Source organism: Ipomoea triloba, chromosome 6 (assembly GCF_003576645.1).
Source record: "Ipomoea triloba cultivar NCNSP0323 chromosome 6, ASM357664v1".
In the NCBI taxonomy this organism is placed as follows: Eukaryota; Viridiplantae; Streptophyta; class Magnoliopsida; order Solanales; family Convolvulaceae; genus Ipomoea; species Ipomoea triloba.
Window position 1 is genome coordinate 23,431,668 of NC_044921.1, and position 54,024 is coordinate 23,485,691.

At 33.9% G+C, this 54,024-nt stretch overlaps 8 protein-coding genes across 11 annotated transcripts in view; 3 read left to right on the forward strand and 5 right to left on the reverse strand.

Annotated features, from left to right (window-relative positions):
* LOC116022870 (peroxidase 9) overlaps positions 1 to 659 on the forward strand; it is a 3,140-nt gene extending 2,481 nt beyond the window's left edge. Inside the window, exon 4 of the mRNA XM_031263758.1 lies at positions 113 to 659. Within this exon, the coding sequence (XP_031119618.1) occupies positions 113 to 525 (413 nt within the window). The 3' untranslated portion in view covers positions 526 to 659. The remainder of the gene's footprint in view (positions 1 to 112) is intronic.
* An 889-nt stretch (positions 660 to 1,548) lies between these two features.
* On the forward strand, positions 1,549 to 4,991 carry LOC116023776 (26S proteasome regulatory subunit S10B homolog B). The gene is made up of 10 exons (XM_031264787.1): positions 1,549 to 1,743; positions 1,898 to 2,017; positions 2,604 to 2,740; positions 2,856 to 3,017; positions 3,162 to 3,248; positions 3,343 to 3,429; positions 3,511 to 3,648; positions 4,128 to 4,319; positions 4,395 to 4,493; positions 4,623 to 4,991. Exons 1-10 carry the CDS (start codon positions 1,644 to 1,646, stop codon positions 4,695 to 4,697), a joined length of 1,197 nt encoding a protein of 398 aa, XP_031120647.1. The 5' UTR covers positions 1,549 to 1,643; the 3' UTR covers positions 4,698 to 4,991.
* An 8,571-nt stretch (positions 4,992 to 13,562) lies between these two features.
* LOC116021539 (bZIP transcription factor 44) lies at positions 13,563 to 15,041 on the reverse strand. The gene has a single exon (XM_031261964.1). It carries the CDS (start codon positions 14,459 to 14,461, stop codon positions 13,958 to 13,960), a length of 504 nt encoding a protein of 167 aa, XP_031117824.1. The 5' UTR covers positions 14,462 to 15,041; the 3' UTR covers positions 13,563 to 13,957.
* A 15,145-nt stretch (positions 15,042 to 30,186) lies between these two features.
* LOC116022839 (mitogen-activated protein kinase homolog NTF3-like) lies at positions 30,187 to 33,923 on the reverse strand. Its single transcript, XM_031263724.1, has 3 exons — positions 33,487 to 33,923; positions 32,429 to 32,853; positions 30,187 to 31,241 (listed from the first exon to the last, which is right to left on the reverse strand). Exons 2-3 carry the CDS (start codon positions 32,849 to 32,851, stop codon positions 30,540 to 30,542), a joined length of 1,125 nt encoding a protein of 374 aa, XP_031119584.1. The 5' UTR covers positions 32,852 to 32,853; positions 33,487 to 33,923; the 3' UTR covers positions 30,187 to 30,539.
* Positions 33,924 to 37,320: 3,397 nt separating this feature from the next.
* LOC116022769 (bifunctional nuclease 2) lies at positions 37,321 to 41,227 on the forward strand. 3 transcript variants are annotated; one of them, XM_031263633.1, is made up of 12 exons: positions 37,321 to 37,550; positions 38,073 to 38,135; positions 38,241 to 38,552; positions 38,753 to 38,923; positions 39,019 to 39,068; positions 39,173 to 39,229; positions 39,321 to 39,386; positions 39,479 to 39,553; positions 39,850 to 39,965; positions 40,182 to 40,273; positions 40,812 to 40,867; positions 40,969 to 41,227. In XM_031263633.1, the coding sequence occupies exons 2-11, from the start codon at positions 38,090 to 38,092 to the stop codon at positions 40,862 to 40,864; spliced, it is 1,038 nt and encodes a 345-aa protein (XP_031119493.1). In that variant the 5' UTR covers positions 37,321 to 37,550; positions 38,073 to 38,089; the 3' UTR covers positions 40,865 to 40,867; positions 40,969 to 41,227. The 3 variants fall into 3 exon arrangements, with proteins under 3 accessions (XP_031119493.1, XP_031119494.1, XP_031119491.1); XM_031263631.1 differs by having other exon boundaries at positions 37,322 to 37,550; positions 40,812 to 40,874; positions 40,969 to 41,198; XM_031263634.1 differs by lacking the exon at positions 38,073 to 38,135 and having other exon boundaries at positions 40,812 to 40,874.
* Positions 41,199 to 44,290, reverse strand: LOC116022768 (AAA-ATPase At3g50940-like). The gene is made up of 2 exons (XM_031263630.1): positions 42,982 to 44,290; positions 41,199 to 41,828 (listed from the first exon to the last, which is right to left on the reverse strand). Exons 1-2 carry the CDS (start codon positions 43,954 to 43,956, stop codon positions 41,448 to 41,450), a joined length of 1,356 nt encoding a protein of 451 aa, XP_031119490.1. The 5' UTR covers positions 43,957 to 44,290; the 3' UTR covers positions 41,199 to 41,447.
* A 729-nt stretch (positions 44,291 to 45,019) lies between these two features.
* Positions 45,020 to 50,878, reverse strand: LOC116023042 (inositol-pentakisphosphate 2-kinase-like). Of its 2 annotated transcripts, none has more exons than XM_031263989.1 (10): positions 50,717 to 50,878; positions 50,547 to 50,649; positions 50,079 to 50,282; positions 49,657 to 49,804; positions 49,229 to 49,269; positions 48,997 to 49,107; positions 48,201 to 48,797; positions 47,061 to 47,254; positions 46,307 to 46,409; positions 45,020 to 45,529 (listed from the first exon to the last, which is right to left on the reverse strand). In XM_031263989.1, exons 2-8 carry the CDS (start codon positions 50,646 to 50,648, stop codon positions 47,069 to 47,071), a joined length of 1,389 nt encoding a protein of 462 aa, XP_031119849.1. In that variant the 5' UTR covers position 50,649; positions 50,717 to 50,878; the 3' UTR covers positions 45,020 to 45,529; positions 46,307 to 46,409; positions 47,061 to 47,068. The 2 variants fall into 2 exon arrangements, with proteins under 2 accessions (XP_031119849.1, XP_031119848.1); XM_031263988.1 differs by having other exon boundaries at positions 46,307 to 46,449.
* LOC116023697 (heavy metal-associated isoprenylated plant protein 2-like) lies at positions 45,155 to 45,664 on the reverse strand. Its single transcript, XM_031264702.1, has 2 exons — positions 45,647 to 45,664; positions 45,155 to 45,529 (listed from the first exon to the last, which is right to left on the reverse strand). The coding sequence occupies exons 1-2, from the start codon at positions 45,662 to 45,664 to the stop codon at positions 45,155 to 45,157; spliced, it is 393 nt and encodes a 130-aa protein (XP_031120562.1).
* Positions 50,879 to 54,024: the final 3,146 nt, after the last annotated feature.

Genomic DNA, 54,024 nt, shown 5'->3' on the forward strand with positions numbered 1-54,024 from the left:
CTCAACCCCCCCCCCCCCCACCCCCACCCCCCGAGATCATAACAACTTAAACTGCTTTTAGCTGAGACAAAACACATTCTTTAATTTGGTACTGGTTGCTCGGGCAATGCAGGGGGGCACACCATAGGTGTAGCCCGATGTGTGAGCTTCAGGCAAAGGCTGTACAACCAAAATGGCGACAACCAGCCCGATGCAACTCTCGAGAGGGCATACTACAACGACCTAAAGGCGGCGTGCCCAAAAACCGGGGGGGACAACAACGTATCGCCCCTGGACGTTGCCTCCCCGGTGAGATTCGACAACACATACTTCAAGCTGTTGCTGAGGCGCAAAGGGCTTCTCGCCTCAGACGAAGCGCTGCTCACCGGGGATGTGCAGAAGACAGTGGAGCTGGTGAAAGGGTATGCCAGTGATGAGGAGCTTTTCTTCCACCACTTTGCAAAGTCTATGGTGAAAATGGGGAACATAAATCCCCTTGTTGGGTTGAAGGGGGAGATTAGGCACAACTGTCATCATGTCAACTGATGAAACATTATGGTGTATTGGTGTGATTGATTAATGTTTGTTGTGTTTCAATTCTGTGGTTTTAGTGAACAAGCTAAGTTGAAGCTGCGTAAGATGTTTGTGAACTGTGAATTGAAATGAAATGTGAGTATGAACTAGCTTGTGTTTTTTTAACAAAACATTCCTTGTTGTTGGTTCATTGTACAAAAACATCCTAAACTGAGATTGATGAATAATTAAGTAACCCAACCCACAATGTACTAGAAAAACATAATAGTATTATAATCAATAATCTAGATATCTAATCTAAGTATTCTAATACGGAGTAAGAATCTCTGAAATAATAAATGAATTCTAAAAATACAAAATAATTCTGTGCAAGAAATTTGACTTGAGGTAAAGTATTTATTTATTAAAAAAACTCTTAAGTAGATAAATGTTTTTTTTTTAAAGGTACGACCAATAACTTTAATTTTTTTTGAAAAACCATGATGTGGATTGATTTTTTTATTTTTTTTTTGAAAACACGTGTGGATTGATTTTGATCATCCTTGAAACATGAAAATTATAAATATATCTCTTATGTTTTCACAAAATCTTAAATATCTGATTAAGGACAATTTTATAATTTAAAGAACAATCTATATACATACATATACATAAGGGTAACTCTATTGGTTTCAGTTTTTGTGAGTCCCGTGCATAAACAAATATTTTTTTGAAAATAATATAATAAATTGACTAGTAACCATTCCAATTGTTTAGTATACGTGTATGTCGTTTATTTATTTATTTTTCAAAAACTCGGATCTTAGCAAGAGTCATGCATGCTCTAAGGTATAATGCACATAAATTACTACATGAATTAATGAATAACTTAAGTTTTGTATCACAAAAATTATACATTATTAAATGCCTACTGAATTTAAAAGAAAAATACTAAAATGAATTTAAAATATAAGAGCAATATAAAATTATATATTTAAAATAGAATACAGATTAAATAATACTCCGTATAAAAATACAAATCCTGATGAATCGGGTATAACACTGGTTTTACACAAGTCCTTAGCTCCTAGAGTTCCCAAACCTTCCAAAACTAATCACTGAATTCCCGACCGATTGTCTGAAATCCGACGATGAGCGAAGGAGAAGACGCCGTTCGCCGCCGCAATGCGCTAGCGGATTACCGGAAAAAGCTGCTTCAGCACAAAGAACTTGACTCCAGGTTACGAACGGGTACACCTCTCACAGATTTCTAAACCCTAATTGTCTTTTCAGTGATTATCTGGCCTCTTTTAACAAGCTCATTCGAAGGATTATATATGAATTTTGTTTCTGTTGAATGAGATTGATTGTAAATGCTTCTTTTTTTCCTTCAAAAAATCTGCAGTAAGGGAGAATCTAAGAGCTGCGAAGAAGGATTTTAACAAAACAGAGGATGATTTGAAGTCTCTCCAGAGCGTAGGGCAGATTATCGGAGAAGTTCTTAGGCCACTTGACCATGAACGAAGTAATTACTTTTATATTCTCTGTGAAAGTTTTGATCTTTTGCTGTTTTGCCCATGATTTTTAGTTAGAATCATAATCTAGAAAAGCTAAATAAGAAGTAACATAAGCTTGATTTTTTATTTTTATAAGATAATTCCTTTTGAGTTGATAATTTCTACATAATTTGTGTCATTGTATTCGCTCTCCCCCTTTTAAAGAAAATGAGTTCCTGTTATGCTCTAAACTTAATCATTTATGCATCTTTCTATTTTCAGATATTTATGGTTTGTAGTGCCAGTAATCCAATCTTTCTGCAAAATTTACTAATACTATTAGTTTAACTATTCCTGCATGGTGAATTTTGTAAAATGCTAAGATTTTTTGTGATGCTTCCTGCTCCAAGAGAGAGAAGTACTAGGATCTTCTAAGCTTTCCTTTGTAGGTGACTTAGTGCTATGCCATTCTATTATAGTATTATCTCGGATTGTCTGAATGGTCTTTATATCTACATTATAAGAATGGTATTAACATAAGTTAACTGCCATGCTGTGCAATACTATGACCATAATATGTGATGAATAATTCCTTGCCTATATTTTATATTTTAGTGATTGTCAAAGCAAGCAGTGGCCCAAGGTATGTTGTTGGCTGCCGTAATAAACTTGATAAGGAAAAATTGACTGCTGGAACAAGAGTGGTCCTTGACATGACAACCCTGACAATCATGCGAGCTCTCCCACGTGAGGTATGCCTCTCTTGTTTGTTGTGAGTCTAATACTGGTTGTAACTGGTGGTTTGTGGTGATACATGAGAATAGTTTTTATTGTCCCTGAACCTTGTTACATGAAATTCTTGTCCAGGTTGACCCTGTTGTTTATAACATGCTCCATGAGGATCCTGGAAATGTTAGCTACTCTGCTGTAGGTGGTTTGTCAGATCAAATTCGAGAACTTAGGGAATCGATTGAGTTGCCTCTAATGAATCCTGAGCTCTTCCTCAGAGTTGGAATCAAGCCTCCAAAGGTATCTAATCTTTAACAACTCCTAGCCCCTCAAAAAAGTTGTGGCTGGGGGTTAAAATCTTTGATTCATACTTTTTCCTTAGATACATGAGACATGCTATGCATTGGATGTACACTAATTGGGAATAATCTTTTGCCATCACAGGGTGTTCTTCTGTATGGACCTCCCGGTACTGGGAAGACATTGCTAGCTAGAGCTATTGCTAGTAATATAGATGCCAACTTTTTGAAGGTAACTATTAACTTTCCTTTCCATTTTGGTTTTCTTTAGCTGTTTTACTTTTGTATGCGCTTCCATTTTACAATTTGATTGTGATTTCATTCAGGTTGTTTCCAGTGCCATTATTGATAAATACATTGGGGAAAGTGCAAGGTTGATTCGTGAAATGTTTAATTATGCACGTGATCACCAGGTAAAGACTTGATTTTGCAGATTTATATCCACATTGCCACTCAAAAGTATGATTTTTTGCTTATCTTCCCTTTTTTTTCAGCCCTGCATAATTTTTATGGATGAGATTGATGCAATCGGTGGAAGACGTTTTAGTGAGGGAACAAGTGCTGATCGTGAAATTCAGAGAACACTCATGGAGTTGCTTAATCAGCTAGATGGATTTGATCAGCTTGGAAAGGTAAACCTATTAACACTTTTGAAGACTTAGTTTCTTGAAGTACCGAGTTATAGTAAATTACCCAAGACTTTAGGTCCCAGATTTAATTTTCAAGATGTATACTCAAAGGTTTACATATTATGGAGGTATAATTGCATCACTGTTGACATCATGCTTCTAGTGAATGAGAATTCGATACTTAGCCAGTTAGCCCCGATGGCTTTCTGAGGCTTTAAGAAAAGGCACAAGGCAAAGGGATTTGATTTACTGAAGTAAGGTGCTGATTAACAAAAAATTAGTAAGGAGTAGTATTCTAGATATCTGAATCTTAACCAACAATTATTGAAAAATCAGAGAGACAAGTTTCCTTAGCCAAGTGAAAAGTTCCACTTACGTAGCAAACTTTTCTGGAACTCAATAGTTCAAAGGGAGCACTGAATGAATTCTCTTGTTGTGTTAAGCAATTTCAGAAACAACAATGAACAACTTTTCTTGTGCAGGTAAAAATGATTATGGCAACAAATCGACCTGATGTTCTTGACCCTGCACTTCTTCGACCTGGGCGTCTAGATAGGAAGATTGAAATCCCACTGCCTAATGAGCAGTCAAGAATGGAAATTCTTAAAATTCATGCTTCTGGAATTGCCAAACACGGTGAAATTGATTATGAAGCTGTTGTTAAGCTCGCAGAGGTTTGATAATCCTTTCTTTGTTAATCAAGTAATCATGGCATTTGTTCGTTGGGTTAACCTTTGCATTGTCTTCAGGGGTTTAATGGTGCTGACCTGCGTAACGTATGTACCGAAGCTGGGATGTCAGCTATCCGTGCTGAAAGAGATTATGTTATCCATGAAGACTTTATGAAGGTAAATCCTCCAAATTTTATCTTTGCAGTACTCTGTATTCACTTGCACAAGAGGAGTTAAGATAGGATACAAAGAGGGTGTAATAAATATTAGCAGCCTTGTAATATGATTGTTATCTGAACTTTGCAGGCTGTTCGAAAACTGAATGAAGCTAAGAAGCTTGAATCTAGTGCGCATTACAATGCAGATTTTGGCAAAGATTAGGATCAACGACTTTTCTTCTCGAGATCCATGGATGTACGTGTAGCAAATCATGTTTCTATATGTGGCACTTTCACTAGATTTGTGCTGGATATCTTCTTGCATACTGATATAGTTTATGGATTTATTCTAACTCAATGCTCCCCCAAACATTTCCACCTTCATCTCCCCCACCCCCTACCCTCCACCACACCACCAGCAGAAAGAGGACAAAATGACAGATGCATAAAATGTTATGTTTACTTGGTGTGCTTTTCTTACCTGAAGTATTTGAGTATTTCTTCCTTCCCTCGCTGATATCCTCTTTTTCTTTCTCTTTTCGTTTTGGTTCAGTTTCTTGTGTTATTTGCATCTCTTCCCTCGAATTTCGACTAGTTTAAAGTTGAACTATTGTGTTTTTTGCTCTGTTTACAATGTTCAAATCTTAGATATTGTTAGAGTTGAGTTGAGGCTTTTATGGCCCATGTTATTGGGCTATTCCTAGAGAAATTATATTTTGGATCATAGCCCATATACCATTGATAAATGTTTATTTTTAGTATATTAAATGTTATTTTTAATGTATTATAGATTCATTTTAGGTATAGTAAAAATAAATCTCTAATACATTAGAAATGAAATTTTTAAAAATAGATATATAATATATTAAAAATGACCCCTCAGGATATTCTTGTATGTTAATGATGCATGTGGATCATAGTCCACGCGGTATAATGTTTGATTCCAAGACTGGTAGTTGCTTAACTGGTATGTTATTTAAAAGAATTAATTTTGTGTTTGGCCAATCAACTATATAGTGTCATAAGACGAAATTGTCTGCATCACGATAAGAAGATAAGAATTGAATTGATATTTTAGACATTTTATTTTGAAAATTAGGTATAACTAGTCCTTAGATTCTCATTATTTTTGCCACTATCTAAAGTTGTGCAAATTACACAAGTAAATTATGCAATAAGTTTGATAAAGAGGGTGTTTAGGAGCGGATTCATTATGAGGCAGTGGGGCAATTGTCCCCTCTCTCACCCCACCCCTCATATATAGGGCCCCTTATATATATATATATATATATATATATAGTACGGAGTAAATGTTTGCATATAAGTAATTAATATAGATATAAATTATTCAAAGATGAAATAGTTCTAATTTTTTTTTAACGGATGAGATTGGTTCTCATGGACACATGAGGAGGTTGGTTCTCATGTAATCTCTAATCTTAATGTATATACGTCTAGTAGCAATGCATTTATAGTCCACTGTTTATAAGTTATAAATGTCATAATGTATATTAATCCACTTGTTATTATCAGTGGGCCGTGTTTGATATTTTATCATAGACATTTTTGAATTAATTTAAAATCCCCTGAGGGTGTTGGTAAGAAGTGAACTTGTAACATTTTGGTACGAGATCGAATAATGCTTCACAATACGAATGCTCTTTTTGGATTACTTTAGAAACTTGTGGTCCTACCATTAGATGTTTATTTAAATTCATATTTTAAAATTACCATTAGATGTTTATTTAAATTCATATTAAAATTTTAAAAAAGACAAGATTTAAACAATATATATATTTTTTGTTGTTTTATTACGAAGCCTCTAAAATCTAGATCTTTTGCTAGTCTTACGTATGATTAGCATTTAAAAATCTGAGGGTGGCTTTCCTCATTCATACAAACATCAAACATCTCTTTTAGAGTCTTGTGTAATGGTGAAAGCAAAACCACTATGATTAAATTAGGAGTTGTCTTCAACTTTATATAATCATCACTATTTAATAATATATGTACTATAATCTATTCATAAATATGTTCAATTATACAAATAAAATACTGAATATGTATCTTCAATTTAATTAATAAAATTATTATTTTTACATAAGATACGAGTATATAAATTGATATTAAATATAACTGTCCTTCGTAGGGGAAAACATTAATTCTAAACTGATAGTTGAAAGATACGTTCTGTCTTAACTAAAAATTTAAGCTAATAGTCAGGATGTATATTTGTATGTTATATATTATATGCTTAACGATTAGGTAGCGATGATGGTCAATCTAGCTAGAGAGATTGATTTTATATATTGTCCTGTCTCCTTTTAAAAATGAAAAAAGAAAGAATATTATGGTCATACTTATCAAATTGATTTAAAAATTAAACTACAAAAATGTCATCATTAAGCAAATACTACTAAACCAAAAGAGAATTTTTCCCTTTAGGAAAAGTTAGGTTCAAATGTATGCTGTGTCATTGTTCAAATAATACAAGCAACTTTGCCCCATTATTAAGTCTAAAGTTGTCGGATTAACGTGGTACTTACTAGGTTAATCCACTTACACATAGCTTTCATTTGCTAGGGGGAAAACAGGTTAAAAGAGCAAATGAAATTTAAGGAAAGGTTTCAAAATTGTCTAGTTGAGAGGAATATGCTTATGATATCATTTTCATGTGTCAGGATCAAATGTTTTTCATTACGCTAAAAATGTATAACAATATAGAATGCGTAACTTTATTTTCTTATATTTATGTAGCCACGTTTGACATGATGCTAACCTTAATCTTTCAACCCTCCTCCTGAACATTATCCTTATGTATATGACTAATGGTAAATCAATTTTCAACATGATTGTTACAAACTTGTCTAGTTGAGAGGAACATATACTTATGGTTATGCTTATTTATGTGAATATGTAAAATATAAATGTATAGTCTAACTATTAAGTTAGATTTTTAGTTAAGACGGAATACATTATCTAATTTAGTATAAAAGGCATACTCATGTGAGACCATATCCACGGATTGCATGTGCCATGTCGTCCATCCAAGTAATCAGCTCATTACTTAAATTTTTAATTGAGATGGAGCACATCCATAAATTGTGTATGTGCACGCTTTTATTGTATATTGGGATAAGGGTCAAATAGATTCTCAAACTATACTGAATTGTACAATTAGGTCCTTCAACTTCAAAAAGCTCCAATTAAGTCCCCAAACTTGTTATTTTGGAGCAAATAAACACTCTAACCTATTTGTGACATGTAATTGCAAGTCAACTAGAATTCCGACCAACCCCGGTGAACATCCGACCAAATTCCGGAAAACAAGTCAAATCATCAACGACCGGCGACCATCACGATACTTGTTCGCTAGAGGCTCGCCAGAGTTGGTCGAAATTCTAGTTGACCTGCAATTACAGGTTACAAATAGGTTAGAAGGCTTATTTGCTCCAAAATAACAAGTTTGAGGGTCTAATTGGAGCTTTTTGAAGTTGAAGGGTCTAATTGCATAATTCAGTATAGTTTGATGATCTATTTGACCTTTATCTCTTGTATGTTTGATTATAAACACCTTCGGCTTTGACTTAAAAAAAGAAAAACCACATACATCAAAATAGTCCAACTTGATGTAAAAGTGAAGCCTTCTATTTAAAGCTTTAGAGTCTAATATCAATTAACTCAATCAACACTTCATCAGAGTCCTTCAATTGAGCATGTGCACCCCGTTATTGTATATTTGATTATCAACACCTTCGGCTTTGACCTTAATTTACAAAAAAAAAAAAAAAAAAAAAAAACCACTTACGACATAAAAATAGTTCAACTTGATGCAAAAATTATAAAAGTTAAGCCTTATATTTAAAACTTAAGAGTCTAATATCAACTAATTCAGTGAACACTTCATCAGAGTTAAATCATAAATAATGTTGGCAAGCAACAAAAGTCCTAATATTTTGATTTATGTCTTGAAAACAAAGGAAAACAAGTGGGTACCTGATGAGACAATAATGGAAAAATCATTAAAATTACATCAATATTTGCTAGCTCACAAACATGCTTTGGTTTGTTTGTCCCTCAGCTCCCACTCTTCTTCTCCATTATACATGCATGGGACCATTTTCCTTGTTGGTGTATATACTTGTCTCTCCTTAGTTTACGTACTTTAATTCCCCACCAGACATTTTTCATTAAAAACGTAACCTACAAATTAATTTATTTTTTTTGTAATTTTGTTTTGTTTTGTTTTATTTTTTGGCAGCGAATCATCCACTCCTTTAAATTCACGAAATTCTAAAATATCAGATTTCCTTTTTCTCATAATGAAATATCACTTTTTCTGAACATTTTGTTATTGGTTCGTCCAACTCTCCGTAACCACTTGAATTTCAAGATTCTTTTGAAAATGTACTCGAAAAAAAAAAAATATGGTGAAGTTTAATAAGCTATAAATTTATTTATTTAAATTAATTTTATTTGAGGATTTACGGGATACCCAACATTGAAATTTACAATTTTATCTAATTATTAATGATTTTTTGAAAAAAAATTTAAAAATGAATTTAAAAAGTGTATATGTTCATTTCATAATTTGCTTGACAAGTGTTTAATTAAGAATGGGATTTGCTGTAAAGATAGACGCGTAATGACTTGGATTAAAACTTTAAATAGTGGACAACAAAAGTGATATTTCCTGCCATTAACAATTTTTTCCCAAGTGACTATGAAAATTTGTAATTATTACTGGAAAGATTAGAACATACTAGGTAAACCTTCACAAATAACACAAGAGAGGTAAATCACACTATAGAAAGGATCGGCTATGTATAATAGACTCGATCAAGAAGGTATTGTAATAATTGAACTCGTGAATTTTAAATTAAAAAAAAAAATCAATCGATGATGATGAGCAATGTACAATTAGCCAGCAAGGATGTTTATTTGGTTAATTTCAGATTGAATTGATCGAAATTTTAGTTTTTGGTAAAGTCAAATATTGAACTGAAATATCTACAAATGAATTAATTTTCGAATCTCTAATACACANAAAAAAAAAAAAAAAAAAAAAACCACCACTTACGACATAAAAATAGTTCAACTTGATGCAAAAATTATAAAAGTTAAGCCTTATATTTAAAACTTAAGAGTCTAATATCAACTAATTCAGTGAACACTTCATCAGAGTTAAATCATAAATAATGTTGGCAAGCAACAAAAGTCCTAATATTTTGATTTATGTCTTGAAAACAAAGGAAAACAAGTGGGTACCTGATGAGACAATAATGGAAAAATCATTAAAATTACATCAATATTTGCTAGCTCACAAACATGCTTTGGTTTGTTTGTCCCTCAGCTCCCACTCTTCTTCTCCATTATACATGCATGGGACCATTTTCCTTGTTGGTGTATATACTTGTCTCTCCTTAGTTTACGTACTTTAATTCCCCACCAGACATTTTTCATTAAAAACGTAACCTACAAATTAATTTATTTTTTTTGTAATTTTGTTTTGTTTTGTTTTATTTTTTGGCAGCGAATCATCCACTCCTTTAAATTCACGAAATTCTAAAATATCAGATTTCCTTTTTCTCATAATGAAATATCACTTTTTCTGAACATTTTGTTATTGGTTCGTCCAACTCTCCGTAACCACTTGAATTTCAAGATTCTTTTGAAAATGTACTCGAAAAAAAAAAAATATGGTGAAGTTTAATAAGCTATAAATTTATTTATTTAAATTAATTTTATTTGAGGATTTACGGGATACCCAACATTGAAATTTACAATTTTATCTAATTATTAATGATTTTTTGAAAAAAAATTTAAAAATGAATTTAAAAAGTGTATATGTTCATTTCATAATTTGCTTGACAAGTGTTTAATTAAGAATGGGATTTGCTGTAAAGATAGACGCGTAATGACTTGGATTAAAACTTTAAATAGTGGACAACAAAAGTGATATTTCCTGCCATTAACAATTTTTTCCCAAGTGACTATGAAAATTTGTAATTATTACTGGAAAGATTAGAACATACTAGGTAAACCTTCACAAATAACACAAGAGAGGTAAATCACACTATAGAAAGGATCGGCTATGTATAATAGACTCGATCAAGAAGGTATTGTAATAATTGAACTCGTGAATTTTAAATTAAAAAAAAAAATCAATCGATGATGATGAGCAATGTACAATTAGCCAGCAAGGATGTTTATTTGGTTAATTTCAGATTGAATTGATCGAAATTTTAGTTTTTGGTAAAGTCAAATATTGAACTGAAATATCTACAAATGAATTAATTTTCGAATCTCTAATACACAGGTGTGGAGCTATATTTATACCGGAAATGTAAAAAAAATAAAAAAAATATGGTGATAAAAAGTTACTAACAGAGTTGGTACGTCCGACTAATTAATCACTCAGATCAATCATATCACACGCAAATTACTAATGTGACGGGGTGAAATGGTGACAAAATTAACCACTACTAATGATTCTCCAATGCAATCATTTCCTAGTAATATAAAACGGAAAAGGTGTTTTCATCATTAAAGAAAAAAAAAAGAGAAAAAAAAAAGAAGAAAAGAAAGACCTTTTTCTCCCATGATATCATGCATGTAATCTTATTTTGAACAACTTTAATGATGTATGAATTGAAAAAGTACATTTCAATTTATTAAAAAGACTGAAAATGATCTCTTCGATCTCCTAATTATATGCAATACGATAGCCGGATTGGTTTAATCGTAGAGAAATTTTTTTTAGAAAAATTGTGTTTACTACAATTTTTTGATTATGTTTTTTTTTTTAAAAAAAAAAATTCTTATCTATTTTTAAAACTTTAAATTTTTTTTTATTTTTCCATTTATTTAAAAAATAAAAAATTTCTCCCGTTGATAAACATATTTAACTTTCTAACTAAAAAAAAAAAAAGTATCCCAAACTAGACAATGAATCAATTATTTATACTAGCTCTTCTAATAACTTTCGTGCAGATAAGACACCTCGCAAAACTTGATGTTTTTCAACTATCACGTTGACCGACTCCAGGACCCAGCATTCTCACGGCTTCCGCTTCCTACGACGTGCTCATCCCGATGGTCAAGTCTGAGTCATGGTCAACACTAGGACCAGGAACTGAAGCAACCTCACCTCATCTCCTTGGCTAGCCTTTATTACTTTGATCGACCCCGCGATTCATAGGTATATCTTCCGAGATCATGCCTATCCAACCAACCTTTCAATGCAACAAACCCCATGGTTAACCCTCAGTCTATATGCTTCGTCTTCAGTATGTCTAATATATTTATCAATGCTAAAATTATGTAAACAAGGTGCCAATTAATAACAAAGCAAAACTTATGAACTTATTTTGGGTTAGTTAACTAGTTGAACTTTAATTTGCTTGTCGCATATTTTCATAATTATAGTTTGTTAATAGTGAGGCTGTAATTTTTTTCTTTTTTTGGGTGGGGTGGGGGTAACAAGATGATGACAATGGATATTTCCTTATAAAAAGAAATTTTAAGTATTGTACTTTAACCTCCATATTAACTTCCATACACCTAAGATGAAATCATTAAAGCAAAACTTGAAAAGAACAAGCATTAATTAACCTTTTTTACAATATTAAATGTAGCAGTAATTACCTTTAAATTTCCGTAATCATCATGCATTAGGATGATTATTACAACCACCACCACTCTCCGCTCCCCCAATCACACCTCCCCTAGTCCGGCCAGAACTTTGATTTTTTTAATTTCTTTTTTTCATAAATTTTGATATTTTGAAAATGACTTTGAGGTCCATAAACTGTGTAGAATCTTCGGAAAAAAAATCTTATAACCTTTGCATTATGAAATGAATATTTGCAGGTAAGTATAAAAGGAGAAATTAATTTTTTAAAAGATTTATTTAATAAAAAAAGGTTCAATTATAAGAGCAAATTAAAGGATTTGATCTTTTGCAACACTCATAATTCTTTAGAATGTAGTACCTGTTCCATATTTTCTCGAGCTTTTTCAGTCTACAGAATCAATGTCCCCACCACCAGGGTTTTTAGTTCAATATAACATTTTAAAAGATTTATTAATAAAAAAAGTCCAATTATAAGAGTAAATTAAAGAGTTTTTAGTTCAAGAATAGATATTAATTAGGATTATATTGGAATTACAAATTAAGAAATTATGAAGCAAATTTGGTAAATTAGTATGCCTTATTTGTAAGAAAATTAAATTGGTCGATCTTTTTACTGTTTTAGGCCACAAAGATCTCGCTTTTCATTTATTACATTTCCAAAATAGTAAAAATAATAAATGCCAAATATTTAATATCCAAATCTCATTTTATATGTTAATCGTTTTCACTCAATAAAAACTTCAATATAATTAATTAGTTAATAATAATAAACTAAATATTATTTTAAAAAATGAAATTATAAATAATTATAATCAAACATGAGAAAACACTTGTTAACTTGCTCTATTTCCAAATTTGTGTCAGTTTTACCATTTTCAATCACTTTTAGAATTCAGAAAATTGCCTCTTGATGTTACCAATCATAATCAAAGTGATCAAAAGATTTAATTGTTTCACACCACCTCTAATTTTTTTGTTCCCAAAAGATTAAATCCCTGACAAACCCCAAGGACTCCTTGATCCGACAGAGCATTTGAGTGGATGTAAACTTGTAAACTTGATAACTTAACTGAACATTACTTGGGAACTATCAAGAAATTTCGACCACTTTGTTGGTTAGAAATTAGATTTTTCCCAAAATAATAAATTAATAAAATTTTCTTACGGAAATTAGTGGTGGTTTTGTTTTTTTTTTTTTAACTTTAAATATGTATTCAATTTTCAGTAATCTACTCGCATTGGAAGCTCGGTTGGTTGGTTGAAGTTTAGAACAATTTTTAGTGATCGATAAAATAGAGATACATTGATAACTTTTTATCCGAGAGTCTATTTAAAATTATTCAATTAATAAACACATTAGGTATATTGTGACAAACATCTTATGAATAATGCAGAAAATTCACCAATAATTTTGGGAAAATAAAAATAAATGAAGAAATTAATTTAAGGGCATGGCACAAGATCAGACATTGATTTAACTAGAAGATAGATATATAGAAATATAAAATACATTATACATCCACACCCATTCATTCCATCATATTCTCATCTACAAACCCCTTTAGCCCTATCCACTCCCCATTGGATTCATTACAATTCCCAATCTAATCATAATACTTAATATAATACTAATAATAATCAAGATAATAATAATTATAATTATAATATAATAACAATGATAATAATATAAAGATAAAGATAATGCCAGTTATACCCCTAACAGCCAAGCAAGGCACCACCACACACCTCAAGATCAAGCTGGGAACACCAAAATCTGGAGAACATTAAAGCTGCAGATCAGACAACCAATCTTTTGTCCTTTTTTTTTTTTTTGAATTTTTGAATTTTCAGTACTGGAAGAAATGATCTGCAGAAGCCATGATAGGTTGCTGCTGGTTCATCATGAACATCCAAGGGCTGTTGTTGGTGTTCATGAGAGTCTGATGATGTCCGGAGGGGATATCCTCGTAGACATCGAAGAAGCCCGCGCCGGCGCCGGCGGCTTGGGAGGAGTTCATCCGGCTGAGGATATCATTCAGAGACTGAAGCCTTTGGCTCAGCTCCATCATCTGAGCCCTCAGAACCGAATTCTCAGCCTCCACATTCATGAAATCCCGCGCCGTGGAGCTGATCTTGCTCAGGATCTGAGCGTTCTCCTTCTTCAGCGCCGCGGCTTGAGCCATCAGCTCGTCCAGGTGCTGCTGCTTCCTCATCCGCGACCGGCGCGCCGACTCCCGGTTCGACTGCATCCGCTTCCGCTTCCGCTCGTTCATCAGCACCTGCAAATCCTCCTCCGACCCCGAGTTCGTCAGCTGAGTCGACCCGGACGAGTTCCCGCTTGAATACGCCATTGTATTTACACCGGAAAATTCAGAAGCCTTGAATCTCTATCGGAAATCGCTAAAAAAAACCCTAGAAGAAACGCAGGACCCGACTAAAAAACCGCAAGAAAGGAAAATCTATGTGTTCTAACTTAATTAAAACCTAGATGATGCAGATCAGGGCGTAATCGACTTCTGAGAAAACATAAAACCAGTAGAGGAAGACAACGGAGAAAGATTGAACAAGATGGGTCCTGCGTATGAAAGAGGAACTGATCATAAAACCGGAACGGAGGATTTCACTGAGAACAGGAGACATGAATCTCAAACATCAAAAACACAGTGCGCAGCATCAATCATTGATTTCAATTCGTTTGTTCAAGGAGATCAAACACAAACTAACAGTAGATCTTTCTTCTTAACCAACAAATTAAAAACCAAGAAATCTGAGCACAGATCTGAGAAGGAGAAGAGATTTGAAGAGAAGAAAATCAGGGGGAAAGAAGCAGAGCAGTATGAGGATATAGGATGAAACTAAGCTTGAAAGCTATAAGGGAAAGAGAAGAAGAGTAGGAAGAGGTGTATGAGGTTGAAGAAGGTGCGATATATAGAAGGAAAAAGGTAGGGAAGGGAAAAATTGGGCTATTTTTCATTTTTGAGGGACCTATATAATAATTAACAAAGTTTTCCGGGCACACCACTTAATTTTACTTCAATATTAGGGTTGTCAAGGTTCGATTATGCATTCTAACACATAATCTATCACCTATAAACCAATTGAACTATCCAAGTAATGATACTAAATGCATTCTGAGAGTATATATGAACACAATGATTTTTTGGTGGCCTGAATTGCATTAACACTGTTAATCTCATCATCTTTTCGGACAAAACTAATTTCTAAAATTTCTTGTTGTTTTTCTGCAACAATGGCGGAGACCATCCATATTTTCCGAACAAATTAAAGACGGTCAAGTTCCAAGGAATGGGATCAGAGCGCGGCGATATGATGAAGGCGAGCAGCGACCCGACCACGATTACGTCATCTACAGCTGCCACTTTAACCCCACTGTCCTCAACGTCAGTAGCCTCATGGCCACCATGGAAGGCACCGAGGCGGCCTACTACACTGCCTCTAGAATTTTGGCGATCTTGTCAGTGATGTTCCAGCTCCACAGCTCCAGCGATCACGTGATGGCAGCGTGTACCCTCTACGGCGGCACCCGCGCTCTGCTCACCCTTTTCCTCCCCCTAGTGTTAATGCAATTCAGTCCCCAAAAAGTCATTAATGAACTCTGCAGGGTCGCCGATGCTATAGGTGAAAAAAAAAACGAATAAAATCGTTAGTATTTTAAACATTTGAGGGTAAATTTATCTTTTCAGTTATTTTTCATTGGTAATTTGACTGGATAGATTGACATTGAGAAAAATTGAATGTTAAGGTATTAAATTGACAATTTTAAAAATCGTAGACTCAAATAGTTATAAGACCAACAGTGAAATTATAAAGTGTATTCCATGGCACTCCAGAAACATGTAATTGAACACTCTGTTACATTGTAGTATCTGTTCAAAGAGTCAAACACTCTGTTACATTGTAGTATCTGTTCAAAGAGTCAATATTGCCCCCACTAAGTACTATATGTCATCTGAGCACAATCCTATATAGAAGAGTTAGTATATGTCATCTGAGCACAATGCGTTTGTCACACTTTACCACTTTAGGATGATGGGAGTAAATTTTTTTTTTAATAAATAATTTTATATATAATTCATAAGGTGATTATTTCGGATGACGTGTTGCAATCAAATAGGTCTAGCGTCTGCCTAAGAGATGTGATTAATCAACAATATATGGTGACATACCAAAGTAAAAGAGCTCCTTTTTTTTTCTTTTTTTCTTTTTTCTTTTTTCAAAATCGAGTAATTTGAAACATTAATTTTCAAATAAATAAATTTTAAAAATTGACCCACAAAAAATAATCTTTTAATTTTGTCCTCATAGTGTCATATAATTTTAATATATTATTCTCATTATTACATTATATGGCTCCCACATCGTCTTTAATTTATTATGTAACAATAAAGAAATCAACAAAATCTTTATTCCGAATTTAATGCAGATGAGCTGTAACTAATGATCCTTCAAGAATATAATCTTGTAATCCAATGCTAATTTAATTAGGTTTCCAAAATAATATCTATAAAAAAAAAAGTTTAATTGTATTCAAAAGATTGTATTTTTAATTTTGTCACCAAATAAAATAAATAATATATGCTTTTTATTATTTTCACCACCACATTATAAAAATCCAGCATCATATTGCTACATTATATGGCTCTCGCGTCATTATTATTGTGGGAATAACACTAAAAAAAAAATCGTCAAAATCTTTATCCTGAATTTAATTCAAATGAGTTATACCTAATAATCTATCAAGAATTTTTTGTAATCCAATGTTAATATAGGTTTTCACAATAATGTCTATACGAAATTGTATATAAGAAATTTTATTTTTAATTTTGTCACTAAAGTGAGTTTTTGACTGACTCAAAAATCTCAAAATAAGATTTTTTATCAGTGGCAAGCATGTAGGTGGCAAAAAATAAAAATAAAAATTACTGCTAATTTTTGCTCTTGTTAGAAACTTTAAAGAAATGAAAAATTGACGTGTGGTGCACATGCATAGTGCCAAACATGGCGTGCTTTTCACATGCTTGTTAGGCGTCTCACTGTGTTGAACACTCTCTTCTCTTTTGCTTTTTCCCGTTAATTTGGCTAGAGCATCAAGTTCCTTTTATTTATTTTATATTTTATATTTTTAATTTTTCAAATTTTAATTATCTATTCTTAAATTCACATTTTATAACTTTAAATTAAACCACACATTATTATTAAATTTATAATTTTTAATGGATTTTTAAATTATAAAAATTATAATACGTATTAGAAATTAGGAATGACAATAAATAAATTATAGTTGATTCAAAGTGTGTGTGCGTATAAACAAAAATTGAGAAAAACTTGAACCAATGGAAAAAGAAAAATTTTGAGATGATAGATGTTAATGGGAATGTTGGGACCCATAGAAGAATTAAAATGAAATGATAAAATTAAACCAATGTTCAAATACATTGTGTGGACCCAATATTAGAGGAATCGTCAAAATTTCTTGCGAATTTAATACAAATGTGTCACGCGGTCAAGCTTGATGACCCATTGAGACTACTGTAATTCGATAAGAGTTTTCGTATAACAAAAACCTTTTATAGTTAGAAAATTATGCACTCAAAATAAAATAGAATGAAAACCTTTTACAGTATTTATGGTCTCAATAGAAACTATAATGAATTTTTTTTATAATAATTATTTCTCCTTTTTTTTTCCATTTGGAATATGGTTTTATATTTTATTTTACCTAAATTAAAATTATAATTGTTTAAAAGTCTTCTAATATGAATAAAATAAATAAATAAATAACTTCTTCTTGAAGTATGCAATGAATATTTAGTCCAATAAGTGGTCCTTTTTAAAAAAAATCATATCACATATATTTAAAAATCATTTTTCTAAATGTGATAATTATCAATTAATCACATGCTGCTTATGCAAATAATAATATATATTCTAACCCGGTCAATAACTCTTCTATTGAATTGGTTTAAAAAAAAAAAAAAAAAACTCTTCTATTGAATTACTTATAGATTATATATAATTGGTTTTTTTTAGTACTACTAACTCTATTACAATGTAGTATCTGTTCGTAGCTACTTTCTTAACCTAATGAAGCACAAAGAGTCAATAATTATTCTTACTATTGAAAGAAATAACTATTATTACTATTTTTTTTTGGTTACTTAATAGTTAATATAATCAAATATCACTGATCTCTCTATTTTTAGTAAAAAGTAACATAGTAAAAGGCACCATTTTTTTTTCATATATAAGGTGTTTCAAATATTTATCAATTATATGTCAATAATCTATTATAAAAAAAAAAATAAAAATATGTTAATAATCTTGTGATCTAATGGCATGAACTGAATTTTTTAACTGGGAGGTAATGAGTTCGAGCCCTATACTACTTTCGATAGATTCTATTCAAATCAATAATAATTAAATGATGAAATGAAAAGGAGAATACAAATCTTATGTAGTACGCATGATATGACTAATGTTTCTTGAATTTTAATTGTTAATAATTGCACTATTTTAACCTCAATTGATGAACAAGGAAAACGAGCCAATCGTGATTACATTAGCAAGTGGCAACCAATTTTGATCAGTAAAATAATACTAGAAAAAACTTAATGTCAATAACGTGCAAAAGAAATACTAAATATTTTTTTATTTGAATAAAATTGTCTAATCATGATAAAGTTTGAAAAGATAAAAAGAAAAGCAAATATAGAGAAAAAGTGATTGGTATAGGAATCTCCAAGGAGACAATTGTTGTAAGATGAAGGCTATTCACTGGCCACTTGATTATAATAATCATTCAATTGTTTTCATCAACAATATTTTAATTCAATGACATTAAATTTTTATTAATTCAAGTTAATATTTTATTTAAAGCACTTTTACAATTTATTTGTTTTTTTAATGCTTAAATATTTTAAAACATGTGTTAGAACCTATATTTGATGGAAAATGTTATACTTTTTTTTATGAATAATATTTAAAAAAAAGTATCACACGCTATATGTTATAACATATACATGAGACGATTTTATATAAAATCAACTGTAGTATAAATACAGAGTAAGAAGTAAGACCCTTGGGGTTCAGCGTAGCTGGTTCGTCGCCTGACTTAAAGGTTATGACTGGAAGCAACAGTGTAGTAGTTCAAGTCTCACTATGCGCACATGACGACTAGGACCGACTATGATGACTTTTAGAGGTGGGGTAAAATTAAAATTAAGTTCAAATAAATAAAAGATACAGAGTACCATTTAAAAAAAATAATGATAGATACCATATGTTTCTCACAAAAAAAAAAAATGATAGATACCATATTTTCATGTGGGGCAGTGCAGGCAAAAAAAATGCACCACTGTCGAACACAGCTGTGAAGGGAAGAAAGACAACAAAATATATGAAATCAATGCTATAACAGTACACACACACTCTCTCTCTCTCTATTGCTGACAGATATTTCTATGGATGCCTTGTTTTCACCGCCTTCGATAGATTTACTGCTCGTGACTTACCACGTGCTGCCAACTATCTCCGAAGAGGAATCTTTGGGGTAGATAAGTCATTTCATGTTTCCCAGGGTATCTAGTGGAAATCGCATGCCCCCTCAAAAATACTCCGTACTATGCAAACCATTTTTTTTTAAATTTTTTTTATAACATCATTAATGTTGTAATTTCTTTATAACCATTAGCTATTTATATGATGGGATATGGGGATTATTTTAGTTTTTTTTTTAGTACTAGCCCTATTAAAAGGTAATATCGGTTTGATATACTTTTTCTACCTGTAATAGCTCGAAGAGTCAATACTCCACCATCGGAAATTCGATCCAATCTTGTGACCTTACTTCAAGAAGAATCACAAATGTGCCAACTAACCACAATGTGTCTGGTGGGATAATTTATCTTAAAACGTCTAATCTAGTAAATTTACCGATTTAGTTCAAAAGACATACGTTTGTTTAGAATACGTATCAAATGGCATGAAAAGATCTTTAGTTCACAATAATTGAATTGCTAATGCAACACGGAAAGTTATTAGGCATTGCTTTTAGGTTGTTACCTAATGATTATATCTAGTTGGACGCTTAATTTCAAGAGGATTTTAGGGTGCGTTTGGTTCGCACATGGGAATCGGAATCGGAATGGGTATCAAATACTTGGTAATGGTAATGGGTTTTGGTGAAAGTATTTAACATGTTTGGTAATTGGGTGGAATGGGAATGATTATTAATAGTGAGGAAGAAAGGAGGAAGGGAGATGAAACCCTTATGTAATAAGGGTATGGGTTTTGTCATTAATGGAGTATTCCAAACCCATGGTAGCATTCACAAAACCTATCAACCAAACACAAACAATCACTTTCATACTCATTCCTTATGCCTAAACCCACCAACCAAACACACCCTTAGTGTATATATATAAACATAGCAAGTTTTCGCACGATACTCTATTTGACAACATGTGGGTTTTGTTCGATAGTGTTGTTCTGTTGTGAAAACACAAAAAGAAGCGCTATAGGGCTATGGAAATGAGAGAATAATAGATAGTAAGGTGGAGATTTAACATGTTTATTCCTTTTGTTAGTTGTTTTCTACTTTCTTTTTTAAGTTTTTTTTTTTTAAATATTAATTAGTCCACGAGTTAGCCTGCAACTCACCATGCCAACTTCTTAATGGGCCGGCCTAGACTTATCCTTTTAAACTTCTGCCCAACAATCTCTCAACATCTGCCACCCCAAATTTCATAGTTGGATCAATCATTTAGCATTACGCCAAAAGTTATAGTTAGTATAACAGTCAACGCCCATGTTTCGATGGCAAAATGCTGGACTAACCCTTCATGTCGCCTCTGCCCAACAATATCAAAAGGACTTTTTTTTTTTTTTTTAATGTAAGGAAGTGAAATGAAAAAAAAAAAAAAAAACCAAGAAAGTTAAACTAATCTATATCGAGCAATGCTAACCATTTCAACGAAAATAAGTTGCTTCACACCTTCAAGATGATGGCTAAAGATCTTAAAGCCAAGAAGGAAATAATTATGAGGATTCGCCAGTAAAATTTGCTTCCCCTGTAAATATAACCTTGAATACCATTAATGCTCCAGATATAAGTTTTAAACTAAATTTCGATGATTGAATTTCAACCACACACATTGCAATCAATTTTGTTCAAGACATGCAAAATGTGGAAAGAAAAAAAAAAAAAAAAAGGAGAGAAAGAAATTAGGAGGTGAAATAACATAAAAAGGGAAGACTACTTTACCTGCATTGCAGATATGATTGATTATTTAGTTGGCACATCCCCACAGGCAAAGGAACAGATGTGCTGTCTTGAGAAATCCGGGGACCAAAAGCTCCAACTGCTTAGTACTGCATACTAATTAAGATGCATAAGATAATGATTGATACCCCGCATGGACAACTCTGTTGGTCATAGGGGTGAAATTTTGAAACAGAGACAAGGGATCAAATTTCACCAACTACCGTGTGCATTGGGAGCAGCTTCTCAAAGTGAGGGGGCTCCTTGTGCGCAGTAATCAAATGTTTAGCCTCTGTGTTCTCGAGCATGGACCTAATGATTTATTGTGTCCCACTAATAATTCAACTGATTGATCAATCAATTTTAAATGAATTCTCTACTTGGCACGAACAAGCTAGTTTAGTTTACTGGTTCAGTAAACAGTATTTGAGGGAAAAGATCAAAGTTTGAAACTTGATAATGGTAGTGTGGGGATTTACATTCTCTCAAACGCTCTGTCGAGCCGGGGGCGAAGGGAAGAAAATTTCTAGAAATATAATGTGTGATGGAGTATATCCATAAGAATATTCTTAGTTCTTGTATTGTTAATTTAACTGCAAAAGATCAGTGATCTAAAACTTTTTTGTTACTAAAGTGCATAGCTTGACTTTAATGTTGACTCTTGCATTTAATGGGGAAAGGAATTGAAGATGCCCATAGGCCAAATCCAATTGTGTAAACCACTGCAGGTTGCAATAATATTGTATCTTTCTTGGCCTTACTCTCACAACTTAATTAACTATAAGCGACTTGTTAGACAATTAACATATAATAATTAATGAATAGTAGATTATGTTAGTTGATAAGAGTTATACAATGAATATATTGCTATACGTGACTGGATGAATATATTGCTATATGCGACTGATAGAGAATATTCTTCAGGCTACTCGATTACTCATACGTACCACGTAAGTACGTAACTGCTCAGTATTCGGTAAGGTTATCGAGAGGAATCGTTCCCGAGCATTACCGACCTAAAAGTAATTAACTGATACTACCATGATAGAAGGCCGAACAAAAGCCAAGTTGACATTAGTCTTCACACGCCTTAGAGAACCGCACCGACCTTCTTAGGTCGGGATAACTATTTGACCAAGCCTACTTAGAAAGTTGAGCCTTGCTCTTTTATTCCAACCAAGAGCACTTACTATTCCAGATCATGGGCCTTTCAGGTGTCTAGACCCACATGTATTAATTTATAAGGCTGCCGACCTTACCAATGCATGTAGACCACGTGGTGGGCATGCCGAACACTCCACATGTGTTACCTTCCTTTCCCCTATAAATAGATCATTTATTGCTTTTAGGAGGGGACTTTTCTTCATTCTCTCTCTAGAGTATTCATAGGCTCGGGATCCTGTGACCCTTGATCTCATACACGGTAGAGGCTCTACCCGAACTACTATACTATAATTCGTATTCAAATCCGTATACCCGAGAATATTTACACTATGAGTGAAATTTTTAAATGTTAATGAATTGGATTAATTTGAGCTAATACCTAAGAAAGCGGCAGAGATATAAAAAAAAAAGATGGATGCAGCTTCAACATCACCAATCATGTTTTGTAGCATTAAAAATGATGAAACGATGGACTAATTAAAGATTCGTAGAAAATAAAAATGAATGAGTCCAATTGAAATATATTCTCCAAATCTTTTTTGTCGCACGTTTGTCAAGCATCAGGATTGAATAATGTTGTTTCATTTATAGTACATATGGTAATGTTTGGCATATAATGTTCAAAACTTCATCCATGTTTGAATTCATAAATGGTCTGGCTGAAACTATCCCAATTAATTTGGTAAAAAAATTCATCTTTTTTCTCTAATCTTTCAGTATTATCAGCATTGGTGTTAATAATATACATTACAATTAAGTATAACATACATGCATGGTTGTACACGACATTTTCAGTTCCGTAAATGGTAAAAACATCGTAACATTGTACATATGTATGTATGTAAAACGTAGAAATACAAGGGAAATTAATCATCAGGAAGTGTGGCTGTTCATTCATTGCCATTAACTTCCACTCTGAAAAGACAAAACTAAAAAAGGTGAAAGTAATTGACAACAAAGGAAGAAAGGGACGTGATGGGTTTCTCCACGAGGTGCTTACAGTCCACTGTATTGTTGTTTATTATTGCAACTTGTGGCAATTTTATATTTTCAAAACTTTGCTTAACAAAATTTTAATCAACTTTTTTTTCTTTATAAAAACAATCCCATTTAAAGTATTACCCTATAATTAAAATAACTCAAAGTGACCCCAAAGTTAGTGACTGAGTGATGCAACATGATTCTTGTATTCGATGGTCGTGAGTTTGATTCTTATTTACATCTTTTTTCAATCAAGTCTTGACAGAACTGTCAATACAGGCTGGCGAGTTAGAATAAGTCTCTACAGCCCACTACTTAGTTGGCCTAGCCCGTGGGCTAGGCGAGCCAGCGAGCCAATTCTTTTTCCTTCTATAAAATAATTAGATATATTCTAACTTTTCAAGTCCTATATATATATTCTCTAACCTATAGTAATATTCTAATATATTAATATAATATTCAAATTTCATTGCTATCATTATTCAAATTATATCATAAAAATTTTCAAGACTTTTAGTAGTCCAATATGCATGACATACAACACTATAAAAATAATAAAATGTATAAATAATAAAACAAACATTACCAATTTAAATTTTAAAATATTCAACTAATCTTGGCCGTGCATAATCATGTATTTAATGGTGTGAATTTGACCACACGCCACACCTAACACCTTGTTGTCACTAGGTTGAGAACACACACACATATAATGGGCAGGCCAGCCTATTGCGATTGCTGACCTGCGAGCAAAGCCCATTTTGATGACTTAAGGTTAACTATGATTTAAGCGAAGTTGGGTCTCAATAATATTAGTTCTATTGAAAATAAATACTTTAATTAAAAGAAAAAAAAACATATCACTCTCAGAAAAATATTGTTGGTAATAATTGTCTTCCACATTTGACATTAGCCAAAGGAATTAAAGACAGTACAATTTATATTTTTCACTTTCAAAGTTGGTATTATGTTGATGTTCTTCATGTCACAGTCACAGTTTCCTACTCCCCTAAACTGACCTGCTAGCTAGATCGAAAGCATGATGTTACGTTTTTTATGTGGTTTTCACCAACTGAAAAAAAAAAAAAAAAAAAAAAAGGAAATTAATTACAAAAAAAAAAATGAAAAAAAAGTTGTGGGTGTGTAAGGGTGTTGCCCTTTAAAATATCTATTAAAAAAACAAAATAAAAATATAAAATAAGCATGTGAGACTTAAAAGTTAGGATAGGAAAACTTTATCCAAAGTAGGGATATTGTGTAACATCGTTTTAAGTGAAACATGTAATATTATTAATTAAAATATAATATTTTTATGAGTCTATAAAAATATTATTTTTAATTGAAAAGTACAAAATATTACATATCTCATGTTAGACGGTCTCAGGACTTATTCTTATGCAAATAGTTTTCTAGCTTTTATTGTATATAAAATTCTCTCTGTGTGTGTGTATTTATTTATTTATTTATTTATTTATTTATGTGTGTATATAAAAGCAACTGATGAGACTTGAAAGTTAGGTAATGGACTAATGGGCACTAGTAAAAAAGATAATTTTTCCTAAAAATACTATATATGATAATATTTTCATCTACTTTTTATCTAAGCATCATTATATAATTAAAGAAAATTAATTGTTTTAATATCAAATGATTGAAAAAAAAAACATAAAATTAAATATTCTATCCTTTTTTTATTTGTCCGATCCAAATAAAAATAATTAACTTAATTTTTATATTAATTAATTATGTTAGTAAATAAAATTTATATGTATTTAAAAATTACATGAAAAGTTATAATATCTATAACACGTATATATAGTTGCTTTGTTGTGATATGTCTTAGTCCATATAAGTTAGCATATATGCACTTTATAATTTAATAAAACTTTATGCAATTAATCGTCCCCGTTCTAATTGAAGTTACAAAAAGCTTTAATTTTTTTTAAATATCTAATAAATTATACTCCGTAATAATCAATAATCTTTTTTAAAAAAGATGTAATGCAAGTGGCTCCAATTAAGTCAACTTTTCTATGCGGTCGAAGGACAAGCACATAGGTTATGAAAATAATAAGAGTCGCTTATCATGACAAATGCTTGATAATCACATCCAAACAAAAACCCCCCCCCCCCCTCTCCCTTTTGAGCTTTAAATAATAGATGGGCTACACTTGTACGAGACCGTTTCACAGATCCTTATTCGTGAGGCGAGTCGGGTCAGGTCGAATCAGCATGCAAATGTCATACTTATATGCGCAAATATTATACTAATCAGGAATAAAAATAAGGAAAATGTAATATTGACCCGACTCGACCCGTCTCACGGTGAGACGGCCTCACAAAAGTTTTTGCCTTAAATAATATATAGACACATAATCCCTTATTTTTATTGAGTGATGCGAAGATTTGAGCATTTTTTATTGGGTGATTCGGAGATTCTAATCCACGCAACATACATGCTAACACATAATCTCTTATTTATTGAGTGGTACACGTGAACACATGGATTTGATTTTGATATTAGATTGAAAGATGTGTTTCGTGCTAAATAAAAGTTTAAATTGATAGCTTTCTATATTGATTTCACTAGACAACTAAACATTTATTAAAAAACTAATTACGTATAGGATCTAAAAGAAATGATCGAGAGGGTATGTAGAGTATGCATGATTCTCGTACTTAAAAGTTATTGGGAGTCTGATATACCGTTTACTCCTCCTTTGTGAAGGAAAAAGATTTATTCGAGACATATCATATCTTAGGGTAGATAAAGAAAAAGAAAAAAACAAACAAATTTATGACAGTGTATAGATCTAACATGACATTACGAGTGCAATTAGTGTAGACCATCCAATGTGCATGAATTATTGGCAAAGAAGGCCACATGCAAGCTAAGCTCAAATATATTATTCTACCTGATATTCCAAACCGACGGGGGAGAGAAAGGAGATCCGAGTGGAAAACGAGTACTAGAAAAAAAGTGCAATGGTCTGTTTGTGGGCCCACTTTGAGTACCAAGTTGTAACTCAAAAGACAATACAAGTGAATATATGATGTTGCAAAATTAAAAAGTTCCAAAAATGGGCCCCCCATTGTGTCCATCTCTTGTTCATGCAAATGGGTTTTCTCTCCAACTTAACTCCACACTCTACTAACCATGGAAATTGACTTATTAGCTTGGCATAATGTACAACTTACTCAGACTCAACTGAATTAGTTTTATTTTGCAGAACGCAAGTACTAGTTAGTGCAATATGCATAAAAAGTTTAATTTAGTCCTTGTTATCAATTGGGTGGCATGTTCAAGCAAATAGAGGTTTTCTTTAATACACAAGTCTACACATATATTACAACTGTAGTAACTGGTTTAGTTCATCGTTTGACATAATGCAGTTTACCGAGATTTAACTGAATTAGTCCCATCTCGCGAGAATTGAAGCAGAGAATACCTACCATGTGCAATATAAGTCCCGACTATTTATCTATAGGGTCTTATGTTCATGCAAATGGGGTTTCTTTAGTACATATATAATAAGTCTACACTCCACAACAATACTAGCTAGATACTTAGTAGCATGGCATAATACTATATAATTTACAGAAAATCGACTAAATTAATCTGGTCTTATAAGATGTAAACGTTAATATAGTACGAAAAAAGTTTAGTCCCGTTATTGTAATTGACTGAAGCTTAAGGGAAAGTAAAAGTGGGAATGGGGATAGATTTAGGAACGTGATTGTTCAGAGATGAAAACAGTGTAAAAGTGGGTATAGTAGCAGCTAGCAATCTAGCTAGCATAAAAGCAAAGATACATTATGCTAAGGTATAGTGGATTGCCAAGACAGCTTTATTATATTTTTGTCAAAAAAACATGGGATTGCATATGTATGCGTATGTGTATTTGTACTTGCAAAAAGAAATTTATCATCTCAAATCTCATCTCCAACAAATTAAAGATATTTTAACCAATCTCCTAACTTAGCTTCATTCCAAAGGCAAACCACTTGCCATTCTTTTCCCTGTCAATGCATGTGGTTTCTGTAACCAGTCGTACCTACCATATTATATTGCTGCTGGCGGCTGCTTGAAAAGTCTGTCTTGTAATTCTAGCCGATAAAGAATCTTAATGAGGTAATTAAACCAATTTAGGGTTGTACATTGCTTATCAGCTCAAATCAAGAAAGTCAATAGACAATTTTTACTTTTTTTGAATTCTAATCTCTGTTACAATGTAGTATCTGTTCATACATATATACTTGCACAAAGAGCCAATGCCCCCACTGGAGATCGAACCTGTGACCGACAACTTTTACTAGAAATTGAGTTTAGAGCTTTGTGATGACTGAATCAACTCTTTGACAAATTTGGTTGTAGTTAGCCTCCAGAAAACTTCTCAATAATACTGGCCCACTGATACTCAAACCCAAGACCTTCCATATGAGAGAGCTAATTTGTGCTACTAGACTACAAGATCACTGGCCAAGATTAGACAATCTTGTTAATTAAGTACTTAACTTTTTTGGTAAGATAAGTAAACGATAAACCCAAATTGACTAACCCAAAGTTGACAGAATTCATTGATGCCCCCATGCATTATATTCTCCGTCTTCTCTCGGTCAGAAACGGTGGAATTGAAGTCCAAAAACAACAACCAACCCACAATATTTCTTTAATCCCAGATTTAATTAGTTGTCTCCCATTAGTATCAGTTGCCACTAATTATCTTACATTAATTAACCCAACATCATTAAACTTGTGATAACCTAGAAAAAAACATAAAGAAACAAAAGTCTGTGCATGTCAGAACTCAGAGAATCAATAAATTAAAACCTGTTTTTTTCTCTTTTCAAAAAAAAAAAACCTGTTTTTTTTAAATAAATAAAATAAAGTTGAACTTGCAAATTAAAACTGACCGTAGATTGTGAAGCACCCATGGAAGTTTCCAGTATGTAGACTCAAAAAAAATAATAAAGAAAAAAAAAAGACACCGTTTGTATTTGTGATTTTTTTTTTTTTTTGATTAAGACGTTGTTTGGACGTGCCGCATGATAATGGAATATAATAGTATTAATATAAGTAAAAAACACAGTGATAATGACAGATAATGTTGTCTTAATAGCCTCATTCAATGCATGTATGGGAGGTTAATTTTATCTTAAGTATTCAGTATCGTGATGCCATTGTATTTGACTAATGGTTTGATTCTCATTATAATATTATATATATGGAGCTATGGTCGGGTGAGAATTAGTAGTTCTGTGGGAACACACAAATTAATCTCTTTCGTTGATCTATGATGATTAATAGTTAAAAATTAAGGGAAAACATATAATATTTCTATAATTATGACGGTGTATTTAGAAATATATGGTAGTGTATTAGCAAATAATAACAGTGTACTCAAAATTTATAATGGTGCATTCACGTGTGTACTATTAATTATCATCATATACATTGTCAAATGTTTTCAAATATATTGTTTTAATTACAAAAATGTCACTGCATTTTATTTTGTTTCTTCTTTTTTCAACATTTATTATTCTAAATAGATAGATGAATTTTTATTTTTTTTTAAAAGATAGATAAAATTAGTCAACATATTTTTCATGAAACTAATCATTCTCATTTCAACCTAATTATTCTAATTCTATATATGTATGCAGTTTGAGTTAGGCCCCATGTGCCGCCAGAATATATATAATATAATCCAGCAGCATGGCTAATACATAATTTAAGTAGGGTCAAATTTGTGATCTCTTATTGCCTACAAGTTTATATTGGTTGATTATAAAATGTTTAATACATTCATATTATACGTAAATTCATCTTAATTTGAGTAAGAAGGAAATTAAACCACAATTTCCAATTCAATAACATAACTTTTTACTAATTTTATTAGGGTCCGTTCAACATAAACCTTTCATATACACACCAACGCTTTTCTCGCAAAGATTGGAAGCATGGGTAAAATGATATGGAAATTTGATTAGTTTAGAATGAAAATGTGTTCTCTAATATGGAGACGTGGGCTTATTACATACTAAACGCACACAATTTAAATTGTGAACATTCAGTATATATATATTGTGAACATTCAATATGCAAATTGTGTATTTTTGGACTCGGGTCCACCTGTGCAAAGGACCTCGCCACACCAACGAGTCAAGGACAGGTGTTGAGGACATATAGGGGATTATAAATTGTCAATAATGGTTTAAAACAAACAAAAAGAAAAGTGGACTCACATAGGGTCAAGGCTCTCAATTTACACAATGATGAATAATGTTAGCTGTTATTATGCGGTTGATAGTAGGCCTTCCCTTCATCTATGGGCTCATAAAGAAATTATTATTTGGGCCCTTTCATCAGAAAGTCTACCAGACTGCCAGACATGATGAACCAGAGCTAGAGCCATTCAAGCAGGACGGGGCCCACCAAAGCCTGCCATTTGACAGGACGAGCTGAAAAGCCCGTCAATATGGCGGGTCATAAAACTTGGAGTTCGTCCCACCCTTTACGGGATGGGATGAACTAACCAGGTAGACTAAGTCCATTTTGACGACTCCAGTAAAGAGAAAGAGAGACAAGCAGGCTGCTTTCGCAGGAATATAAATCATTGACAAAACCATTACATCTACAAAAACCATGCATGAGTACACCAACAAACAAGCCACACATGTTTAATGTACATAAAACAACATTAGATTACTAGTTGTTAAGTCAACATGACAGGCAGTTAATGTACATGATCAAATCAGGTTCTTGAACTACAAAACCACAACTATACACACGAAAGCCCTGCGCCAAACGAAGCTTGGCACAAGAAGCTGTTCTGATCTGTCTGCATCACAGTTCAAGTTGATAATGCACTGGTTTTTATGGTTTATTAGTTTGGGGGGAGAAAAAAAACACAGAATAACAATAAATTAGAGAGATGGTAGGGTGCTATCTAAGGCAGCCAACCTTTGCAGGACCACCTTGCTGAAAAGGGGGTGGTCCGGGATCACATAACTAGCTCCATACTGGCTGTTGCAGCAGCTGCTTCGGGGTGGTACTGGATGATCTCGGTCCACATCATATCTCTGATCATATCTTCCCCCATGTCCTCATCAATGTCAAGGTTTATTGGGACCTGAGCTGGTGGGTCGTGATTAGGATCATATAGTGGAGACATGTAAGGGTGGTGAAGTGCTTCAGTAACACTGATCCTCTTTGTAGGGTCAAAAACGAGCATCTTCTGCAGCAGATCAATTGCCATAGGATGGGCTTGGGGATAAAGAAGGGAAAATGGGTTTCCAGGAGAGTATGGGAGGGCTTTGATGTAATTTCTTGCCTTAGGGTTATCAATGAACTCGATATCCTCTTCCCTTTGGCTGCCAAGGATGTTGATAATCAATTTAAGTTGGTTAAGACATTCTGTACCGGGGAAGATTGGTTTCCTTCCCAGCAGTTCGGCAAATATGCAGCCAACAGACCAGACATCGATAGAAGTTCCATAACGATCACAGCAGAGGAGCAGTTCTGGTGCACGGTACCAACGCGTAACAACATATTCAGTCATAAACTGGCTCTTACTGCTGCTTGTACGCGCAAGTCCAAAATCACATATTTTAAGATCACAGTTTGCATTAATGAGTAGGTTCCCGGGCTTCAAGTCACGATGAAGAATATTTGCAGAGTGTAGATATTTCAGACCCCGAAGCAACTGCATTTTAAATTCCACGTAGTTAAAAGAAACAGCAAAGAACATGAAAAGCAAACCAAAACAGGAAGAGATTGTCTAGAAAAGCAAAATATATTAATCCATAATCTGTACTATATATGCCAATGAGAAGTAGTTACATGTCATGACACCGAATACAGAGTAAAAATCAACCACCCTTGTATTGTTGATCCAAAGAATTAGAGGCCAACATAAAAAGTTAAACAAGGGAAATAACTAAATGCTTACACGGACATAACCCCACAAACATAGACCAACCTTCCTGAAATGACACCAGTGCAATTAATAAGGTATGGGATTTAGGAACATGCTGATTTATTTGAAACATGAGCTAGAGACGAAAACCGTATTGCCATTGTTAGAATTTCAAATTTTCCAAGTAATAAATAAAAGTGTCAAATAATAACCAAAGCCAGCAAGACAATTTTAAAGAGAAGATTATCTACACCATGAATTAATGATATGTTTTCCAATATAGGAACAAATCCAACAAAATAATGTGTGTACCTTTCCTTAGCTATTTTAACTACTCTGGCATTTTTTACCTTTTACTTTTTTACTTTCCTAACAAATGATAAGGAGCATTAGCTGACAAGCTGTAAATAAAAAATTGTACTTAAAGTTTTAAAAATGTACTTCATTTTGTACCTGATACAAATTCAGAACACAGAATTTCTATGACAACCTAGATTATTGTAGTGGATTCTGGCAAAGGAAGAAGATATTAAAGGTTGTGAAGTTGGAGAGATAGGAATCTAGTGACATGTGAAGAGGACAAATAGTTGGTGCGGAAGGAAGAATCGGATTTTGATTTGGAGAAGATACGAGTGTCATGAAGGACAATGGAAGAGGCAGCATTATATGCTGTCAGAGGGCTTAACGTACCATTGAATGACAGCTCAGGAGTTTTAAACTTGCGGATGGAGTAGAGGTTGGGCTGTAGAGAGGTTAGCATCAGGCATGAGTAAGACCTATTCCTTTACCAAACTCCCATTGGTACAAACCAGTTCCTTATTCTTTATCACTTCATATGATATGCTAAGAATGATAGTAGAGGTTCTTCAACTTTTACACAACTACACAAGTCACACCATTCCCCCATTTGAGGGTGGATGGGGGGTGAAGCAGAGAACACAAAGAATAAGAAGAAATATCGACAACAAAAGTACCTGGAACAAGAAGTATTGGCAATGGTCATTCGAAAGCGCCTGAGACGACTTGATAATCTGATGCAAATCTGTGTCCATAAGTTCATAAACGAGATAAACATCTTTGAAACTGCTCCTCTGGATAGGCATCATGACATCTTTCAAAGCAATCACATTTTCATGTTTAAGATGGCGAAGAAGTTTTAGTTCACGCAATGTTCTCAGTGCATCAACACGATTCTCAAAAGCATTATGTATCCTCTTGATGGCAACCTTTTCATTGGTTTCCCTGTTGATAGAGGAGCATACAATGCCATAGGCCCCTCGACCTATAGGCTTGATTGGAACATATTTTGTATCAATCTCGAACAAGGTTTGCCACATAGAAAAATAATGCTTCCCTGGGACTATAATCCCTTCTGGAGGCTCAACCGGAGTAGCCATTCCTGATATTATTTCAATCCAAGCAAACAATTTAATCCATATACTCGTTAATCATTACCTTACCTTACAAACAGAGAATGCATGTTACTTCTACACTGTAAACTGACAGAAACATTGTGGGGGCAAAATGACTAGTTCAACAACATTACTCAACCATTTTAGTACGGTGTGATGATGATATATCCCTGATTGAGGGAGGGTGTCCCCCATCCTGTCTTGTTCACCTCCTTCAGTACATTTCAGACCCCCAACTGTAAATTACTTTAAAACCAAGCCACACATATACTCACAAACCTCAAATAACATGGGGAAATCTACAGAAAAACATGAGCTATAAAGGCAACAGGGTAAAAATATATTTGAAACATTCTACTCAAATAATCTCAACATTAATAATAGGGATTGAATTATTAATTATACATTTATACCCCCCAAAAAAGCAGCATTCTCTGCACAGGGCAAAGGATGCCTAAAAAGGTTACAAACTTTATATCGATTGAATGATAATCATGCATAAAGCTCAACCTGTACAAATAATTAAGTTTACAACAAATAATGCGCGAATCAAAGCTACAAATTTCAGCAGATGCCATATAAAAAATGGAAATCACGTAAAATTAAAGCTGAAAATATACCTTTTGGACTGCAAAATTTCCCACAAATTTGCTTTTGCTCTGATCACTTCACTACTGCTCTCCCCAATTCCATCCCAAAGGCCAATTTCCACCCCAATTTTTCATCAAATTCTCCACGCTTTCATCCAATATTTCATGAAATTCAACCTTCCCACCACCTTTTCTAACAATTCTCCATCTTTCCAAGCCAGAACCCGGGGCAGTTCAATTGGATACCAGGCGGATCTTATTGAATCAGAAAAAGAAAGATCCGGATTACGTTGCACTTACATTTCATCGATCTAACAGTAAATTGGGAAATTCAATAAATCAAGATGATATAATCATTAAACACACTGTATGGGATACAGAGTAGATATCTCTGTCAACGAAAAGATCTCTCTCTCTCTCTCTCTCTGTCTCTCTCTCTCAAATTGTTTGATTCGTTATCTTGTCGCGATCAGAGGGTGTCTGTCGGGACACGGATCGGTGATAGTAGAGGCCGCACAGTGCTTGCTGATATTTTATTATTCTCTCTCATTTTTTTAAACCAAATAATAAAACAAATATTAATTGTACGGTTGAAAAGATTTATCGAATATTATAGAGACAAATGTTAATATTATTTGAAAGAATTAAAATAACATAATGATCCAATGACATTATGGTCAGTGGCCCACTGGCCCCTAATAAGGATAGTATTAACTCTAGATTGAAAAAAATAGTTATAAATAGATATTATATTATAAAAGATGCAGTAACACTAAAAAAATAACATAATAATTATATTTATACAAAATATATTCGAGCTTTAAAGATAATAAGGTAAAATTATATAAATTTAGATCGAATTACATATTTTCACTATTTAATATGCATTGATTATGTCTAAAAAGAATGAAAAAATAACCCTTTTAATTTTTTTTTTTTTTTTTTAAGTAAATGTATGTTTGGTTTGCACATGAAAATTGGAATCAAAAATGGGTATAAAATACTTAATTGGTAATGGGTTTTAGAAAAAGTATTTTGCATGTTTGGTAGTAGGTGGAATGCGAATGATTATTAATAGTTATTGACAGTGTTGCAAAAATCCCACCTAGGCGCCAATTAATTTCCGCCTAGGCGCTAGGCGTCGGTCGACCGCCTAGCGTATCACATTAAATGGTGGTCTAGGCGGCTGGCCGGCTAGGCAACCGCCTAGGCCGCCTAAGCTCCGCCTAGGCCGCTAAAGCACCGCCTAGACGTCAACTTGACCGACTAGGCACTGATTAGGCCTTCTAGTCGGCCGATTAACTATTATTCTTTTTTTTAATGGGTTATTTCACTCAAAACAACATCGTTTTGAGCGAAATAATCCTAAATTGTACAAACTTTAGATTGTTTTAGGTTAATATTTAATATTTTAGTATTAACTATTAAAGTATTATATAATTTATAATTATTAGTCTTTAAAAAATTAAAAATACTTAAACAAATTTTTAAAAAACAAAATTAAAAAATACACGGACGCCTAGGCGCCGATTAATCCCCGGCTAGGCGTCCTAGGCGCTAGGCGCTCCCCGAGCGCCTAGCGATTTTTTCAATCATGGTTATTGAAGAAGGGAGATGAAACCCTGGGAATGGGTATTGCAATTAAGAAGTATTCAAAACTCATAGTAGTGTTCTAAAAACCTATAAACCAAATAATAACAATGACTTTGATAATAGCTAAGCCTGTCAATCAAACACACCCTAAATAAGAACTTCATTAACTAAAGATCAAAGTTTAAAACATTACAAATGAAACGAGGATGGTTATCAAACCACTTCATGCAACCAGTCATAAAAACAAGCTTTCGAGCAAGAATGTGGATAGCCTGGTTCACTAACCGCTTAGTAAAAAAGATAAATGCATACGAAAATGCAATGCATAAATCTTTAACATCCATTAAGAAAAGATCAAATGAAAAATCTTACCCTATGGTGTTCATGCCATGTATCACTTGGAGTGCATCGATTTCTACTTTTAATCTTTTGATTTATTGAAAAGCTTGTATAGTTGATACCTAAAGGTGCACTCTAAGTGAAGCTAGCCTTGATTGTCCATTCATAGATGATCAGCTTATACCGAGAATGTCGACAAACTTGGAATGTAGTTATTAAGTGTTTAACAAATTTGACTATGATACGCTTTTAATCCTTATGTTGTGACTTATGTGTAAATTTAATCTATCAATTATTTAAAGTGTAAATTTAGTATCGCAATTATTATCAAAAGTGACAAATTTAATCTCTTATGAACTCAATTTGTCACAAATATGCTACTTAAAAAAGCGACTAATTTGGTCTATAGTGACTATATTTGTATTTAAAGAATGAAAGAACTAAATCAACACTATTTTTTGAAAACTATAGTTATAATTAAATCAACACTATAGTTATAATTAAAAGTGTCATTTTCGTTAAAAGAACAATTAATCATCAATGAACTAATGATATGAGATGGAAGTACATATAGTTTAATTAGTTGGGTAATAATTTACGTTGTACTTAATTTTATGATATTTTAAATTATCAATATTTTTCCCATCTAATGAAATTCTTTGAAAATTATTCCTTTTGTACGATGCTTGAAAAATATCATTTTCAACAATAGTAAAATAAGTGAGGTGGGCACTTTCAGTACGATAATGATAATTATTTGCCGTGCAAGTTTAGTAGTACTCCGTACGATACTTCAATTTCTTTGAGAATTCATTGTTTTTTCCAATTATGACAACTTTTTGTTGGGGTTTTATTTAATAGTTGGATTCCTTTTTTTTTTCTCTTGCTCAGAGTTTTCATTGTTCATTGTCCAACACAATAATTGATCTATTCACTAAATTGTATGCTTCAATACACAAAGCGAAGGATGGATCCCTTTACCTTTTGACAAATGTAACATTGAACAACTGGCATTGTTTTAAGGTTATGGTCAATTACAACTCCAAACTAACAATTCTGGATAAATTTGAACCTATTTGATTTTAAATCTTACAATTTATGATGGATATCCACTAAATGTTGACCATATAATATATATATGTAATATATAAATATGAAGACTAAATATTAATTTATATTTTTAGTTAAAATAAGATGTTTTTTTTCCCAAAATATTACTCCGTATTTAATTGGCTCAACAATAGAGAATCACCTAGATATTTGTTGAATTTAATGCAATGAAAATATTCTTAAGACTCATTATGAAGTTTAACATTAGAATCCACACTTGTTTATACCAACACTCTTACAAGATTTGAATATTCTTGATAAATTTTAGACACATAAGTATGAGAATTTTTTTTTTAACCTACTATAGCAAATAAAAGTGATTAAATAACTTCGTCTTTTATTCTCAAAAAAATAACATCGTTTTTTTTTTTTAATCAACAAGGGAGGGGGCAACCCAATGGAGAAAAGAACTAACTAGTCTCCCATCATTCTATGATTACACGTGGCATGTACCAGATCCTTAAAGTACTCGTCGTCACTTTCGGGAGAACTTTTTTTATTTCAATGACTTTTTTTTTAGTACTACTGACTTGTTACAATGTAGTATCTGTTCACAGCTACCTACTGAAGCACAAAGAGTCAATAGTTAAGGCTCGAACCCACTCCCATCATCCATATGAGAGTGTTAACCGGGACACCGGATGCCATTAGACCCCAAGGTATTGGCTTATTTCAATAACTTAATTGTGGTTTGGTTAAAAAGTTAAATGATTTATTTGACTTTTACCTATTATTATTATTATTATTATTATTTATTATAATTTATTATTTATTATTTATTATTATACTCCATTCTGCTTCCTTAATATGTTCCTCTCTCTCGCTCGCCTTCAATTTCTTCTCATCTCTCCCGGAGTTTACCTGTATGTATTCGGGTCGGATCATCAGTATCTTCTGTTCTTTACTCGGCCGGCACTGATAAAATTTAAATGTTCAGTATTTTTCTTATGAACTGCTGAAAAAAGAAGTTGAGACTTTTGCTAGGATCGGCGATCGGGAGGTCTTGATTTGTGTGTGTCCTGTGCTTCGAGGGGACGCTTTTCGAAATTCAGGTATGGTGTGCACGAAATGCATTTATTCTGGGCGATTCTTCATCTCTTCAGCTTAGTTTCCGTGAAAGAAAGACAGGAATGAACTTTGATGTTTCTGATGTTGATGATGATGATGATGATGATAGTCTCCTTTAACTTTCTGTATTGATGTTCTGATCTTTGATCAATCAATTGTGTATAGTTAAATTGCGCTCTAAGGCTAACTGAAAGAAGATCAATGTTATAGCAGTGAAGTTCGTGTCCGTAAAGCTATCCATAATCGTTATGCACTAATTTTAGTCTTACTAATAAGATGCAAACATTCAATTATGCGATCAAGTTCTGTCTAAAAACCATTAGATATTACTCGTGCACAATTTTTCTACTGTTGTTTTTCTGCAGAGGCTTCAGTAGGTAGTCTTTTTTAATGAAGTAGAAAGGTCACTAAGCTTGCATCTGCAGTAAGAATGTTGTATCCACTAGGTTGGAGTCTATATAGAGTATTAATTGTTTCTTATTCCCAATATATTTTTGGTCTTGCAGATATATATTTCGGTTGCATGGCCAATGGAATAACGAAATGCTCAATAGGCTTTTTATATCAAAGTATGATGTACCATACTACATATAATCAGAGTGTGTCTATAAATATTTTTTGTGCTTTACACAATCGGAAATTTGATAATGATCTGTTTATTGTCTCATTCATAGTAAAGGGAAGTAAAATGAATTCTCTACAAGGACCAGCTGTTTGCCCGGTGGTTCATGCTAAGCGTACAGGTCCATACTCTGTTCCTGTCAAGCCTTCAGCCTTGGTGAAGGCTTCTAAAATTCTTAGAAGTGAGTTCTGGAGGCTTGATGGGATCCACTGTAGGCAGGCTCATTTTCCTCTGCAACCACATTCGCGAATAAGCAAGTTGATTGCGTGCAGCTTCAGCTCATCATCAAATGGCAATGGCAGCAGGGCGGAGAACTTTAATGAGAATGATGCAGATTATGTTAATTCTAGTGTGGTTGAAGCTGGTATGCTAATTTACAGAATGGTTTTTTTTTTTTTTTGAAAATATTTACAGAATGGTTTCGATTGACTAGTTTGCATTTAAGGCATTGGGTTTTCATATTTCCTCAGAATTGATATTGGTCATCGAGTTATCTCATCTTCGCAAGCAGTGACACTTGAGTATCAGGAATTGCTAATTATGGCTTTCTATTGTTATGTTTAGTGGAAGTGAGGAGCAGCCCGGATGGTTTCATGATCAAGATGAGAGATGGTAGGGAATTGAGATGTGTCCATAACAACCCTCAGAGTGGTCATCTTCCTGATTATGCTCCACATGCAGCAATAGTATTGAGAATGGAAGATGAGATTGGTCTTCTTCTCCCCATCATTGTTCGTATGTCTATATCTCATTTGTTGCTTTGTGAGATATATTTTTGAGCATAAATGATTAAATCTTCTTGATTTGACTCATTACATTATCTATTATAGTGGAGATGTCAAGTATGCTGCTCATGGAAGCCATATGCGATGTTCAAATTGTATGTCTTGCGTTAGTATTTCTGAAATCCTTTTAAACCCAAACTTATTAGTATCCTGATTCCAGTTGTAGTTACTGAAACCAACAAATATTGCCTTCTTTCAGGCCCGACCGACAGTGTACCAAGTGATGAAGGACATGATTGAGAAGATGGGCTATGAAGTGAGTTTTCTTATGTACTTTTTTGTGGATCCATGATGCCATGATCTCTTATTCATGGTGTGATTATGATATTAACCTGCTTTTTACAAAGGTAAAACTTGTTCGCATTACAAAGCGGGTACATGAAGCATATTTTGCTCGATTATACCTCACCAAGGTAAAACTCATTGTTGGCATTTTGCTTTGTGTTTAAGATCCCAGTCTATTTTGTTTGAGTATTTATCGTCTGGCATGTGGTTGTGGTAGCAGTTGGATAACGGATGTGAGAGTATAAGCTTTGACCTTCGACCTTCTGATGCAATCAACATTGCTGTGAGATGTAAGGTAATTATTTCCTTTTATGGTTCTTTTAAAGGCAGCTGATTCTCATAGTTTGGAGTGGTTATACAATGTTGATTATGTTGTCCAAGAGGTGAACATATATAGTAGTTTTCTCATAACTATGTTGTGTCTATACTGTCCTAAGCATTTTTTTCTTATATTTTAGTATCAATATATGAAAGCTCAAAGAAATTATCACCATAATGTTATGTGGACTGAGCTGAAATAATACATTATGAAATTGTGATCAGTCTAGATCAACTTCTAAGTTCAGTGGAGCTGTGCATTAAATTCTCTAGGTTCCAATACAAGTCAACAAGCACTTGGCATTTAGTGACGGCATGAGGATAACTGAATCTGCAAAGCCATTGATGCAGGGCTCTTCAGACGGGTCACTGCTGACTGGGCTGGACAGGTGCAGTTAGCTTGTTGTCTCATAAAGCATGGTTCTCTTTTCTCACTCAGTTTGTTGCAATAGATATATTATGTATTGCATTGTGGGAAACCAACAGCTGGGGGTCATTACTATCTGGTCTTAAGTCTTGACTGCATAAAATTATTAGATTAATGCGCGATTATGCCTGTCAAAGAGGAAAGAGCAGTTTTTAACTTGTGCCTGTTATGAATTCAGACCAACTGGCCAGCCATGCATTGAGGCAGAGGAGTTTATTCTTTTGCGCAACATGCTGATTGCTGCAGCAGAGGAACGCTATAAAGATGCAGGTTACTTTTTTATCTCCTCTAGAACATATAATTGCATCTTATCCCTTCAATGATTCTTGGTTTTGAACCTACATATAATGTTTGCTTCTTATGGTGAATTGTTTTTATAGCCCTTATGAAAACGAAGGAGTTATATTAATTTTAGATTTCATGACATTTTATTATCTCATAAAATAAAGATTTAAATACATGTTTCAATGTTGCAAAAGTCTTCCTTGAATAGGGGCAAAATAAACACCTAATGAAAGAGTTTTTTTTGCATACTGTATTGGTATTTGCACCCTGTGGGGTGAAGTGAGACTAATCCAATTGAGTCTCGCTCAGTCTTCATTTGGGGCAGCTATCCCAAGAGTGTTGCTCTTTGGAAACCTGCCCCCTCTCCCAGCTGGAGGGCAGGGGTTAAGACTTAAGAGTCATCAATTTCTTTGTCATGCCATGTGATTCTTCAGTAGCTTTGTAAATTTCCACTTTCATTATCAGACAACTAGTTAATATGGTCTGTGAAAACTATTGAAGTCTATCACTTGTTGGTCTGCAGCTCTGTGGAGGGACAAGCTCACTCAACTTCGTTCGAAGAGAAACTGGACATAGCAGGTACAAGGTTTGTTATTCTCTGACTGTTCATAAAACCTGAGGAAAATGCAACAGTCTTTCTCTGCCCTTTTGAGTACTTACTGGTAACTGTCTTGTTTTAGGGAGATTCATTTGATAAAGCAAACTGTAACCATAACTGCATTAGGATGAAGATGAATTGTGTGTACATAGCTGAAGACATTTGTGGGATGGATGTGCAATTTGGCTACTTCAATCACCAACCATGTCCTCTGTATAAATATGTAAACCATGTGAATGTATATATGACTCTGTTTGTGTGTTTGTATTGGTTGGCTGTAATTCTATGTAATAATTCCTTAAAATTCCATAATTAAAAAAATTCAGCAGGTCTTCAACCAATCAATCAAGACTCAAGAGACGTGTAACCTTTACACCGAGTTCTTCCTCACCCTAGGTATACTTAGTTCTTATTTAAGGATTTCCTAATAACATTAATGTCTTTCTACAAAAAATTGAGGGACCAAATAAATATTTTGAACGCCAAAGCCCAGGCCTCCCTCTTCTATCAAATTTCAGATGGAAGCTGAAGAAAATGGGCTTTGCTGCCTTGTTCCATCATCTATCCAAGGTTTAGGTGGTGTTGGATGAGTGTGTTTTCCTTGTTTTGAAGGAAGATGATGAGGTTCCCCAGTGCTATATCTGCATCATCATTCTTCATAAGCTCTTCAGCAATTTCAGCAGGCGTTGCCTTAACCTTCAACAGCAACTCTTCAATCTTCTGGTACAAAGCATGTTCCTCAATCCTAAGGTAATTAGAAGCCAGAACTTTGAAGCCACTGAAAGTGCAGTAGGACATCTGTATGTGCTTGTCCATGCGACCTGGGCGCAGCAGTGCGGGATCGAGCCGATCCTTGTGATTCGTCGTCAACACTATGATTCTCTCGTCTCCGCAGCTCGACCACAACCCATCTATCAGGTTCAACACTCCCGAGAGATTAATCTGTTCGTTGGGTATTTTTAATTTGTTAGACAACTACTACTACTATTCAACCCATGTTCATTCATTCACCAATCATCAAATCTCCAATGTAATTAAGGTTTTATTCAATCTAGCCAAATTGGTCCGACATATCACAAAATTTCAAGTTTAACTCCTGGGACATGTTTAAAAAAAATCTTGGTACGTGTGGCGGTCTATTTGTCTTTTTGGTTTGAGCCTTCCGGTCAATTTTTGTCAATAAGATCACTAGGCATGTGCTTTTTCATAAACTAAAGGTCTTTATTCAATCTATCATCAAATATCATTCAATCTATCATGAATTCGATTAGAATCACAAAGAGAGACTTTCTTGTAGATCAACGATCTTTATTCCATCTAGAAAAATTACATATATATACTCTCTAAGGATATTCAATCATGAATTAGTTGTGTATACTTTAGTCATTTTCATTAATACCTTAGTAGATTAAGACAGAAAATCAATAGGATGCTTCGAGTATTATAGTGTTTTGACACGTTTTATCCTAAACTTTCAAATTGACTATGTGATCCTTCGATTTTTTAATTGTTACCTTCCGTGGTCAAGTGTGGTCAAGTTAACTATTCATGATCCTTGAACTATCAAATTTTCTGGTTAAATTTTAAAACTTGAAAGACCATGGGTGGTTACTTGGACCACGAATTGTAACAATTTGAATGTTAAAAGACCACATGTGGTCAATTTGAAATTTAAGACTAAACGTGACAAAATCACTACAATTGAATGACCACATATGGTATTAACTCAAAACTTAAACAACCTAACATGACAAACATGAAATTTTGATTTCATTTTCTTTGTATGAAATTGACATTTAAGTGTACTCCCTCAAAAGAAAAAGAAAAAAAAAAAAGTGTACTAAATTTATTTAGCAAATTTCAAATTCTAAACTCTAATTTGTTAAATAAACTCACTATTTCTGTAGTTATTCCCATAATTTATGTTATCTTATTAATTTAAAACTGTCACTCCAAAAATAAAGACAAGAAATAGACACGCTAGAACTGAGTCGATATTCCATTCATTCTATATGGACCATTTTGGTATGTAAAATGCAATGAAATATGATACGAAGTTTAACATATATGGAAAGCTATGAAGATGATAGCTAACCTTATCGCCCTCAGCGGTTTGGTTTTCCGATTCTCGGCTATGCAGGACGGCATTGCAGTCAATATCTTCAATCACGAGGATGGAGCGATTTGCAGAACCGATGAGCAACCGTCTCAAATCCGCGTTGCACTCAACCTCTCTCAGATCGAGGTCGTAGATATCAAAATTGAGGTAATTAGCCATGGCGGCAACCAAGCTTGATTTTCCAGTACCAGGAGGGCCGTACAGCAAGTATCCTCTCTTCCAGGCCTTGCCGACTCTCCTGTAATAATCCTTTCTGGTAATAAACCTGTCCAGATCATCGATTATCTCGTTCTTCATCTCCGGCGACATCGCCATTGTACTGAAATTGGCCGGATGGTTGAGCACAATGGAGGTCCAATTTCCGCCGTACTCAACTGTGTTTAGCCTCACCGCGCGGCTCTGCTGCTTGATCTCCTTCGATTTCCTCAGGATGTACGGGAGGTAAGCCCTAAGCACAATGTCTTTGTACTTGTTGTGAAAGCTCAGCTCGAAATATCTCTGCTCTGTTTTCGAATTGCCGTTGCGATCTCCTTTGCCGATCTGTTGGATTGCTGTGGATTTCAATTCCCACACCATCTTCACCTTGTTGTAGAAATCGACGATTTCCTGATTTCTATCGACGGTGACGATCAGTTCCTCGTCTTTCTCCGGCTTGATCACTTTGATTCTTCGCGTTGCTTTGGAGACCTTAGTTCCCAGGAAGAGGTTAGCGGCCTCGAACATGTGGTTTGAGGTCAGGCCTTCGGATTCCTCAATGACGAGAGTGAGCTGTGAAGAGAAGCGGGCGGAGAGCTTGGTGAGGCGGGTGGAGAAGTAGGCGCGTAGTGCGTCGGGGACGAGGTCGGCGGTTACGGATTGGAGGAGCATGACGGAGGCGGCGAGTGAGGCGGCGGCGGTGAGAATTGAGCCGGAGGAAACAGAGAAGCGCGTGATGCCTTCCGGCAACTCCATTTTTTATGGTTAAAAGATTGAAATTGCGAGAAGAAACAGCACAAGTAGAAACGTAGGTTTTTGCAATTTTGGAGGGGCTTTAATAAGGGTTTATGACTTTCGGTTTCTTGGCCGAGACGGTACTCCAAATTCTACAACTAAACTCTCATTCCTAGACTAGACTCCTAGTCATACTCATAGTATGCTGAAAATCTGCGCCGTTTTGTGATTCAACAAAAGCCCAATTTTAGCCCGTTCTAGAATAACATAAAGCCCAATATTGACCCAATACCATATTTATCGGTTGTTATGCCATGGACCCGGGTCCACCTTGCAAGGTAGAACTAGGTCTATGTTCACAATTTTAGAACTTTATTTTTAGAATTCTATGTTCACAATTACAAAACTCTATGTTCACAATTTCATAGAGTTCAAAAATTGTGAATATACATAGAGTTTTTAAATTGTGGACATGGACATAGGTCACCTTGCAAGATAGACCAAGGTCTAAAACATAATTTGCCCATATGTATCAATGCTTACATCATAGTCAAATTTTGGTGAAGCATAAAAAAGTATATTTTTAATATATTAACAATACATAATTTGTACACTAAATGAACTTTATACAAAATAAATGTACTTTTAGTACTCAAAATACAATATATATTTTTAATATATTAAAATATATCATCTGTGAATTAAATGTATATTATTTTGTATACTTATTTGTGTATACAAAATAATGTACTTTTAATACTCAAATGCTGTATTTTTTTTTATGTATGGTCCATACAATTGTTTGGACCACGATAATTGTACATCATAGAGTAGGAGTTACGGAGTACATAACAAAATGGACTTCTTGTAAAAATGAACATGTGTGGGGCAAGGCATTTGTAATGCCATTTCATTTAACCTGGTTTTTAACCCAAAAGAATTCAATGATCACAACATCAGAGACATCAAATGTTATTGTGTCACCCCCAAATTGTAATCAAGGGCAGTATCAATGCAGCAAGCTCACATACAGTAATTTTAGTCAAGAATAGCTTCCAAGTAGAACACCTTGGCACAACGGATCTAAAGCAGAAATACTTAATTATATGAAGATGAATGCCAGCAACAAAGAATGGTGGCACGATGATAGATTCAGGTCACAAATAGTCATAGATGGAGACTTGTAAACAGATAAAAATATATATATAAGGAACTTTGATCATAAGATGTTACAGTGACTATAGTAATCTTCACTCATCACGTACCAGACATGGCATCTCTGGCATGTACTGGGAAGAGAACAAGTAACATCTTTTTTCTCTTCTTTTTTCTCTTCTTTCTTGTCTTCCTTCTTCTCATTCTTCTCATCTTTCTTCTTTTCTGGCTCGGGAGCACCTATACTTGTTATATGTGCAGACTTTCTGAATTTCCTAACCTGTTTGATGATACATACTGGATCAGCCTCGCCAATCACTGTCACTGTACTTTTGGCAGCATCAAGGACAATGGAGTTTATCCCTTCTATTTTTGATATTAACTTCATCACTTTCAACCTACACTTCGAACAGCGAAGATCCACTGACACCACTGTTTTCTGCAACAAAAATTACAAACAGAAAGTCAGTTTCCTCGGCCCTTTCTGCATTTAAATAAACTGCAGGTGTACTGCAGGCTGTCAGTAAGGAACCAGAAGTAAGTAATATGCTAGAACCTTTAAAGGCAGTGACATGTCAAAAGCAAAGAATGTCCAAGAAACTGCTGTGTTATGTTTACTTTATATTGGTCTGTCTCAATTATGGTAAATTAACCATCTTTCTTAAGTACTAGTTTGTTCTCTCTAGAATCCTTTTAACAGTCTGGCACGACACTTAAATGGAATGTCAGTGGTAGTTGGTGAATAGAAGTAAATGCATTGTCTGAATTTTATTCATGGGATGACCTATTGCTACCATCTATATTTATTAGGTTTTGTCTCCCTCCTTGCCCCCTTTCTGTTCTCTACAGCCCCCACCTATCAGAATTTCACAGCAAATACATTGTGCATTTGTCTCTACTTGTGAGTGGAAACTTCACTTGCATAGATCACTTATTTTACATTAAAATGTCTTTTGCCAACAAGATGTATATTCCTCAGATTAATAACAAAGATGTAATTTCATATAAAGTTTTAAAGCAAAACCAAAGTGACTATCTGATTTTATTGTCCAGGCCAATAACTTAAGTGACACTACTGAGAAGGGCATATTATGACTGAAGTGTTCATCAGATGTATGTTTAAACTAGATGGCTATTTAGGTAATTAAGCAGTTTATGCTCATGAGAATGTCTGTCTAAAATACTTTCAGCTTATGTATTAGTAGTAATCAAGTACCTTGCTGATTCAAGTACAGAATACTCTTAAGTTTGAAGCAAGACCTCATAGCTTTTCCATGTATCCATTTTCCTTGAGGCAATAACTCCTTGGATTGAGATTTCTAAATGAGAGAAGCATGCCGAACCATCAGACTCTTCCAGCTATATCCCAAAAAATAAAAATGGAAACTGCAATTATGGAGTAATTTTGTACCTTGTGACAGAAAGCCTACCAAATAGATTATACTTCTTGATCAATAATTCCACTATACATTCTAACTGCATCCTCATATCTTCATTAAATTTTAGATGCGTTTTTATGCACAACAGTTCATAAATGAGCTTAAAAAGTGAAGAACATCCTACTATTTGGGAGTTCATACCAGAGAGTCCCATGATAAACAGCAAATACCCTCTCTTGACCTTCTCTCTCTGAATTCCTTTTGAATTTAATTTTGGAAGGAAGCAAACAACTATAAGTATATTACAGTAAACCACAGACCAGTTAAGTACTCTAATTGAGAATGGATTGGCATAATGGACCTTATTCTTGGACTAGAAAGTTTCAACCAAATGGAACCCCAAATCTAACTGTATAAAATAAATAGCTGATGTAGTCTAGGGATGGAAAGTCACTAAAGTAGTTGAGAGATCACTTTCCATGGATCAGACCCTTTCCCTTACCAATAAAACTTCAATTAACAAACACAAACAGGAAGAATGAAATCATCTAGGTTATTACAAAATATGCTCCAAACATTTCAATCACTTACCAGAATTATCATCTGCGTGCACAGAATCTTCTGCAGTATTGAATTAATCTGAACGCATCATTCCCTTTCTTGAATTTACCATCTCCCTTTACTGAATTTACCATTGTTAAATAACTGCTGACTATCTTCTTGTCCAACTCATAGTAGAATTCCATTTTTTTCAAAGGTTTCAGGTCCAGGTCAATGAAAGATGCCTAACAATTTGCGGCAATAAAGATCATCAATAAATACAACAATAAAAGGTGGTACTATACAGGCATAATTCCAAAAGGGCAACATGATGAAGTGGATGATCACAATTATTTTCTAACACATTAACCAGCATGAACAAAGTCTACTATGAATGTGTGACAAGAAAGAAAACTCAAATGAACAAACCACTACATACAGAAATGATGCAAACACCCTGGCACTAGAAAACCTGTGAAGCTGATACCATTTTACTTAAAAAGTTCTTTCAGAGAATGAAGTCAACCTGTAGGTTGCTGCATATCTTCAAAAGTGCAATCTTTTTCATCTTTGGTAGTCTTGATAGATTAATTGATATATATATAATCTCTCTCTGATTATATGCTCCATCCTGTTGGATTTGCTATTCCTTGGGTAATGCAATTATTTACTAACTCTCTACCCTCAAATATTAAACTAAGACTAAAAAGTAGAATCGTCAAAATGGACTTTGCCCGTTGGGCCAGCCCCCACCCCCCCCCCATCCCCTATATAAGTAGGCCGGTAGGGATGGGCTTCAGTTTTAGTGGCCCGCCAAAGTGCAGGCCTAGGTGGGGAGGGGTGGGCCCGCCTAGGGTATTGAATATTGAATATTGGATTAACTTGGTTGGTAATAAGTACCTTGTTATTCTAGGAGGTCTAGGTATTGAATCTCATTAAGTGTATATTTTTGCACCCAAAAAGAAAAAAGTAAAAGTGGGCAGGCTGGCCCGCCAGACCGCGGGCATACAGGTGGGCCAGGCCTCAGAGCCCCGCCCCACCAGCCCGTATTTACACATGAAAAATACTATGCTTCAGTTATAGGGCATAGTGAAATAGTTGGGTTTCTAGAATCTTGATGAGAAAAGTTTACAAATCCTGTTTCAAGCAAAATTTATAAAATCCAAATAGCAGATGAGAAAAATGGTATACCTTGTAATCAAAAGTTTGGTTGGTGGATTTTAAGGAGACATGACCATATGAAGACTCGCTTTTCCCATCTTCTCGAGATCTGAAACTAATCATCATACTCAAGTCCTTTGCAGTAGCAGCTATTAAATAGTCCCTCAATATCTTCCAACTTTCTTCCATTGAAATAGAATGCAGGGTGTTAAACCTTTTTGATAAGCCACTGTCTAAATCTTTGCATACCATACAGGGCTGAGAAATAACATTATAATACACATGAATTGCACCCTCGATGTCAAAAGTATCAAGCTTCTGAACTTCAAGAAGGCGATTTAGTAATCCTGAACTGAAAACTGCCTCAGAAATGAGCTCAAGAAAAAAATTTGTACGCATCCCTTCTTTTGCAAAAATTATATTCTTGAGTGCATCTTCAAATGCTTGGCCAGTTTTAGAATTTGTAGATTCTGCACTACCACCCAAGCCCCCAAATATGAGACAACCATTCACAAAAACTCGAAAGTTATTCTGTGGGGTCATAAAAAGATCCTTGATTGCTTTGTCTATTCTGTCTTTAGACCCAGAAAACATATCAAGTGGATCATATCCACTTATATATGATATCTGAAAGGATGGTAAAAGACACAAATCATGAGAAACGCATTGATTTAAAGAGGTGGGCAGCATGATTAAAACTAACTAATGGACTTGAGATGGCCAACTGAGAAATAAACACGAGAAAAGGTGCCAATCAAATATCCTGTAAAGTTCACAGGAAAAAAAAAATCCAGACTATTATTTGGTACATTGATGTATTCAATACCTTCCCTTGATGAAACTTCAGAGCCTGGTGCATCTTAAAACGAGTGATTCTCCTTTTGACAGCATTGCTTTCTATAATAAATTCTGAAGCTGGAAGGAATCCACATTTGGGCTACATTTTAAAAAAATGGAAAAGAAAGGAGGTATTATTATAGAATTAGAGAAGAATGAACAGAGATAACAAGTACAATACTATGGTAGAAAAAAAATACTGAATAAAAACATTAATGAACCTTTATTTCAACGCATATGCACAGTTCCTCTTTAGGTGTAACTGAAAGGAAGAGAAATATGCATGTTATTATTATGATCAATTGATCAGACACAGATTGAGACAATGTCATCACTGTGACCATGACAGGCTAAGCAATATTGCAAGAACAGAAACCTATTGCTTGTAGTTACAATTGTATATGCTAATGATTTGTGCAGTTTTTGACAAACAACATACTCCATAATACTTCTACAGTACATCCTTGAGATGGCTTGGAGTTTTAGATTAATTGCAGTAGTTGTGATTCTACAAACTACGGAGTAAATATTTAATATTTTCACTCGAATGCAGAACATAAATTCAAATGTTTATCAACAAGGAGCATTATTTTAATGTTATACCATGATAGATACCCAGACCCAAAGGAAAGAAAAAAGGCACTATTACCATGGGAGAATATTGAATGATCAGACATCAGTAGAATAGAATCCCTCAGGAGATTGACCTTAGCAGCATCAACCCGCCAAGTGGGGCGCTTATGAAGGACATTCTTTTCAACTGCCTCCAGAAATTCTCTGGATACAAGGATGTGAATCTGACAATACAGAGGACAGATAAGCAAAGACCTTTAACCAGGCTGTTAAGCACTGGAAATAACTAGAAAACCTGGTATTCATTTTCTAATTCAGTGTCTTTGAGAGCTCCACTTTATTAATTTTGCAGTTTAGCTCAATGCATACACCATAAACATGCATAAAGAATATTATTACCATTAACCAGTATATCGAATGGCTACATAGATGGTCATAATTGCATTCCAATGAAATACGCACAGAATTGGAATTTGATACAAATTTGCAGTAACATACCCCAGCATCAACATGCTCAGGGCCCAAAAATGGGCACATTACATGCTGGACAAAGAAATGCTCTGCAATCTCCCTAGTAGGAGCCGATGCAAGATCTTTGACATCTTTCCAGAGATGGATTTCATGCACGGTTAGGCCTGGATGACCATTCGCATATTCACACCCATTCGTTGGAACCTTTTGTATCCTCAAAACTTTTCCAGCCTACACAGAACAAAAGGAAAAGTTGCAGCAAATCCAGCAATACTCCGCATAAAATTGACGATTGACTAAACAATACAAACTCATCCTACACAATCTCAAAATAAAATTTCTCCTCAAATCATCTCAAACCTCAAATGATTTTTCTGTTTTGGAACTTTCAATACAAACTCATCCTACACAATCTCAAAATAAAATTTCTCCTCAAATCAGCTCAAACTCAAATGAATTTTCTGTTCTGGACAAATAGACGAGAAATAAACGTACAAAACGAGGAGAGATTCCGCGATAAGAGAGAACCAGATTGATAGCTCCTTCGCCTCTATAAGACCATTCCATTGCGTCTTTCGCGCCTAGAACAACCGCCATTCTGCAGCCGAAATATGCATACATAAATGAGCGATCACGCGAATTACAAATACAGTTAACGAGTTTACCTAGGATAGGATTGGATCGAAATGTAGATTGGACTTTGGAGGTTCAGGAATCGATACGGGATAAACCCTAGATATTCTCCTAGTCGGAGATCGGATAGACGGAATAGAGCCCCGCCGGCCGCCGGCCGTCGGTGATAATAACGCAGAGCGTTAGGCGTTTTTGACTAGTGAGTTGCCACACTAGTAGTCGTAATGTTGTTTGGGGTTACGTTTTTAATGCAGTTTTCCGGATCCGGTGCATGGCCAAATCGTCTGTGCGTATTAAATGACGGAAATACCCAACTTCGAGTTCATGACCAAAATACTCAATTTTTTGGGTTAAAAAAAAGTATAATGGGATTCTAATTTTGAATGTTTAATTAATTAGTTAATACACTTCAATGGCAAAAAAAAAAAAAAATGTGTCTGTTAAACTCAATGTTTAATTAATTATTGAATACAATATGATATAAATAAAAAATAACTAAGGTATCCCTGAATAATTTGAATTTTAAAATGCATTATTAATATTTAACATAATTTGTTCTTCAAAAAAAAAAATTTGTTATTGGTGGACTAAAATTGTCACTTTACACATAATTAAATGAAAAAATTTGTATATAACAATAATTCATGAACTGAGCCTATAATATGGATATAATTGATGGACTAAACCCGTTATTTTTCATAATAAGTAATAAGTATGGGCATTTTGAACTAATACTACATGTTCTCTTTCAATTTTCATGTATACCAAACATTTGAATTGAAATTCTCAATAATTCTAGTAATATAAACCAAACAATGGAATTTAAATCCACATTGTTCATACAGTACTCCTATTCTAACCAAAAGCCTCTTCTATCAAATTGAAATTGCTTTCTATCATATAATTCCCTACATCCAACCAAACGTCTCGTTAAGGAAATTTGCTCTTCCAATTAGTATCTGATGTTATAGATTTTTTATTTTTTTTTGAATACTTCTAACCTATTACAATGCAGTACCTCGGATATTTGTTTAGCATAGATTCATGTAATATTTTTTTTAAACTAAAAAGTTAAATGGGCCGTTTTATGAGTTAAGAGTCCATGTATCTTCAAAATGCATGTGAGGCTTTGAAAAACCTCACAAATACCCAAGCCCAATTTACCTCTAAACTAAAACAATTGCTACTTAATTGATTATTTCATTTGCAATAATCATTGTGGGCCAAAGTTTACGATACGCATGGTAGACTCTGGTCTGATTCACGATATAATTTACTTGAGAAGGTGTAAATTGCACATAAGAGCTGAAGTAATGTGCATGGTGAATTCTGATCAATGATATAATTTGCACGAGAGAGTGTTATCTCACATAAAAGGTAAATCGTACTAGAAGAGATCATATATGAGTATATGACAAACTCGATCAAAAAAGTGTTAATAAGAATCGGACTTATAACTTTTAAGTATGAGAATCATATCATGTTTTATTTACTCGACTACCCTTTCGGAGAAGGGAGATTCTTTCTTTGATGTTAAGTAATGTGATGTAGCTAGTGCGCTGGGTGGAGTTTTGTTAATGGGGACAATAAGAATATATACGAATTGAACGTGAGCAATATGCCAAGTACTTCCACGAGGAGGAATAAATTCCATATCTAACTTCATTATTTCTTTTCATAAAGTTAGTTCTACCCTCGAACATTAATGTTTACGTCCACAAACAAACACCTAATTAAAGCCAAACCAAACCATACCATCTTAGTTCAAGCACACTGATTAGTAATTAAGCAATGTTCAATTATTTTGAGTACAACATTAGGCATATTTGACTTCGAATTTGAAATAGTTATATCAGCTCGAGTTTGAATTTGAGCTCAGTTAAACTTAAACTTTTGGATTCATGTTTACCTTATTAATTTTCACAAGGATGTGTGTGCGCGTGTGTGTGTTTGTTTGTTTATAAAGTTTGAACTCGACTCAATTAGTTTGAAGAGAACAATCTTTTACTTAAAACGTGATGATTGAACTGATCCATCTATTTTAGTAGATCAACAATTGCAGGTTGTTGAAAAATAAAAGAAAATATATATATATATGGAGTCAATTTTAAAAATATTGCAATAATTATAAATTTGAAATCATTTTTCTTTTACTAAAACGCTCATATTAATGAATCATAACTAGCAGCTATGATCAATCTTTACTTTTTGCGGGTTGTTCTCATTTGAATCCCACACACAAATGGAGCCAATGTATACTTAATGGTAAGTGAATTGATAATGTAATTATGAAATCAGACAACCGACATTTGTTGAATTCCAACATGTTAAAGAGTCTAATGTTAGCTTAGGATATTGAAAATTGGTGTCTCATATTAAAGAGTCAAGAGATTGAGATATGAACAACTGGGCTTGATTACACAATGATTAAATATTACTCTATTTTGTTATCGAAATATCAAGAAAATAGAAATAGAAAAGGTTGCAACCGATGGGAGTTGGGACGACAATAATGAATTGAGATTAAGAATGTTTTGGTTGTAATTTAGGTGGCAACACCAATTGTGGTCCTATGTTGACTTCACTTTACCGACAAATAATTATGCTTATATTTCTTGTTCTAAATTTTACTAGGTAAAACTTGTTATATTTTTTGGGCAATTTTTCACAAAATAATAATAATAATAATAATAATTTCTAAAAAAATAATTATAGTCTTAATACCAACAGAAATTCAAAATATGTGATTCTCCGACTTTCATTAAAACTAATTCGCTTCCATTCAAGGCTGCTAGGACCATTAAAGTATCAATTTTTCAGTGGTAAATAACTAGAACTTAAATGTCTACTAATCTTAATATTTTACAAACGGAAACTAAGTGAATACATGTGAGTTCCAGTAATTTATCAACAATTTTTTTTAATTGATAAATTTATTTTTCTTATAGTAAGTTATGTATTCATTCTTAAATCAATATTTGATCGGACTTCCCTAGGCGTTCACTATCAAAACTTCACTAATAATTGCAGACATGCCAGCATTATAATTATAAAGTGCAAATGTTAATGATAAAATAAGTAAAATGCAAAACTAAGTGGATAAAGTCAACAACTTTAATAATATATATATCCATTATTTTGGACCCTTGGATGTATATATATAGACCACCTAATGTGAACAGGAGGTGACAAAAGCCCCCCCCCCCCCCCCCCCCCCCCCCCCCCCCCCCCCCCCCCCCCCCCCCCCCCCCCCCCCCCCCCCCCCCCCCCCCCCCCCCCCCCCCCCCCCCCCCCCCCCCCCCCCCCCCCCCCCCCCCCCCCCCCCCCCCCCCCCCCCCCC

Coding starts and splice junctions, on each gene's coding strand:
- LOC116021539 (XM_031261964.1), bottom strand. CDS start 14,461: ATGGCGTATTCAAGCGGGAACTCGTCCGGGTCGACTCAGCTGACGAAC.
- LOC116022839 (XM_031263724.1), bottom strand. CDS start 32,851: ATGGCTACTCCGGTTGAGCCTCCAGAAGGGATTATAGTCCCAGGGAAG. Junction 31,242..32,428: donor GCCAATACTTCTTGTTCCAG/GTACTTTTGTTG, acceptor TTTAAAATGCAG/TTGCTTCGGGGTCTGAAATA.
- LOC116022769 (XM_031263633.1), top strand. CDS start 38,090: ATGGCCAATGGAATAACGAAATGCTCAATAGGCTTTTTATATCAAA. Junction 39,069..39,172: donor CCATATGCGATGTTCAAATT/GTATGTCTTGCG, acceptor GCCTTCTTTCAG/GCCCGACCGACAGTGTACCA. Junction 39,966..40,181: donor CTGCTGACTGGGCTGGACAG/GTGCAGTTAGCT, acceptor TTATGAATTCAG/ACCAACTGGCCAGCCATGCA.
- LOC116022768 (XM_031263630.1), bottom strand. CDS start 43,956: ATGGAGTTGCCGGAAGGCATCACGCGCTTCTCTGTTTCCTCCGGCTCA. Junction 41,829..42,981: donor AAACCGCTGAGGGCGATAAG/GTTAGCTATCAT, acceptor CCCAACGAACAG/ATTAATCTCTCGGGAGTGTT.
- LOC116023042 (XM_031263989.1), bottom strand. CDS start 50,648: ATGGCGGTTGTTCTAGGCGCGAAAGACGCAATGGAATGGTCTTATAGA. Junction 50,283..50,546: donor GCGGAATCTCTCCTCGTTTT/GTACGTTTATTT, acceptor TGTTCTGTGTAG/GCTGGAAAAGTTTTGAGGAT. Junction 48,798..48,996: donor TGAAGTTTCATCAAGGGAAG/GTATTGAATACA, acceptor CCATCCTTTCAG/ATATCATATATAAGTGGATA.
- LOC116023776 (XM_031264787.1), top strand. CDS start 1,644: ATGAGCGAAGGAGAAGACGCCGTTCGCCGCCGCAATGCGCTAGCGGAT. Junction 1,744..1,897: donor TGACTCCAGGTTACGAACGG/GTACACCTCTCA, acceptor AAAAATCTGCAG/TAAGGGAGAATCTAAGAGCT. Junction 4,494..4,622: donor TCCATGAAGACTTTATGAAG/GTAAATCCTCCA, acceptor TGAACTTTGCAG/GCTGTTCGAAAACTGAATGA.